The 72,089-nt window shown below is 40.9% G+C and overlaps 2 protein-coding genes across 5 annotated transcripts in view; both read left to right on the forward strand.

Moving 5' to 3' along the window:
• Positions 1 to 4,230: 4,230 nt before the first annotated feature.
• Positions 4,231 to 36,190, forward strand: HMGN3 (high mobility group nucleosomal binding domain 3). 3 transcript variants are annotated; one of them, XM_024194660.3, is made up of 7 exons: positions 4,231 to 4,441; positions 25,179 to 25,229; positions 28,253 to 28,282; positions 29,103 to 29,150; positions 34,213 to 34,326; positions 34,446 to 34,545; positions 34,850 to 36,190. In XM_024194660.3, the coding sequence occupies exons 1-7, from the start codon at positions 4,427 to 4,429 to the stop codon at positions 34,861 to 34,863; spliced, it is 372 nt and encodes a 123-aa protein (XP_024050428.1). In that variant the 5' UTR covers positions 4,231 to 4,426; the 3' UTR covers positions 34,864 to 36,190. The 3 variants fall into 3 exon arrangements, with proteins under 3 accessions (XP_024050428.1, XP_026510326.1, XP_024050427.1); XM_026654541.2 differs by lacking the exon at positions 34,446 to 34,545; XM_024194659.3 differs by lacking the exon at positions 34,850 to 36,190 and having other exon boundaries at positions 34,446 to 34,842.
• Positions 36,191 to 57,297: 21,107 nt separating this feature from the next.
• Positions 57,298 to 72,089, forward strand: part of PHIP (pleckstrin homology domain interacting protein) — a 341,807-nt gene continuing 327,015 nt past the window's right edge. For both annotated transcript variants that reach the window (XM_024194657.3, XM_024194658.3), the window contains exons 1-6: positions 57,298 to 57,569; positions 57,657 to 57,715; positions 57,808 to 57,837; positions 57,958 to 58,017; positions 71,535 to 71,685; positions 71,772 to 71,870. In XM_024194657.3, coding sequence (XP_024050425.2) covers positions 57,527 to 57,569; positions 57,657 to 57,715; positions 57,808 to 57,837; positions 57,958 to 58,017; positions 71,535 to 71,685; positions 71,772 to 71,870 — 442 coding nt within the window. In that variant the 5' untranslated portion in view covers positions 57,298 to 57,526. The remainder of the gene's footprint in view (positions 57,570 to 57,656; positions 57,716 to 57,807; positions 57,838 to 57,957; positions 58,018 to 71,534; positions 71,686 to 71,771; positions 71,871 to 72,089) is intronic.

A 72,089-nucleotide genomic window follows, 5' to 3' on the forward strand; every position in this document is an offset into this window, starting at 1 on the left:
GTTGTACCCTGTTTCCCTCTGTCTCTGTCTTTTTAGGTTATAAGCTTTCTTTACCTTATAAGCTCGTTGGGAGAAGGCCTATGTCTACATATGTGTTTATAAAAGTCTCAGTTAACAGGGCCCCAAGCCTGATTGAGATCTTAGGGTTGTATCACCATATAGATGTAAGCAGAGTCAGGATGAGCTCTACCCTGACATCTGGTGGTGAATTATGGCAAGTGTGGAAAAGAACTCCAGGGGCTGATCTTATTTGCATAGGCACACCCACTCGCCTGGCAGGAAACACAGCAACTGAAAGTGGTTACTTTGGCTGGTGTGGGATCCCCAGTTTCTCTATTATTGGGGCAGGAAGAATAAAGTTTTGTTACCCTGATTCTGTGAATCAAGGCCAGTGGAACTGTTGTATGACAGAAGGACTGAGTGAATCCGTCACCATTACCTAAGTAGCATTTGCTTGTCAAGGGGCATGGGTTACAAAACCCAGTGAATTGAGAGAGGATGGGGACAGGTATTTGTACCTGATGGTATGGGCCCCCTCTGAGGGTCCGAAACACCAATTGCACCACCTCCTCTCTCCACTGTGGAATATCAGAGCTAACTTTGATTCCCTTAGGAGTCTAGTTACAGGCTGCTGAGCTGAATTCACTTTGGGTCACTGGTGCACCAGCACTGGGGCTCCCCTACTATGAGCTGAAATTGCTAAGAGCTGAAATCACAAAAGAGCTGATGTTATTAAGAGCTGAGATCACTGAGGCTATGTTAACTAGTGGGGGAGCCTGAAGCTATATTGCTCAGCAGCTGGTGGAGCAATTTGTGGGGACGACTGGAGGAGCAGAGAGCGGTGTGGAGCCTTGCAGGGCCGGTTGGAGTGGCCCAAGGAACGGCGAGCGGAGCTGTTTGCGGGGACGGCTGGAACGGCTCACAGGTCGGTGAGCGGAGCGGAGCAGCTTGTAGAGCAGAGCAGTTCGTGGGATGGCAGGAAAGTGGACTGGCTCGTGGTAAAGGCTGCGGCGGAACCCCCATGGAGAAACAGACGGCTGGCCAGCCTCGGATCACGTAAGGTGCCCCTTAACACCCTGCGTGCCCCCCCCTTTTACTCTGGGGCTGCACTGACCAGGGGCAGAGACTTTGGGGGTTGTTGAACTTTTGGGACTTTGGGTGGTTGCTGGACCCCAGAGACTTTGGGGATGTTGGACTTTGGGGACTCTGGGTGATTTTTGGGTTGCTGGATTCAAGAACCAAAGGGAAAGGACACAGCCCAATTTGCTGGGGTGGGTTTTGCTCATGGTTTGTGTTATGAATCCTGTTTGTGGTGTTTTTCCAATTTTATGCTGATGTCGTTTACCTCATGTCATTAAACATTTTCTGCTTCACTCAGACTCCGTGCTTGCGAGAGGGGAAGTATTGCCTCTTAGAGGTACCCAGGGGGGTGGCATGTAATTGTCCCAGGTCACTGGGTGGGGGCTCGAGCCGGTTTTGCATTGTGTTATTGAAACGGAACCCCTAGATACAGAACCCGGCCCTTGTTGCTGCCAACTTAGATGGGCAGAAGGGTTACATAAATAATATTTAAGATCGGCCTGGAACATGGAGGGCAGTGGAGATGTGAGATTGTAATACTTGTCTCTGCCTTCTTCCTAAACATGAAGACCCCCCTAAATATTCCAGAAAAGTGGCAATATATTACAGGTGTACCCCTCACTTCCAACTGCATGACTGATTCCCTTTTAATCTCCATATAAATAGAGTATTGGAAACACAATTAATTTTCAGATCAGTGAAAACAAGGCTGGAAAAATGTGGCCTATGTTATTCTTCATTATGGCCTGCATCTTTAGTACAGTGCTAAGTTTTCATCTTCTATTGGAAAATAGCATTTTTACCACCCAAAGTATATGGGATTCCAATAAAAACCTTCAAATCAGTACTTCTCTTTTCTTAAAGGCAATCTCTGTCACTTGGGACAAGCGGCATCTTTCGACACAGGCAGGTCAGGTGTCTCAGGATGGACTTTCACTACAGAAAAGGGACACTCTGCCAGAAGATGTAGGCCAGCCAATCTGAAAACAAGTTCCCTGTGTTAGGAGAAGGGATGATAGACATAGGAAGGCTGAGGGCAAGGATAGTCCCTTTCAGTGCAGAGGACTGCACTAGATGACCTATTGAGGTCCCTTCCTGTCCTACACTTCTATGATTCAGTGCCATTATTTTGTTTTGATGTGTTCCCACTAAAATACACCTTTATGCCAGATCTAGGACTACTTGCAATGATAAAAACTGAACTAGAAAAAACTCTAGAGAATATATAGAAGGAAAAAATCCTGTAGGATTGTTTAAACTGGAAGTCCAATGACTGTACAGTGTGGTTTCCCACTCTGGTGCCAGCCTTCCATCAAGCCTGCAAGGGGCGGGAAGAATTAAGAATATAAGAATGGCCATACTGGGTCAGACCAAAGATCCATCCAGCCCAGTATCCTGTCTACCAACAGTGGCCAATGCCAGGTGCCCCAGAGGGAGTGAACCTAACAGGTAATGATAAAGTGATCTCTCTCCTGTCATCCATCTCCACCCTCTGACAAACAGAGGCTAGGGACACCATTCCTTACCCATCCTGGCTAATAGCCATTAATGGTCTCTTTTAAACCCTGTTATAGTCCTAGCCTTCACAACCTCCTCAGGCAAGGAGTTCCACAGGTTGACTGTGCGCTGTGTGAAGAAGAACTTCCTTTTATTTGATTTAAACCTGCTGCCCATTAATTTCATTTGGTGGCCCCTAGTTTTTATATTATGGGAACAAGTAAATAACTTTTCCTTATACACTTTCTCCACACCACTCATGATTTTATATACTTCTATCATATCCCCCCTTAGTCTCCTCTTTTCCAAGCTGAAGAGTCCTAGCCTCTTTAATCTCTCCTCATATGGGACCCGTTCCAAACCCCTAATAATTTTAGTGCCCTTTTCTGAACTTTTTCTAATGCCAGTACAGTATATCTTTTTGAGATGAGGAGACATTTGCCTTGCTTGTTGGCCCTGACAGAAGTAGTATTGCCCTAACAGCTTAGTCCTTTGCAAATAGCTTCATCTCTATAAGCTCCAAAAACCTCCTCCTCCTTCTCCTCCTCCTCTTCTGTGCTTGGAATTTTGCCCTCTTCCAACCCATGATCACCACCTATACTGCCCCAATCCTAACTGAGCTCTCAGTAGAATTTGGCACCATTTCTCACCTTTCTTTTCCACCCACCAAAAGAAACTCACCTCCTTAACCCTAATTGAATCCCCCTTTGCTTTTCCCCCTGCTCCTATTGCCCTCCCAGATTTACCCTCCCCTGATAGCTGAGAATTAAATAGATTGGAGTAAAAGACAAAATGGAATAAATTTGTGGGGAGTAAGAATTGTGCAAAGGGGTGAGGGAAAGCCTGAGAACCAATTGATGAATAAAGAAGGCAAGAATTGAAAAAAATTGGAAGAAGAGGACAAACTGGAAATTGAATAGAGAGGTTATAGATTGTTCAATTAATGAGAGGACAGATGGCTGGGGCAAGTGGAGAATTTATGGGAGAGAATGGACAATTGGTCTATGGTGTGAAGAGCTGGAGACTGACCAACAGATGGATGTACAAAGCAAAAAGTAGGGGATAGAAAGAACAGTGGATACGAGGGGCAAATCCTGGATGGATATTAGGGGCACGGGAAGGGGAAAAAGGAGGGAGAGGGTGAGGGAAGTGCGAGAGAGTGGGCTCAAGGGAAAAGGATAGCGAGGGGGAAGATTTAAAGACCATAGAAGAAGGGGAACAATTGGGATAGAAGAGGGGAGAATCCTTTTATGTATGTTTATTTAGGTCTCTGGCAAATCCAAAGATGCTTTGGAGGGTGGTCCCTGTTGTTTGATGGGTGGCATTTGTTACTCAGAAGATAACTTGCCAGATACAGGTATAACTATATTTTTTGTTATGAAATGCTTAAAAATCTTATTAAATGTTGGCCATATCTCCCGACACTTCCCCATGTGCCCCCCGGCCTAGTACTCCCAGCCTCCCCACTTCTGTCTGGCTTGGGGGCCCGCTGCCACCCAATCAGCGCAGGCTACCTCACCCCAGCGTGCCCTGCATCTGAACCACACGGACTTCCCCTGATTAGTCTATTCCCTTCAGAGGAGGGCGGGGGTTACAGAATTGGGGAGCCAATCAGAAAGAAGAGCTGCCCCATTCTCGCCTCTGGGTAGCGGCGGTGGGCGCCTGTGGCAGGGGGCTCTCGGGTGTCAGCGGCGCAGGGGCAGTGAGCGTGGAGGGTGCGCAGCGCAGCGGTGGTTAGCAGCGCGGATTAGAGATTGCCTTGCCACCGCCGCTGCGTTAGGAGGAGGGATCTGCGCTTGTGCAGAAGCTTGCTCATTGCTTTACTTTTGCAGCCCGGGGCAGGGACATTATGCCGAAGAGAAAGGTAACGCGCCTCTCTGCCTGTGTTGATTGTGTTGTGGTGCATTCCTTTTGACGCCCGTTTGCCGTTAATAATCTCAGCCTCAGGTTGCCTGTAAACCTGGGGCGATTTTTTTGGACTGCGCTGATTGAGTCTGGGTATTTGTACTGCCTGTTGCAAATATCTTCCACCCTTCCCTGCGGTTGCTGATTTATTGATTTACTCCTTACTTCCTCTAACCTTGTGGTGAGGGCTGCAGTTGTCACTCCCTCCTCTCGAATGCGAACTCGCTGTCACAACTCCGATCTCCCCCCCCCCCCCCCGGAAAAAAAATGCAGCAGCTGCAGCTTCGCCTTTTACCTCCCCCGGAGGAGTTTCCTGCTTGCAAACTCCAAGCAGTAGCTCATCAATCTTTGACAAAATCTCCCGTGTGCTGGCTGATTCTGCCCTCGGCTGAGTCTGCGTTCTGCCTTGCATGGTGCCCCGGTGATGGCTCCAAGGTAAAAGGCGGAAGGGAGAGAAAAGCCATGTTTAAAACAAACTACACCCTTCTCCTTGCCTCCTGTGACAGACCCGTATGTACCAACTCTGGTGTCAATCAGGACAGGAGTCTGCACAGACAGGGCCCCGTGCAGCACAGGGGGGATCTGCTTACACATGGTATCAACAACAGCAGAGAGTTTAAAAACAGCACCATGGGAGACGACTCTGTACAACACAGCAGAGCGCTACACACCCCAGAGACGGGCAAGGGGGTGGGGAGCTGTTTCTGCAGAGCCTCTGTGTAGCTTGAGACTTTTACTGAACGAGTGTATTTGCCTCCCTCCTCCCAGTCACTTCCCCTCCTCCCTTCTGCCTCAGTGTTTCCTTCCTTCCTTCCTCTGCAGAGCTGCTACTGCTGGGATTTACTTGCGTCCCTCATTTGCCTCCCGAGTCCCAGGCTGTGCCGTACTTTACTTTTCCTTCTCTCACATTTTCTCCCTTCCCTTCGTGGTGGAGGCTCTGGTATTTTTGAGGGGGAGGTGATGCTTCACTTGCCCACCCTCCCCAGTGACCCCCATGCTGGAAACCATTCCAGGCAAAAGTGCAATATGTGTTTAACTGATCTTACTCTTTTGCCTAGTACTGTCTGTCTGCCTACTATCTGAAATACTATTAATAATGTTAACTTCCATAATTGTCTGTTATGGGGCTTCTTGCACCTTCTTTAAGGCATCTGATACTGTCCACTTTTGGAGGCAGGACACAGGAATAGATGAACCACTGGTTTGATCCTGTATGAGAATTCCTTTCTTTCTCTTAATTCAGGAAGTAAGGAATGTAAAGGGTTACAAACTTGCAAATTATTTATTACTATTTGATTCTTTCACACACTCAGTGCCTGAGCTTCAGGGAACATCTGTAGTATTTTGAAAATGCTCATTTGTTACAGACTGTTACAACTGTTAACAGACATTTCACTAGGGCTGGGTTTTCTAAGGGGCCTATGAAAGTTAGCACCCAGTTTGGGAGTTGGGTAGCTAACAGCCTTTGGCCCCCTTGAAAATCCTGGCCTGTAGCACTTTTCTTTCTACTGCAATTACTAATGGAGTGTAATTAGAGACTTGACACTAATATACTGCGGTTTAAAAAAAAACCCAACAGACAAACCAGTGACAACAACAAAAAACTCTGCAGTCTTTTAATATTAAACTAGGTCAACTGAGGAGAGGCAATTTTACTGTATTGGAGATGTCCAGAATGTCCACCTATGACCTCCGCATATTGCAGATCATGGTTGAATCTGAAAACTGTTTTAATAGGGTAATCGTTAGATGATCATTTCCACATACTTGAGTTCCATTTTTGTCCTGTACTGATTCCTTGCTGCATTACGGGTACAGAAAAAATATTCAGTGCTCCACTGAAGTATTTCCATTTTTAATTTTTTTTTAACTTGAGTTGATATATTTCTCATGAAATTGAGGGACTAATAGCTCCGTACATAATACTTGGCTTACAATTAAAAGATAAAATGATTAAGAGTTTGGAACGGGTCCCATATGAGGAGAGATTAAAGAGGCTAGGACTCTTCAGCTTGGAAAAGAGGAGACTAAGGGGGGATATGATAGAGGTATATAAAATCATGAGTGATGTGGAGAAAGTGGATAAGGAAAAGTTATTTACTTATTCCCATAATACAAGAACTAGGGGTCATCAAATGAAATTAATAGGCAGCAGGTTTAAAACAAATAAAAGGAAGTTCTTCTTCACGCAGCACACAGTCAACTTGTGGAACTCCTTACCTGAGGAGGTTGTGAAGGCTAGGACTATAACAGCATTTAAAAGAGAACTGGATAAATTCATGGTGGTGAAGTCCATTAATGGCTATTAGCCAGGACGGGTAAGGAATGGTGTCCCTAGCCTCTGTCTATCAGAGGGTGGAGATGGATGGCAGGAGAGAGATCACTTGATCATTGCCTGTTAGGTTCACTCCCTCTGGGGCACCAGGCATTGGCCACTGTCGGTAGACAGGATACTGGGCTAGATGGACCTTTGGTCTGACCGGGTACGGCCTTTCTTATGTTCTTATACTGTATCATTTTCTTCATCATACTCTGTCACTACATTCTTGTCCAGGCCTAAAATGCTCCTTCTTTTCCACGGCTGTGCCTTTCATAAGTGAAGACTGATGATTAGGCTGTGCTTTGAGGAAGCTCTTTGAAGCTAGTCCTACACATTTCATTAGGAACCTTGCAAAGCTCTCCCATGCTTCCCTGACATTTTTACATTCTTTCCCTGCAGATCGTCTTCAATACTTCAAAAATATCTTGGTGGTCTGCAAAATTAAATGAGGTCTCTTTCCCCCATGATTGAGGAGCACATTGTGGCTAAACAATGGGCTTGGATTTTTGTTATGTGTTGTTTCAGTTGGCGCTGGTATACACTAAAAACGTAGGTTGGTATAACTGTCACTCAGGGAGGGGGAAAATCCACACCCCTGAGCAACGCAGTTATACCAACTGAACTCACAGTGTAGACAGCGCTAAGTCAACAGGAGGGCTTCTCCTGTCAACATAGCTACTGCCTCTTGGGGAGGTGGAGTACCTATGCCAATGGGAGAAACTCATGCATTGGCATAGGTCGTGTCTTCAATAAACACTACAGTGGCAGAGCTGCAGCACTGTAAGTGTAGATAAGCTCTTAGCCTTTGAGAAATAAGTCTGTAAAAGAGAACTTGGGTTTTTTCTTTTGTTCTCTGTCATAATTAGTCTTTTAAAATTACATCCACAATTGAAGTACTTAAAGGGAAGCTTATTAAGTAAAGTTAATGTATTTAGCTTTGTGAGTCTTTTTGTGAATGAATAGTCTTGAAGCTAAGTGTGTTTTATTAATTCTGATTCTTGGAAAGCCCAGAAACTCATGGGAAGTAGAGACTATAGGCTTGTCCACATGGGGAAATTGACTGGCATAGCTATGGTGGAATAATTACTTCATCATTATTCTGGAATAAAGTCACTTTTATTCCAGAATAGAGTGTCCATATGGGGAAATTATACTAGCATAGCTATTGTGGAAAAATGATTTCACTGTAGCGTTGCCAGTAAATTTCTCTGTGTAGAGAAATCCTACTTGTATATCCATTACTGAAGTGGGTTTCCTAGTTAAAACAAATATTAACACAGAAAAATGTGATTTGATGCTTGTTTAGTTGGGAAATTATAACGGTCTCTAATAAAAGAAATTACAGATACCCAATACTTCGGTTTGCATGTTTATGGGGCTATGTGTCTAACTAGTAAATTTGCAGAAAGGGCGTGTAGGAAATGCAGAAGTAAAAACAGGTTCATACCTGTCTTTATGCATGCTTTATTTATCTAACCAGATTGACCAGTCATGCCCCTTTTTCCTTTTGTCCCTTAACTCTTTCTTCTATGTGTAACTCAAGAAGTCAGCATCTGAATCCCTTCATTATCAAACAAGGGTTGGAAATTACTTTTTAATTTAGTTTCCCCAACTCTGATGGGCCACTGGTTATGGGAGTGGAAGGGGCAAGTGAAAACATTTGTGCATTGAGTTGAAGTCAAATACCACAATAAAACAAAGAGAGGTTGAGCGCTGGACTCTTCCAGTCAGACCTTCACATGTGTTATTGGTTGTTGTAACACCACATAATGAAGTGAATACAACCTTTCACAAAGAGAATAGTGTGCATGCATGGTATAAACTAGAACATTTGTGTGATATTGGTAGCAGGGAACTCTTTTTGGAGTTTGTCTTTTTTGTTGTTGTTCTTCTTCAGTCCCAGTTGAACTTCTCTTTCAAAAATACAATATAAGCTGGTTTGGAATGAGTACATTCTTTTATAGCTATGAAACAGGTACACTAAAAATGTCTTTCCATCAACCATAAAAAAATGAGGAACCAAAATCTGTCCTATGACAAACTCACAGTAGCATGAAAAGTCTGGTTGCCAAGGATTTTTTTTTTTAAATGGTTTAACATGATCACCATCAAATTGCAGTATTTGTGGGCCTGAGTATTTGTGCATAATGACTGAGAAATATAAAGAGGTCAGTAACTTGTCCAAGGTCAGACAGGGAGTCTGTGGTTTAGTTGGGATTACACTCCAGAGTGATTCTCTTTGTTCCTTCTGTCTAACCATAAGACAATACTGTTTGAACCTGTTCTCAAAAAGTTTTTCTGACTTGGTGTTGAACCAAATGTGAGGACTAATTGCAGCTTGATTTTTTTTTTAAATCTTTTTTTAACAACACTGTTGACCACTATAGTATTATTTCAAAGCAAGAAAAACGACTTAATGGATGCATCTTTAATTAGTCATATGAGTAGGTCATTTGCACACTTATTGCAATCCCAAATCCCAACTCATGCAATAGGGTTGATGGCAGATTGTGGTGTATGCTTAGCAGAGATAACAAGGGATTTTGGGTTAATATCTGTGGTAGGGGACTATAGAATTCTAAAAACTCATTTAAAAAAAATCTGTGTACATTGTTTTTTTTTAACTATGCTAAAGGAGTATGAAGATTGCAACATCAAGTATTTACAAGTTATGAAATGCCTTAATTTGGCCTTACGAATTATGATATACTGTTTTAATAATATGATTACATATTACTCTTTCTACAGGACCTCATTTAGCACACAGGATGCACAGTGCTAGCTGAATGGGTATCTATTAAATATTTTGTTTACTCCTCCTCATTAAATGTGTGGCTCCAGACCTTACTCACTGCACACCATCCAAGCCCTACACTAAATACAGAATTAGTTTCCTCATGGATTTGTCTATAGTTCTCTCAATGCCTCAATCCTTTCACAGATTCATAGAGCTCCCCCCCCCCAAGTTACATTTGAGCAGAACTTGTTTTGACTCTTCAAAGCTTGACAAGAAAATAATACTTATTTTTATTTATGCCAAAAATTAAAGTTTATCACATTTAGGTGTAGTGTAATGGAGAAGTGTTGAGTGTCAAAGAAAATGCTTGAGTGATGCTTCTTCTATATATAGGTTTCAGAGTAGCAGCCGTGTTAGTCTGTATCCGCAAAAAGAACAGGAGTACTTGTGGCACCTTAGAGACTAACAAATTTTATTAGAGCATAAGCTTTCGTGGGCTACAACCCACTTCTTCGGATGCATATAGAGTGAAACATATATATATACACACACATACAGAGAGCATGAACAGGTGGGAGTTGTCTTACCAACTCTGAGAGGCCAATTAAGTAAGAGGAAAAAAAACTTTTGAAGTGATAATCAAGATGGCTCAGTACAGACAGTTTGATAAGAAGCAAGTGTGAAAATACTTACAAGGGGAGATAGATTCAATGTTTGTAATGGCTCAGCCATTCCCAGTCTTTATTTAATCCTGTGTTGATTGTGTCTAGTTTGCATATCAATTCCAGCTCAGCAGTCTCTCATTGGAGTCTGTTTTTGAAGTTTTTCTGTTTTAAGATAGCCACCTGCAGGTCTGTCATAGAATGGCCAGACAGGTTAAAGTGTTCTCCCACTGGTTTTTGAGTATTATGATTCCTGATGTCAGATTTGTGAACTCCCACCTGTTCATGCTCTCTGTATGTGTGTGTATATATATCTCCTCAATATATGTTTCACTCTATATGCATCCGAAGAAGTGGGTTGTAGCCCACGAAAGCTTATGCTCTAATAAATTTGTTAGTCTCTAAGGTGCCACAAGTACTCCTGTTCTTCTATATATAGTTACAAGAAATTTTGTGTTCAGATGTCCAGATAAAAACAGATGGAAGTTACTTGGTCACGCTTTATATTAAAAATACAATTGTAAGTATCTGATGAAGGGTTAATGATGTTATAAGCATTTTGCAGACATGGGTATATTACGCGTTTATAGGTGGCTGTAAACACACCAGTATCAGGTGCTAGAGGTGGCCATAAGCTAAGGGTACTGAAACAATTTATATAGTGGGGGTGCTGAAAGCCAAAGTTTACGAAACTGTAAACCCTGCATGTGATGGAAACCACTTCAAGCCAGGAGTTGCGGCAGCACCCCCAGCTCTCCTACTTCCAGCACCTATGCTATAAGCCATGTTTATAATCAACCTGTTCACTCTAACAATTTGTAATACATTTATTAAAACATATATTCCATTTATTAATTCATTGCTCCCTTTAGCCCTGTGGTGACCCCTTTCACACAGCAAGCCTCTGAGTGTGACCCCACCTTCTTATAAATTAAAACACTTTTTTATATTTAACACTGTTATAAATGCTGGAGGTGAAGTGGGGTTTGGGGTGGAGGCTGCAGCTCGTGACCCCCCCGTGTAATAACCTCATGACCCTCTCAGGGGTCACAACCCCCAGTTTGAGAACCCTTGTTTTAGCACATGTCGCCCATCCACTAATTCCAATTCAATTTCGGCCTGAACAACACAGCCTCCCATTCAGAGTGTTCATGTGAATTATCAGTGTAAGGCCATTCACAACATTGTTCCATGTATTAAAGTATAAAGCAAATTGTATTGTTAGCTACAGTTCATCAGGTATCATAAGTTATTGTCTCACAGTTTAAAAATTAACAGGTGCAAACAATCCATTTATATAAAGGGATTTTAGAAAAAGTACTGCCTCTTCTCAATGGAGATAAAAAATGGATTTGAAAGCAGAGCAGCAAGTCAATCGAAAAATGTTATTTCAGACTGTGGGATATCAGTTTTGTTGATAAGCTTCACAAAATTAGTCTACTGTGTGTAAGGGAAACAGATATGCCAAAAGATGTAGCTAACATATGCTACACAATTAAAAGTTTGCTTTGATTAATAAATTACTGAGTTCTAATTTCTCCATTGAAATGTATCAATTGTACCAAAAGCAATTGTTTTGTATATGTTTGTCCTAGTCTGAGGTCTATGTTAATACTGTTGTAGCAAAGTAGTTTAAAATTACATTTTACTGGAAATTATCATAGTATCGTTTGTGTAGAGTGAAGGCAAACCAGGTTATGATGTCTCTTATAATCCTACAAAATGTGATTTCTATAGCTTCAATAAAAATTTCCTCTTCTTTAATTCAGCATACCTTCTAAGGTACTAAAGAAGGGTGGTTCATCCACATGCTTATGTTTAGAGAGGATTTTTCAAGTGCTAGACATATACCCCAAATTGTGATCCTTTCTCCTGCAGACTAAGCTAGCTTGTTACTTCAGTCTTCCCTAAAGGCCACTACTCAAGTGCAGCAGGACATAGTGTTGATTCAGTGGGTGACACTCAGACTAAGTCAGTACTGAACAAGTGCCCTAGCATAACGAAAGAGGGCACTGATTTTTTAGGTGCCCTCTTCTAAATGAGATAAAACCTACGTGCTATATAAAGATCCATGGCACTTTTCCCAAAATAGGGATATTTAACCTCTGTGTCCTGGCTAATGTGTATCTTCATAAATCTTATAAATCGTCCTATGACTTGAATTCATTTCCTGTTGGAAACAGTATTGTAATGTTCTGTGCTTCTTAAACAGTTGATGTATTTCTGTGGTCATAACAGTAGAAGATCCTAGAACTATAGGACTGGAAGGGACTTCGAGAGGTCTTATAAATCAGTCCCATGCACTCAAGGCAGGACTAAGTATTATGTAGACCATCCCTGACGGGTGTTTGTCTAACCTGCCCTTAAAATCCTCCAATGACAGAGATTCCAGAACCTCCCTGGGCAATGTATTGCAGTGCTTAACTGTGCTGACAGAAAGTTTTTCCTAATGTCCAACCTAAAATGCCCTTGCTGCAATTAAAGCCCATTGCTTCTTGTCCTATTCTCGGAGGTTAAGGAGAACACTTTTTCTCCCTCCTCCTTGTAACAACCTTTTTCTGTACTTGAAAACTGTTATCATGTCCCCTCTCAGTCTTCTATTCTCCAGACTAAACAAATCCAATTTTTTCAGTCTTTCCTCATAGGTCATGTTTTCTAGACCTTTAATTATTTTTGTTGCTCTCCTTTAGACTTTCTCCAATTTGTTCACATCTTTCCTGAAATGTGGTGCCCAGAACTGGACACAATATTCCAACTGAGGCCTGATCAGCATGGAGTAAAGCAGAAGAATTACTACTTGTGTCTTGCTTACAACACTCGGGCTAATACATCCCAGAATGATGTTTGCTTTTTTTTGCAACAGTGTTACACTGTTGACTCATATTTAGCTTGTGATCCACTATGACCCCCAGATCCCTTTCCACAGTACTCCTTCCTAGGCAGTCATTTCCTATTTGTATGTGTGCAACTGATTGTTTCTTCCTAAGTGGAGTTCTTTGCACTTTTCGTTATTCAATTTCATCTTGTTTACCTCAAACTATTTCTCCAGTTTGTCTAGATCATTTTGAATTTTAATTCTATCCTCCAAAGCACTTGGAACCCCTCTCAGCTTGGTATTGTCCACAAACTTTATAGGTGTACTCTCTATGCTGTTGTCTAAATCACTAATGAAGATATTGAACAGAACCGGGACTGATAACTGTGTAGTTTATAATCTGTAATATTTTGAAAGCACTTTGAGATCCTTCTGGGTGAAAGGTATTATAGAATAGGTTGCATCAAAACGTATCAGGGGACTATTCAGCTATGTCTGCTCTAGACTCTTTCCTTCTTCCCTCTCTCCCCAGTCAGTCTCCCAGTGTTGTCCTATCACTGGTGATGGCAGTAAAGGGAGTGCTAATATAGATGGGATTCAGATGGCTGACAGCATTTGTACTATTGTATTGTCTAGATCAACGTGAGCAGAGTTCGAAGATGCTGTGAGGAAAAATGTCAGTGCCCACTCTTTAGATCTACTGGAGGTAGCACTAGTGTAAAAAGATATCTATCTATCTATCTTAAAGTCTCGTATGGACAGGGTCTTTTGAGAGCCATTTTTAAAGCTGGTTCATACTCAGATGGGTTCTAATAAACTTTAAAGGGCTATTGTGGACAAGCCAAAACCTTGTTAGAATCATTTTTAAAATCTGCTTTCCAAGATATGAACATAGGCTTGATAATAATTCTTAGATGGCTTTGGCCCCTCCATACTAGTTCTTTAAACCATGTTAGAACCCAAATTAGCAGGTACCATGTTTAAATGCAGTTTGTAACAAGGGTAAATGGAACCAAATAAATGTAAGGTCATGTTGTAAGGTAACATTTGGCTTTTAAGTCTTCACACATCAGTGCCTTTCATCTCTGCCCCTCCCAACAGCCAACTTCAATTGACAACACAAGAAACTAGGGTTGGGGATACAGAGGATGTATTACTGGGCAAAATAGCCTCTCAAGGACATGCTGTACTCTTAGTCACAAATATAATTTTTAAAATAGGTGTTTCAAATACTAATTATCAATCAAACTGTTAGAACACATTTTGGGGACAGGAAAGGAAAGTTGAGAGATGGACAGACAAGAGCCTGTGATCGTTGAACAGTCACCAAGGGAGAGACGTTTGAGTCATGGTTATTCTAAAAGGTGTGTGATCTGGTACACTGTACAGCATATCCAGGTATGGCCCTATCAGAGGGGACAGAATTCCTGGGTGTCACCCCTCCAAGACAGCCTATCCTACAGAATAAGGGTGAACCTATAACAGAAATAGAAGGGTCAAAACAGGAAATGGAGTCCCGTGTTCTGGGGGGTGTTTGAGTGAACAAAACACCCCCCAGAGCTAAGGGGGAACCTAAGAATGCAGAGACCCCACTGGCACCAGGGCTTCTGTGTAGATTCATGCTGGACGTGAGGAGGACGTGTCACGTGCCTTTCTCAAAGGGAAGCGGGTAGCATGATGAATTTGCTAAGCAAGAAACTACCATTCCCTCAGCCCCCTTCCCACTGACCTACAACCTTGCAGGGTGGGCATGCACATACATCCCCTTCCCCTGGTCGGGAGGGGGTGGAAACTCTATGGACCACCCTAGCCCAGGAAGTAACCTTGTTCTGAGGGGAAGTGGTAGCTCCATGGCAAACTGGGAGCAGCGGAGAAGCTGAATGCAGAAGAAACTTTTGGGGAGCCTCATGCAGAGCTGGCTGCAGCAGCAGTCAGGGAACTCTGTGAAAAGGCTGTGACTCACTGAGTCGCAATCTGGTTCAGGTCTGGCCACAGCCTGTGAGGAAGCAGCAGAGACTGGGCAGGGAACCAGTGCAGAGTGGCCCCAAGGAGAGAGACAGCTAACTGATCCTGGCCTGGAAACCTGCGAGCTCCTATTTCCCTGTAGCATAGACTGGATTGGAGAAGGAACCCCAGGCACTAGGCCTGAGGAACCCTAATTCTCATTGGAGTGCCCCCTGACCCCTGAAAGGGCCCAAATAGGAACCACTATTGTTTTACCTTAAATTGCAACTGTTTAAGCCACTGTTCATAGGGTGTTTTGCAATCTTCCCCTTTCTGCCAGCCCTAGTAAAATACCCCTTCACTTAGCCACGTGTCTGAGTCATTAGGGGGACCCCAGGGCTAGCACTTTTAGGGCCTAGTACCTGAAGTCCTTTCAGTGCTTGCTTCAGAGTCATGGCAATCTGGTGCAATACTGGTACAGTACATCAGTAAAATCTAGATGAGAGTGCAAAAAATGTATCTTAGTGAAGGTTTGGTGTGCCACAGCACTGAGCAGCTGTAACAGTTACAAAAATATAAAACTTTTTCTCACAGAAGAACATTCTTTAATATTACTTATTTGCTTTTTGGTCACAACTGCGTATCCTGTGGGTTTTGTACTTTCCACCCCTGAAAGCTACCGATAGATATTTGCTGGAGTAAATTATTTTCAAAATCAGAGCTAATATTGTCAAATGTTGTCTAGGGTTAAGCTCCTAAATCTATAGATACTGAAAATTGATCTGTCCTGATTTTCAGAGAAGCTCATCCACCTTAGTGGGTGCAATGGTCACTCTGAAAATCAGGCTAATTCTATTTAAGTAATTTAAATATGGATTTAGGAGCCTAAGCTTTAATGGCTAGAAATGGATCTGCCTAGGTCCTTCTGCATGGTTCAATTTTCAGAACCAGAGCCTGATTTTGAAAAATTTGACTTAAAGGAATAATACTGAACAGTCTTTAGCTTCCACTACAGTTCCACCATGCTGTTTTCACATTGTTTGCTGTTTAATTGTACAATAATAGTAAAAGGAACAAATAATAAGAAAAGAATTTACTAACATCTTGGCTCACATTTTGAAGTGTGGGGTCCTAAAATTACACTGGCCTACAATTTTTGGGAAGTCGTCTGCTTCAGAGATAAAATGTGCTATTTATTATGTATTTTGATGTGCTGAATTCAAATATGACAATTAAAACAACTGGCTACTGTTTCTAAGATATTTAAGTTTTCACATTTTATGTCTATGTATATTGTGTAGATAGTAGCGTTTTAATCATAAATTGTAAACCTAGGTCTTTTCATGTGTTTATGGTTGCTTTACATGATAATATTTCACCTGTCCTATTTAGGTAACACTTTAAAAATCAGCAAAAGGGTTATATAAATAAAATTTATTATGAAACAAAAGGCAAAAAACTATTATGTACATAGTTTAGTCCTATTCAGTGTCTACTCGGTGCTTCTTGGCTTGTCTCTTGTATTCATTAAATGGAGCATCTCTTGTCACTGTCCAGCAATAGTCTGCAAGCATTGATGGGCTCCATTTGCCCTAATAGCGTTTCTCCATTGTTGCAATGTCCTGGTGAAATCGCTCGCCGTGCTCATCACTCACTGCTCCGCGGTTCGGTGGAAAAAAATCTAGATGAGAGTGCAAAAAATGTATCTTTAGTGACATGTTGCAACCAAGGCTTTTGTATGCCTTGAGGAGGTTTTCCACCAACAACCTGTAGTTGTCTGCCTTGTTGTTTCCGAGAAAATTTATTGCCACTAACTGGAAGGCTTTCCATGCCGTCTTTTCCTGGCCACGCAGTGCATAGTCAAATGCATAATCTCGAAGTTCACGAATCTGAGGACCAACAAAGACACCTTCCTTTCTCTTAGCTTCACTTAACCTTGGAAATTTTCCACGGAGGTACTTGAAAGCTGCTTGTGTTTTGTCAATGGCCTTGACAAAGTTCTTCATCAGACTCAGCTCGATGTGTAAGGGTGGTAACAAAATCTTCCTTGATTCAACAAGTGGTGGATGCTGAACACTTTTCCTCCCAGGCTCCAATGACTGTCGGAGTGGCCAATCTTTCTTGATGTTGTGGGAATCTCTTGCACGACTATCCCATTTGCAGAGAAAACAGCAGTACTTTGTGTATCCAGTCTGCAGACCAAGCAAGAGAGCAACAACCTTCAAATCGCCACAAAGCTGCCACTGATGTTGGTCTTAGTTTATGCACCTCAAAAGTTGTTTCATGTTGTCATAGGTTTCCTTCATATGGACTGCATGACCAACTGGAATTGATGGCAAAACATTGCCATTATGCAGTAAAACAGCTTTAAGACTCGTCTTCGATGAATCAATGAACAGTCTCCACTCATCTGGATCGTGAACGATGTAGAGGGGTGCCATCACACCATCGATGTTGTTGCAGGCTACAAGATCACCGTCCATGAAGAAGAATGGGACAAGATCCTTTTGACGGTCACGGAACATGGAAACCCTAACATCACCTGCCAGGAGATTCCACTGCTGTAGTCTGGAGCCCAACAGCTCCGCCTTACTCTTGGGTAGTTCCAAATCCCTGACAAGGTCATTCAGTTCACCTTGTGTTATGAGGTGTGGTTCAGAGGAGGAGGATGGGAGAAAATGTGGGTCCTGTGACATTGATGGTTCAGGACCAGAAGTTTCATCCTCTTCCTCTTCCTCGTCTGACTCAAGTGAGAATGATTCTGGTGCATCAGGAACCGCCAGTCCTTCTCCGTGGGGTACTGGGCATATAGCTGATGGAATGTTTGGATAATGCACAGTCCACTTTTTCTTCTTTGACACACCTTTCTCAACTGGAGGCACCATGCAGAAGTAACAATTGCTGGTATGATCTGTTGGCTCTCTCCAAATCATTGGCACTGCAAAAGGCATAGATTTCCTTTTCCTGTTCAACCACTGGCGAAGATTTGTTGCACAAGTGTTGCAGCATATGTGTGGGGCCCACCTCTTGTCCTGATCTCCAATTTTGCAGCCAAAATAAAGGTGATAGGCTTTCTTAACCATAGTGCTTATACTGCGCTTTTGTGATGCAAAAGTCACTTCACCACAGACATAGCAGAAGTTATCTGCACTGTTCACACAAGTACGAGGCATCTCTGCTCACTTTGGCTAAACAGAAATGTGTCCCTTTGCAAAATCAAACACTGACAAATAAGAGAGCATGACACTGTATGATTTCTAGAGCTGACATAGGGCAATTTGTTCAGCAGAGTGATGTAAGCTTCGTTATGATTGCATCATCCATGACTTCTAGGAATAATATGATGCAATTCATATCCTGTATGACGCAATACCAGCTTCAGATGGCATCATTCATTGTTTTGCCTAAAAAGCAAGTACTGTCCAAACCCAGTCATAGATTTATTCATAGATCCAGTCAAAGATGTATTTTAGTCATTTCTGGTTTAAATTGAGATCCCTTCACTTTATAACTCACTTATCCTCCGCCATTCCCAAGTCAAGGGTCGTATATACTGACCCAATAGCATATCTTGAAAACTAGAGCCAATCAACAATTTTAAGCATCATTTTCGTTCTCAGTGACCCAGAATTAGTAAAGTTTGACTACATTTATTTCAGAAGCATTTTGGCTGTAGAGCAGTGTTATTTGTCTAAGTGAGCTGTCTATTGTGGGTGCTCAGCATGTCTGACATCTCCCATAACTGATCTGTATCCCTGAAAATCAGGCTGTGTTTTTAGATGCCTAAATATGGAATTGGCTTCTAATTTTATACATCAAACCTGAAAATATTGGTTCTAGAAAATAATGGAAACCTGAGCAACAAGTTTATGTAGGCTTAAACAGAACTGCTTTTAATCCTTCATTCTATTGAATAAAGAAACTATTGTATTTTAAAGTGATTAGAATGAGAAGCTTTGAACATTTACCTATATATTCTTGTAATGATAAAAACATAGGTTGGTTGTTCCACTCAGAATCTTATAGCGCAGTCAGCTGAACAGCGTTAGTTGTAATTCAGAGTTTGTGAAATGACCCATTAATTGCCCATGTGGCTTAAATTATGCTGGCCAAACATCTAGATGTTTTCAAGTGGGAATTACAGAATATACATATACAATAACAGCAGATTTAAATACATCTATGGGGAAAACATTTAAATGGAAAATAATCACACACTTTTCATTTTCTGATTTGTGGAAATATAATTTATACCAGAGTTGTTTTTTGTTGTTTTTTTTTTTTTATTCTTTTAAAGAGAAAACATACAGTTAATGTTCTGAAAGAGTATGAAGCATATTGGATTTACATGTTAGAAACATTAATCTATTAGGTTTAATAAAGAATTAGACTTTTCTTGTTTTCTGCCTTGATGAAATTTCATTGTAATCATGAAATAGGTCCCCTCTTTCTTTCTCGTTTGTGTTTATGTGCACACACGCGTGCAGACACCCACAAAGGACTTTCTTTGGTGGATGATAGGAGGATATTTTTATCTATTTCATATTAGAACTTTAAACATATTCTTCCCTTTCATCACATCATGATGTTGACATTATCCCCATAAAGGATTATAAAATTATATATTCCTCTTCTAATAGATATTTTTAGATTTAAATCCCTTCATCATTTCTGAGTCTTGCATTGTATTTTATTATATATAATTTCAGAAGATCAAAATGTTATATAGGTTTAGTTTGAAGAATAAATATTTCAGAAGCATTTCCTTTTACAGTGAAGAATATATGTGCTTAATGCAGGTAACTCCGTAGCTTCTAATTGATTAGGTAACTGGGAAAGCATAATTACCTATGAGAGAGAGGGAGTTACTATATTATGCAGTTTTAGCAGGTTTGTAAATACTCTTTGAAAAGGCCCAGGAGGTGTGGAAACTGTGGAGCTCTCTCCATGTTATCTCATAAGAATTAATGTTGAAATGTGGATAATCTGTAAGTAAAGTTTAATGGAATACACTGAATACAAATTTAATTTAAAAAGGACATGCCATAAAACCTGATTTTTTCTTCTTCTTGTTTTTGGGTGAGAATTAAAAAACTAGGCTCTGATTCTGCAAATATTTAAGCACATGAGTAACTTCATGTGCTTCAAATGTGAATTCAGTGGAATTGTTCATGTGCATGAAGTTACTGCCATGTTAAATGTTTTTCAGGATTGGGCCCTTTGTGGATAAAAGAAATGCAGTAGATATGTATATGGCTTTTAGTAAAGCATTTGATGCAGTATCTGTTTTACTTGCACAGTTAATTCAGATTGTCTCGGCTATGAACACTGTTGCATCTGCTAAAAATTGGTCAAAGAACCACAAAAAAAAGTTTTAATGATAAATAAGGTATTGCACTGGGGCGAGGTGGAGCAAATGTGTCGAAGGGTGTCAAAGGAGTTGGTTGGTGTTTAAATAACATGGGATTGAATGTCTTTATTCAAAATCTGAAATGGGAAGTAAACAGCGCCTTAGTTAATTTAGTAGCACTTTGTAAATTTCAGAGCTATTGTGAAGACAGAAAAATAATTAAAGGAACCTAAACTCACCCTGGTGTAACTCCACTGACTTAAATTTAGTTACACTAGCAATGAACTTGGTCTGAGTTTTAGCTTGGGAAAACCTTAAGGTAATACATGTAGGGGAAAACTGCCTGAAACATATATATTCAAAGGGAAGGAAAAAACCTGGATAGCAGTAATTCTGAAGTAGGCATATGGAATGATATGTCCTTTTGCTGACGGCTGAGTTTTATTGTAAAGCGTGTTTTGGTTTTTGGTGGAGGGGAAAATGGGTTAGGAGTGGGAGGAGTAACAGGGGCAGTACATCAGGGAGCAGGGAAATGGTGGTGTACAACTCAGAGGCTGCACCTAAAATGCTGTGCCAGAATGATGTCTGGAGAAAATTCTTATTGCATGGAAATTTAAAAAATGTGACTAGACAAAACACTAGAAAAATACTTTAGCGAGTAATCCGTGTACTGTTAGGGGTTTCAATTAAATGCCCTAATGGGCCTCTTTTCCTCTAACGTCTAATATAGCTGTTAGACTGAAATCAGTATGTGCTTTTTAAATTCATGTGGGTATGAGCCTGTAATTTCTGACCACACGGGCATCAGTTAATATTAACATCCTTTACAAGATGTTGTTTAATCAGTTTTACCATATCTTATCTTTCCGTGTTGGCTTTTTAATACATTGCTTACATTACTAAAATAAAATAAATCCATTCACCTGTAAACATAAATATCTGTGCAGAAGTTGCAGTGCTGGGATACTATAACCCCCTTTGGCCATCTAAATTGATTGATTGCCATCTGACAGATAAATGGTAACCTTGCTAATGTTGTTGCATTATTTTACTTAAGGTACATCCGGTTTATATTTCAGCATTTTAATTACTAAAGTTAAAGTTTTGTCAATTTGTCAACCTATAGCCACCTCTGTCAGATAACTCTTTAAAAATATGAAAATTGTCTTTAATTTTTTCAATTTAATGATTTCCCCTGTAGCATTGGCAACCCAAACGCCATAGTATTGTGCTAATGTATGAGGACTAGAAAGTGAGATCAACTAGGGGGTCGCTGCTCATTCTCCAAAATGAGTGAAATGCAAAAATTAAGCACATACAAATAAATAAGCTTGGTTTTATAATCCACTGTTCATCAAAAAACCTGATTTTTTTTTTAACCTGTCACTTTTTAAAAAGCTCTTCCTCATCACTGATGGGCACAGGGAGTGTGTACACAGCCATCCTGGTTAACCCAGAGATACAAAATATGTGGATCTGATTGATCGTCTAAAGTTTAATTGCTGCTTAATTTACAAAACTGTGAGCTCACAAATCTGATAATCCAGACACCGAATCTGCAATGACACTTAAGGTACAATACATATCTGTGGTCTGCTGAGCCTAAAATTTACCATTAGTTACAATATTGATAGCATAAGCCTTGCTGGCCGGGCAGCTGGTTTGCTGTGACCATTGCTTATGACATTAATAGTAGTCCTCTCATTATTTGGTGGTGGTTTTTGTAATCACCTGTTGTCTGTCACCTTATTCTTCAGGTCTGCCCCAAAGAGAGAACTCTTCTTTTTATGTGTTTGTACAGCACAATGGGCCTGTAGATGCTACTGTAATGATGATGATACAAGTAATCTGAAGAACTGCCATACAGTTAGAAAGCTTATCTAGGTTGTAGCACTGCCTTTTGAATGATTCAATGCCAACAGTATGCTTGGTGCTATACAAGACTTGTGATGCAAGTGGTCTCTTCTCTGAAGAGTTTTTACAATGTAAGCAAGACAGACATAGCAAGGATGCAGTGCAACTTGACAGGTGACAGTGTCATGTTAAATACTGTGAGCCATAGCATTACCTCGTGGAAAAAACCTGTGGGAGAGGATGAGTTATTTAATAAACTCAGCTACTTTGAAATCAGTTCCTTAGGTGGCATGACATCACAGTGGGAAGTCGAGGAATGTTAGCTCTCTGTGGAAGGGGTCAGGACAAGGTCCTTCAAGCCTGTGATGATTTCCAGGGGGAAGTCATGTGAATCTTGGGATTTCCAGGTAGAGAACTGCTGCTCATGCCATGTAGTTCACTGGAAGTTATGCTCCTGTTGGGTCTACTTATGCCCAAAGCTCTCTTGTGGAGGTAATGCTGCATAAAGCTGTCTTTTTCTGCTTGGCTTACTGCTTGCCAGGTACTCTAAACTTGTGTTGCTTTGGGGAGCAGTTGGGTTTGGATGGGGATTATGACACTGAGCTTCTCTTTCTCCTCCACCTACCACACCTCCAAGCTTATTTGTGTCTATTTCACTCCATACATGCTAAAAAAAAGACTGGATTGTTTGGCCCCTGAAATGTTCTAACTTTTAAAAAACTATATATTTTAGGGTAACAAGTGGATAATAAACTATTTTAATTGAAGTACACTACTTGCCAAGACACTGTCAGATGGGACTGCATGAAGAACATTTTAAGATAGAGACAAAATGGAGTAAGCTTCAAAAAAACCCTCACACATACAATTTAAATGTTTTGTCAAGATAAGTCAATATATGGATTGTGATACTGTTAATATATATATATATTTCATGGCTCTCAAAGCTAGAGACGACCATTGTGATTACCTAGTCTGACCTTCTATATAATACAGGCCATATAATTTACCCAAAATAATTCCTAGAGCATATCTTAGAAAAAGATCTGAACAGGATTTAAAAATTGTCAGTGATGGAAAATCCACCGTGACCCTTGGTAAATTGGTCCAATGGTTAATTATTGTCACTGTTTAAAAAAGTACAACTTACGGAAAGTCTCTGAATTTGTCTAGTTTCAACTTCCAACCATTAGATTGTATTGTATATTTCTCTGTTAGATTGAAGAGCCCATTATTAAAATGTGTTTAGCTTAACAAAAAGGAGGTTAAAGGCTGCTGTAACAGTCTATAAGAAATAGAGCAAGGGACATCCCACTTTATCTCCCATACAGTATATAATGGGCCTAATTCTCAATTACACAAAGGCTCATTAGTCTAAAGCCTGAGCTATGTGAAACAGTCTTCATGTAAATGAGAATCTGCTGCAAATTGCTTATGGTAGGGTGTTTTTGCTTCTGAGCTCTCACCCAAAGAATGGCATCTGACAACTGTTTTTGTGATTACAGAGATCACCATCCATTTTCTGAAAGTCTTGAAACTACCTCAGAACCCCACTGTCATGGGTTGGTGACGGCCATAGTTGCTGAGAGAAATGGCCAAGTTCCATTTTAAAAGTTTGATTTTGTGGGTTTTCCTAGCTCTGTCCTGTGTAGTGCTGCTTAATTTCTTGCAATTTCTCAGTCATTTAAATTACTGGCCGTAGTTATCTTTTTATGACCTGCTATTGTGGCACCTTCTCTTTCTATCAGGAGGTTGTATGTTACAACTACGAAGTCACATTCATTATCCATCCATACCCTGCTGGTAGGGCACAAATTCTTAGCACCCTTTCTATAAGCAATTCACAGTCCAATAACCCTACAGAGTTACAGAAGAAGGCAACTCTGTGTAGCAAATTAGCCTCTTTTCTTCTGTGCCCCAAGCAACATTGTTCTACTCCCTCAAATCCCTTCTCAAAATCAGTTTCTTTTGATTACCTTTCCACTACTGATCGCCACTACATTCCTATCTACTCCTGCTCTTGTACCTGATCAGAGAAAACAAAGAAAAAATATGTAAAACTGAACTATCGGCTCTTATTTTAAAAAAAAAATGCTCTCCTCAAAGCTGTGTTCTCTTCCCCTTCCATAGACCTCTTCCTTCCTTCCTGACTGCAAAATACTGTTAGTCACTTTTCATTGGATTATCTGTTTAGATTGTAAGCACTTCAAACTTTGAAGATGAGAGAGTCCCTGCCCTGAAGTGTTGTTGTGTAGGCCCATAAACATAATAGTTAATAATTGACATAACAGAGACCTGATTTAACTGTAAGTGGGCTTATAATTAAATGGAGTAAGCTCGTCTGTACCTTTTTAGATGACGTAGGTAAGAGTAAGCAGGAGCAAACCTGACTTGAACTATTTTGATGGAGGCTATGAGGGAGGTTAAGCAATAATGAAAGCTGAATCTGAGGCATAAGAAGACTGAATTTAACTTTTTCAACTCATTTCAATATATTTGTGTTTTATGGCTTGATATTGCTTAATTACTAGTGGAGTGTATGTGTGGGAGGAGGAGAGTTAAATTTCCCAGGGGTTCTCAAAATCCCTGTGAGAGCAAACCTCAGGGCTTCACTTCAAACCATTATTCTACCAACTGTTGACTAGCTCGTACTCCCATTGGAGCCTGTGGATGTTTTTTGTTAATTGGCTGGGATTGTCACTGTGTGATGCAAGGTGTTGCCTACCTACTTGCTGCTAGGGAGCTGATGTGCTGCTCTGTAGCAGTCCCAGCTTTTGCTGATAATCAGTCCTGTGTTTCTTCCTTGGGAAATCTAGAATGATTTTACTTGATAGTGTTTGGTTTGCAAGCCCTAACTTGTAAGTCTGACAAACATCTCTTTTCAAGGGGAATTCAGTTATTGTGGCATATAGACCGGTAATTTTATTTTAATCCAGGTTTTGTCATAACCCCAATGCTTTTTTTTTATAGATGCATAATAAAATAGCTGACTTTATTCAATATTTTCTCTTCAGTCTCCAGAGGGTGCTGAGGGCAAGGATGCAGCAAAAATAACTAAACAAGAGGCAAGTATAACTCCTGTTTTTCATCTATTGTAGTTTTAATTATTAAATTGGAGATTCCCAGTTTTACAAGACTAAATAGTATTTGTTGCTTCATAGAGATCCACTTATGATGAGGGGTTTTTATGGGAATTATGGTATTGGTGTTAAAACTGCAAATGTACCACAGATTTGGTTTACTTGGTAAAATTTAATCCTTTGGCATTGAAGAATCAGAGGATGCATTGCTACGTGAGGCATTTTCCAGTAGCACGTTAGTCCATGGGGAAGGATCCTGAATCCTAATGCCATGGGAATTTAGCTTCTCCCCCCCCCCCCCTTCTTTTAAATCCAGTAAGGAAGTTCACTGCTTTGATTTCAAAAACTGAATGAACATTCAGGTGAATTAACAGTGAATTTCCTCTATTTTAAAGTTATGAACATTCTCCAAAGGGCATATTTGAACTGAAAACATGAGTAAGAACATAAATTATAGGTCTCCAGAAAATGTAAAAATTAGTGAGCCAAGACAAGGAAGCTGACTTGAGGCTCAGTCATTTAGGAAAAAAAAATGATGCAGTGGAAGGGGCAAAACAATAGCAAGATTCAGTCATAACCCCTTGAAGGAATAAATGAGCTCTTTGGAAAAGGGCGTCTTGGTTTTTAGCTTCTTAGTAGCAATGTCGTCCTGTGACATTTCCTAGAAGATTAAGAAGAGAAGCATATGATTGCACAAATTAGTACAGTTTAGAGTTTTATGTAGTTTCTATTATATCTTATACAATATTGTTATTACAAAGGCAGGCTAAAAAGAATACCTTAGGCAAGTATTAAACTTTTAATGTGACTTACTTCGCGTAAAACAATACAGATTCTTCTCCTGTATCCATGTTTAAATACTGTTTCCTCAAAATAAAATAATTTTGAAGGAGAGCAGTCCTAAGGTTCCCCTCCCTCACCCCAAAAGATTTGACAGATATCATTGATCTCCATTGGATACCAGTATAAAGAATGAACGTTTCTAGCTTCTAACTAGTAGTGCCTGCAAGGTTTCTAAACTGTTTCAAAAGAGCCTGTTCTCGCTCAAACACAAGAACACCCATCGTGGACATGGAGTCAAGAATAGATATGATGGCTTTGTTCACAAGGGCATTATAGCTCTCTGTATGTAACTTCTGTTACCTATAAGGACTGAGATGCAATCAGCTAGCATAGCTTCTAGGTAAAATGGGACAAGAGAGTTAAACAACCTACCCTCTCCACTCAGGGATTTTTAAAGAATTGTGTTTAACTCACTGTGCTCCTGATGTCAGTGCAAACCCTTAAGTGAAGCAGATCAATGAGTAAAACCCTCTACTACATGACCAAAGCTGTTGTAGTCTCTCTCTCTGGTTTTTTTTTTTTTTTTAATCATTGTGATTTAGAAGAGTGCTGTCTTATCTGTACCTTCTATTGTTCAATTGCCTTCTAGAGAACCAGGGGATGTAAATGTAGGTTTAAGCTGGGACTTGGGGTACACGGGATCTACAATGCTGTACTTACAAACTAATTGAAATGCTGTCTTTTTAATCTGTTTAGCAGTGGTGCTGTGAAAACTGATAGTGCTCAACAAATAGATATCCCAAATCACTAAGAGAAGAGACATATGGATTTTAGAATGATGTATAAATACTAGACAGCTGAAAATCAGTTTTTTTGTTTTGTTTTGTTTTTTTCTTGGACAAAACCTTCCTCCTGCCAAGACCAAGTTCAAGATTTTATTTACCCTGTAGGTGTTTACTAGTAAGGGACATTAAAATCATTACATGGAACATGGCTGGCTGTACTCCTCAGGTGTTGATGGCCTCATCTGTTGCAGGAGAAATGCAGAACCTTTGACACACGTTTTTCAGGTGGTGGAGGTTTTTTTTGTTTTTGTTTTTTTAAGCCTTTCAGTTCATCTTTAGGTTCTGTTTTGTTGGGGGATGGGTTACAAATCAGGTAAAGGGACAACTGAATGTAAACATGGTTCCAATTTTGTAGCATATACCAAATTTTATATGTTTTTGTTTTTTTTTTAACCAAGACAAAGCCTTGGCCAAAACAGTACAAATAGAGCTGAGTCGGGGACTAGTTACATGGTTATGTCCTGACCCTGTTACAACCCAGTTCCAGTTTTTAATATACATGATCTCTTTAGTCATGCTCTGTAGCCAGCTTCATTCACTCATCTCTAGTTGTAATGTATTCAGGGGCCTGGGAGTGGAGAACAAGATAACGTGTTTTTAAATAATATTTCCCAGACTTTCTCATCTTCCACACTTGACTTATGAAAAAAGTAGAGACATTTAATTTTATTTGTGGGTGGGGAGGGGAGTTCACATCTCTTATTTTTCCCTTAATAATTTTCTTTAAGTGGAAAAACAGTCAAATGCTTACCCTCTGCTTCTGCAACTGGCTCTGTGCAGGTGGACTCCTGTACCCGCATGATATCAGCTGCAGGATTGGGCCTTAATTTACTTCTTTTAAATATCAGCACTGTACTATGGGACACATCAACTTAACTTGCATTTCTGTCAGAAAATATTTTTACACAGTGTTAAAAGTAACAGCTAAGAGATTAAAGAAACACTCTTTTCCTCAATATTTCAGTTCACTTGCTTTGTGCTTTTGACAGTCCTATGTAGAATCAGTTTCACTGTTTCCGATGTGTAGCCAGTCATTCTCTCCTGTTTGCATAGGCCTTTCACACAGCAACAAGGGTGAGATAAACACTTATAAAATAGGTCACTGTTATTGTAAAACTGCACTTGCTCCAAAATCTGTCAATATTTGTAGTCACTGAAACTTCTGAACTTTTTTTTTTTTTGTTAGCAGCTGGATTTCAAGTTCACTATGTCTCTTTAAAACTCGAAAAATCCAGTGGAGGCGGCACCCTTTATGTGTATTTGGCAGTAAGGACTTTTGTTGTCCTAGTGGTATATTTTAAGTTATCATCAAATGAATGAGTGACATGGTTTGACTATGATCTGCTGAAAGCCTACCAACATTTTTTCCCCTTTTTATAGCCCACAAGACGATCGGCAAGATTGTCAGCTGTAAGTATTCCTAAGAGCTGTTGGTGTACACCTTCCTAGGCATATGCTTTCTCATGCCAAGCAAACAGAATGTCATATTTTGTTTGATTCATTTATTCTTGAAGAGCATTAAAGCTCTCCGGAGGGAAGGATGTTTATTTTAATATAACCAAAGGCACACAGTCTCCTAAAAAGAACTGTGTTCTTTTCTTTCACTGGTATGCCTGTTGCACACAAAATGTGACTTGGCACTTCCAGAAGTGCCATCTCCTGATAGGTCAACAGATGCTGGTTGTGAAGATGCATCTTCCTCTGTGAAAGACTCGGGGCCACTGTAGCAGGGCTGGATTTGATATTTTTGATACTTTTTGGTTATTTTTCTTTGTTAGATATGGGTAGAAGGACAAGTGGGAGGGGGAAAATCTCCCTTCTTCTTTCCAGTATATTTGCTTGACATATGTGTGTTCATATATTAAAAACAATAATTAATAAATAGCCCACTTCAGGAGGAATGGAGGAGGAAGAACCTTCTAGCAATGTCACATTAGATAGCCCAAGCTCTCTGTTACAGATAGGCTAAAGGGGAGGGTGGGCTTTTGTTAATGGTTCACACCAAACTCCCTCATGGACTCTTAAAATGACTCCAAAATTACTTTCACTCCTGCATGTGGTGAGCCAATAGATACAGGCTAGCTTAGTCTGTGGTGTCAGTTGAGGTATATCTGAACATGAAACTTTTCTGGTCTTTTAAGAGGTGCACACTAGGAAGCAAAGAAAAGGTGGGAGTGGGAAGCAGGTAGTGAATTATCTAATATATTTTGTAACTGGAAATGTTTTATAGAAACCTGCTCCACCAAAACCTGAACCCAAACCAAGGAAAACCACAAAGGTAAAATTCCTGTAATTTAAATCACTATAACCAAATAATCATGCACTTTTGTTTTTGCATTGCATATTTCAATCTGCTTCAAATGTTCATGGACAACTTCTGAAGCATCCACATTTTTTTCATGTTTTATCTTTAAAAGCAAAACACACACACACACACACACACACACACACACACACACACACACACACACACACACACACACACACACACACACACCTGCCCCAATTTAAATGTATTGCTGTCTGCCTGCAATGCATAGTCTGTCAGCCGCATACTTTTGCTTCCTAAGCATAGCTATTCACTGTAGCAACATCTTTTCCTTCCCCAGAGATGGAGCTCACCTTTCCTGCACTTGCACGGTTGATCAAGGTGGCTCTGCTACCAACCTGGGACCTAGCATTTCCCACACTAGTGTGTCAGCTTTTTCAGCTCTGCCCTCCCTGCTTGACTAAATGGACAGTACACCCCCCATTAGTGAGACGCTCTTGTCTTATACATATTTTTCTTACGAAAATGCAATGATTGCCAAGGATGCTGATTACAACTAAAGGTAGAATTAAAGATATGGCTAAATGAGGTGGTGTTTACTTTCTAGGCCAAATACAGTCAAAATAGTTTCAGACACTATTAAGAGAAGTTCTAGAAATGTACTTCAGAAAACAGATTTATTGGGGCCCAAGGAAGATGCAAAATAATAACAATTGTTGTACCAGAAAAACCATTTTTTGGGGGGGAAACTGTTTTAGCCCTCCCCAGTGTATATATCTGCTTGACAAGTATTAGAACAGGGATCGGCAACCTTTGGCACGCGGCTCACCAGGGTTAGCACCCTGGCAGGCTGGGCCGATTTGTTTACCTGCCGCATCCGCAGGTTTGGCCGATCACGGCTCCCACTGGCCGTGGTTCGCTGTCCCAGGCCAATGGGGGCGCTGGGAAGCAGCAGCCAGCACATCCCTCAGCCCGTGCCGCTTCCCGCAGCCCCCATTGGCCTGGGACGGCGAACTGCGGCCAGTGGGAGCCGCGATCGGCCGAACCAGCGGACACGGCAGGTAAACAAACCGGCCCGGCCCGCCAGGGTGCTTACCCTGGCGAGCCGTGTGCCAAAGGTTGCCAATCCCTGTATTAGAATCTTAAGATCAAGTATATGAGTTTCTGATTCTGTGACTTGGCACATTTTGGGTGTAAACCTATCATATCTGATATTACTGACTAAATAATGTTAAGATTATCATGTTCTCTCAAAATGCGATTGTTATAGTTTGAGGGAAAGAGGTTTATATAAAAAAGGAGGGAGGAGCTTATTAAAGAAGGGAATGTGGTAGGTTTTATCTTTTTCAGTACAAGTAATAAAAATGTAGCTTCAATATATGTCCTTAACAAAAGAGGACATATTTGAGGCATATTTCCAGGACTTGATTCTTTAATAAGAACTAATTTAATATGCTGGGGTGTTTTTTTTTTTTTTTTTTTTTTTTTAACAACCACCTGATTCCCCAAACTATAATTTGATTACATTTAAGGACTGGGATTAAATTTGGTTTTGATAGAGTTGAGCAAGTCTTACACAAAATGAGCAAGCTTATACTTTGATCAACTAATAAGAAATTTCTGATTAACATTATGTTGTAAGTAATTTCAGATATGGTAATTTTTAGTGTTCAAAGCTAACATATAACAGTTTTACAAACTCAAATACTTAACTGTCCCTTTTTTAATGTGAAGACTTACCTAGAATGTATACATTCTTTCTAAAAATTAAAACTCAGAAAGTAGTTACTATGTAGATAAATGGAAGGAAGCTTGATCTTAATATATCAGTTGACAGTAATAGTTGACTCTTTTTTGTGGGGGGAGGGAGGAGCAGAAAAGTGGGGAGCATGGAACATCTCCTTCTAAATGTTGTTTATCAGGATCAATCTCAACACCCAATGCCAAATCCTCAACCTTACCTTTGTAACCCCATAAAGTCTTTACAAAATTGGGTAGCTAAGCATAGGCCGCTGCTGGTATTGCAGGTCTTGACAGGTACTCTTAAGTGGGTCTGGAACACATGGAGCGGATAGAACAGATACAAAAATAATCAGTCTTAGCCCATTTTTCCTCTATCTAACAACAATAAATCTCCAGATGATAATGTAACTTCCCCCCACCCCCAATTGGGTTTCTGTTCATAGCTTCTTGCCTTTCTATTACTGCTGACTGGTGAAATTCCCTGTGTGACCATTCTAGGATATTGGTTCATTAACATATAATCATAGAATATTAGGGTTGGAAGAGACCTCAGGAGGTCATCTAGTCCTACCCCCTGCTCAAAGCAGGACCAACACTAACTAAATCATCCAAGCCAGGGCTTTGTCAAGCCAGGCCTTAAAAACCTCTAAGTATGGAGATTCCACCACCTCCCTAGGTAACCCATTCCAGTGCTTCACCACCCTCCTAGTGAAATAGTATTTCCTAATATCCAACTTAGACCTCCCCCACTGCAACTCTAGACCATTGCTTCTTGTTCTGTCATCTGCCACCACTGAGAACAGCCTAGCTCCATTTCTTTGGAACCCCTCTTCACGTAGTTGAAGGCTGCTATCAAATCCTCCCTCACCCTTCTCTTCTGCAGACTAAATAAGCCCAGTTCCCTCAGCCTCTCCTCGTAAGTCATGTGCCCCAGACCCCTAATCATTTTCATTGCCCTCTGCTGGACTCTCTCCAATTTGTCCACATCCTTTCTGTAGTGGGGAGACCAAACTTGGACGCAGTACTCCAGGTGTGGCCTCACCAGTGCCAAATAGAGGGGAATAATCACTTCTCTCGATCTGCTGGCAGTGCTCCTACTAATACAGCCCAATATGCCATTGGCCTTCTTGGCAATAAGGGCACACTGCTGACTCATATCCAGCTTCTCGTCCAGTGTAATCCCCAGGTCCTTTTCTGCTGAACTGCTGCTTAGCCAGTCAGTCTCCAGTCTGTAGCAGTGCAGGGGATTCTTCCTTCCTAAGTGCAGGACTCTGCACTTGTCCTTGTTGAACCTCCTCAGATTTCTTTTGGCCCAATCCTCCAATTTGTCTAGGTCACTCTGGACCCTATCCCTACCCTCCAGTGTATCTACCTTTCCCCCCAGCTTAGTGTCATCTGCGAATTTGGTGAGGGTACAATTCATCCCATCATCCAGATTATTAATAAAGACGTTGAACAAAACCGGCCCCAAGACTGACCCCTGGGGCACTCCGCTTGATACCAGCTGCCAACTAGACATCAAGCCGTTAATCACTACCTGTTGAGCCCGACAATATAGCCAGCTTTCTAACCAGTTTATAGTCCATTCATCCAATCCATACTTCTTTAACTTGCTGGCAAGAATACTGTGGGAGACCATATCAAAAGTTTTGCTAAAGTCAAGATATATATCATCTACCACTTCCCCCATATCCACAGAGCCAGTTATCGCATCATAGAAGGCAATCAGGTCAGGCATGACTTGCCCTTAGTGAATCTATGTTGACTGTTCCTGATCACCTTCCTCTCCTCCAAGTGCTTCAAAATAGATTCCTGGAGGACCTGTTCCATGATTTTGCCGGGGACTGAAGTGATGCTGACCTGTCTATAGTTCCCTGGGATCTCTTTCTTCCCTTTTTTAAATATGGGCACTATATTTGCCTTTTTCCAATCATCTGGGACCTTCCCTGATCGCCACAAATTTTCAAAGATAATGGCCAATGGCTCTGCAATCACAACAGCCAACTCCCTCAGCACCCTTGGATGCATTAGATCTGCACCCATGGACTTGTGCATGTCCAGCTTTTCTAAATAGTCCTTAACCTGTTCTTTCACCACTAGGGCTGCTCACCTCGTCCCCATACCATGTTGCCCAGTGCAGCAGTCTGGGAGCTGACCTTGTCTGTGAAGACGAGGCAATAAAAGCATTAAGTACTTCAGCTTTTTCCACATCATCTGTCACACGGTTGCCTCCCCCATTCAGTAAGGGTCCCACACTTTCTCTGACCTTCTTGTTTCTAACATACCTGTAGAAACCCTTCTTGTTACCCTTCACATCCCTTCCTAGCTGCAACCCCAATTGTGCCTTTACCTTCCTGATTACATCCCTGCATGCTCTAGCAATATTTTTATACTCCTCCCTAGTCATCTGTCCAAATTTCCACTTCTTGTAAGCTTCCTTTTTGTGTTTAAGCTCACTGAAGATTTCTCTGTTAAGCCAAGCTGGTCGCCTGCCATATTTGCTGTTCTTTCTGCACATCGGGATGGATTGTTCCTGCGCCCTCAATAAGGCTTCTTTAAAATATAGCCAGCTCTCCTGGACTCCTTTCCCCTCATATTAGCGTCCCAGGGGATCCTGCCCATCAGTTCCCTAAGGGAGTCTAAGTCTGCTTTTCTGAAGTTCAGGGTCCGTATTTTTGCTATTCTCCTTTCTTCCTTTTGTGAGGATCCTGAACTCAACCATCTCATGGTCACTGCTGCCTAGGTTGCCACCCACTTCTACTTCCCCTACCATCTGGGGTGTTCTTTCCAAAGAGAAACATGCAAGCCTAAAATAGCAAAAATTACTTAATTTTTGTTCTCTAATATCCTTAAGACACGGGGGGCTAGTTCCTCAGCCAGTGTAAGTTGGTGCATTTCCATTGAATCCAAAAGTGCTGTGCCATCACTTCAGCTGTGATTCTGGTCCAATTAATGTGCTTGACTGTATACGACTTTAATAGACAGTACTTGTTCTGATATGTATGTCCATCCTGGTTTGTTTTTATATGATATATGGACTGTTTTCTTATTCTACTAGAGTAATTTTTTAAATCCCTGAAAATTAAGAGAAACAATAGAGTCTCAGTTAAATTTTGCTAGTGATGGCAGCAGTTGCAGGGGAGCTTTAGAACCCTCAACTTTGGCACTTCCGGGTAAAACCATTCCAGATCATCTTTAGAGAGGTAGCTGACATTTTGTACTAATTTGTCACACACAACTTACTCATGCAGTAGATAGTTCATAGATAGTAACAAGGATCCAACAACTTCTAATGCACACTCTCTCCATGTTTTTGATCCTCTATCAGAAGGAACCTGGAACAAAGGCTAACAAAGGTGCTAAAGGAAAGAAGGATGAAAAACAAGAAGCTGCAAAGGAAGGTACTACACCATCTGAAAATGGTGAAAATAAAGCTGAAGAGGTACTTTCCACACAGACCTCCCACTGATTGAATCAGTGTTTTTAAAAAATTATTCAATCTTTCAGCCATTGATAGCATGTTCATAATGTTTCTTTTTATTGCCCATAATGTTATTGCAGATTCGCATCTCTCGCTCAACTGTTAGTGTTTCAACATCCAGAGGTGCCCCACCCAGCACACTGTCAGTAAAAGGGCAGATTGAAACAGTGAAAGTTAAGGGTACGGTAGAGCATTCTGCATGTGTGCAGTGAATAGAAACAGATAGTAGTGTGGTGCTTTTCATTATGAACAATGGAAGCTGGCAGGTAAGGCTTCTATGGCTTTTGAAAAGCAGGGATCAATAAATGAAGACAAGTGTGTGTGTACCTGTTGTGTCTGTAAACATAATACTGAAATAGTTTGAAACTGAGCAGTTGCAAATAATGCATCAAAGGAGAAGGTGCTAGTGTGGGGGCTTTTTTTATACATGGAGCAGTAACTTTTTATAGTAATTGTTGTTTTTTGTTTCCCTTCCCCTTCGCAGGCACAGAGAACTGAATCTGTAGGTGACAAGAGCCAATGAATTGTCATGAAAATTTTGGGTTGATTTTATGTACCTCTTGGACAACTTTTAAAAGATATTTTTATCAAGTATTTTGTAAATGCTAATTTTTTTAGGACGATGATAGTTGACATATTAAACTATATAGGAACATATCCCTTCTCATAACCATGCTCTTAGAAATTCCCATTGCTGCCAAGTAATATAAATATCAACTTAGCGTTGGAAGATGTGTGTCAAATTGGATCAGCATTCCATACACTTGCTTTAAGAAATTAAGTCTTGTGCATATGGTGATGGTTTTTACTGTGTGTATTTGAATTTTTCATGCAGTTTTCTAGAGCAATAATCAGTGGTGCTTTTGTACTTAGGGTTTATGTGATTTTAATGAAACATGGATAGATGTGGCCACCTGCTGACTATTTTGGGTTCTATTAATGGATTAAAATAAAAGGTCTCCTTGCCTGCAAATCTACAGCCTCCTAATGTTTTCTCTAAATCTGAGGAATGCCTGACTCATTTTTTAACTATTGTGTGGAAGACTAAATGGTTTAGCAACTATTGTGTTCTGCATGCACTACGTTTGATGCTTTTTGCTGGTCTCTGATAAACATATTTAAATGTCCACATATGAGTAACAGGTCAAGATTTTCAATGGTCCACATATTAATGGCCTTCTCAATATGAACCAGTGTATTCGTATTTACTATCACAGTTGAATAGACTTTGTATTACTGTACCAGTATAACATACAGTGAGATACCAAAACAGAATGAATTGCTTGATTGAAGCAAATGTACAGTAACTGAAAGGCATTCAGGAGCAGCTTTGCTTCCTCTCTCCCTGCCCCTCTTCCCCCCCTTCATCTAATACAGGAGTTTTTAATTTCAGCAGCTTATTACATGGAACTCTTGTTTCTATCTACAGCCCCAAATTTAACATAAAATAGTAATTGCTGTTCTGCTTCAGCAGAGGACAGTTGTAAATGTAGTGCAATTGCTGTTAAACAGCACTATACTTGGTATGTGATAGAGATGGAACAATTAAAGTATTTTTGAGGGGCTTGTGGTGGTGGTAAATTAGCTAATGATCTTTAGTACCTATACATTACAGCTCTTCAGCTCATTATAAGCGCCTTTGATAGTTTTCTCTTTATCCTCTTCTGGAACTCTAGTATTTCTATTGTTGTTTGTGGGGGTGGGAAGGTGAGAAAGGAATGTTCCCTGTTCAGTAACATTTATTTGTATTGCTGAAGTGGTGGCCATTATGTCTGGGGATACTTTTGTTTGTTTCAGTCAATAAATAAATGACTGTATTGCTTGACCTTAGTGTCTTCTTTATTATTTAGGAAGCAAGTTGTCATCTGAAGTAGCCTGGTGTTAATTTTTTAGAAAACCTCTCTCTCTCCCCCCTCCCTCCACTTCAGTACATTTTCTATTCAGCTTCTCTGTTTTTTATTATATATATATAATAGTAGCACCCAGCGCCACAATCAGGATCAGTGTTTCTATTCTGATAGGCCCTGTGCAACAGCATAAGGACTTGCTGTCACAACACCAAGGAGCTTACCATCTAAGAAAGAATTTACAGTTTTGGAAATAGGTTGAGAATAAGGGTAGTGATGGGGGGGGGACACAATAAAGATGATGATCCAATTAGAAGGGAAGCAGTTATTCCTCTTCATAGAGTGATTCCTGCACAACACTCTGATTTGCTTGCTAAAGACAGGCCCTGTTGAGGTGGGTCTATCAATCTAAATACATATGCCCCTCCACCCCCCATCACCATAATATCTGAGTCACTCCCAAACATTAATGAATTTATGCTTTCCCCACTGCCGCAGGTTAGAAAGGTAGAATTACCCCCATTTTATAGATGGTAACTGAGATAGAGATTAAGTGACTTGGCCAGTGTCACACTGTAAGTCTGTGGCAAAGCTGGGCTTTGAACCCTGATCATCTAACTCCCAGTATGGTGCCTTAACAATAAGACCATCCATTTTCCCAGAAAAACCCACTCAGAAGAACTTCCATAAAATTCTAGATCCCTAAAATTCCTATTAATCCACTTAAGATTTCTGATTTTCAGAAAAAGTGAGAAATTTATGTATGTGGTGTTTTCTTTTTTTTTTTTTTCCATCTCCAGTCACTGACACCCTTTGCGTAAAATTTTCAAAGCACTCTATGGGATTTTAGGGGACATGCTGGCACTTTCCATGCCTCTAACCAAACAAGTGTTTTAAAACTGTAGTCAATTGGTGATATGCAGACCACCTCTAGGTAATCTGGAGCTACTTCTGAAATTGCTTTAGCTATAAAATTCTAACTTAAAGGTGCCAGGTGCCTTAGAATTCATGGCAAGCTATTTTTTTAAAGAAAATTAGCTCAGTAGTTTTAAAGCTTAGTTATCAAGCTTAAACTTTTTTACAAGTAGTCTTTTAAACTGATTCAAAGTAAGTGAGGTTTAAAATATTTAAAACTATTAAACAGATTCTCTTGTTCAGTAGCTGTCACTGATTGCAAAATAAAGCCAAATTGGAGGACTGCAGGTACTTATTGTAGGTCAGGTTACATACAACCTTCAGTTTATTTTAGATACAGTAACTCCTCACTTAACATTGTAGTTATGTTCCTGAAAAATGCAACTTTAAGTGAAACGATGTTAAATTAATCCAATTTTCCCCATAAGATTTAATGTAAATGCGGGGGATTAGGTTCCATGGAAATTTTTTGGGGGCAGACAAAAGACATTATATACTGTACGTTATTGTGCTGTACTGTGGTTGGGAAGTGCCCTAGCTTACCCCACACAGGCACAGCCCGCTGCAGGCGAGGACACTAGGAAGCACCGTGCGCAACAGCAGCAGCAGCTTCCCCTGAGAAGAACAGGCGCCGACTTTGCGGTGGGATGCTCTAGGCCCAACTCTTCCCGTCCCTGCTCCACTCCAGGCCCACCTCTTCCCACCCCCCACTTCACCTCATCTCCGGAGCATGCCCACGCCCCTGCTCCTCCCCCTCCAAGTGCTGGGAGGGAGGGGGAGGAGGTGGAGAAGAGGAACTTGTGCAATGCTCCCTTGTAAAGTTGCTGTTCTTCCACAGAATCTTACAAGCAGTGGACAGAGCAGGCAGCCAAACAACGTTATAAGGGAGCTTTGCACAACTTTAAACGAGCATGTTCCCTAATGGAGCAGTGATATAACTTTGAAACAACGTTAAGCAGGAGGATGTTAAGTAAGGAGTTACTGTTTTGTATTTCACAAATCCTTTATAATATAAAGAGACCATGTTTTAAGGCATAAGCACAACAGAGTTGAGTTAAGGTTGAACTTTCAACATAAAATGTAGATTTCTCAATCTAACTTGCATTCATGATGGTTTTATCATATATTAATTTAAAAATATTATATCACTGTTTATTGTAAGTCAAACTCTTTTTCATATATTACTAAATTCCTGTTGTCATAACTCTCCTTACTAAGCAGTCAGCCACTTTTATCCAATGCTTACAATCTATTTAAAATTCTGCTTCTCATCTAATTGTCCCTTCCATGTTATTCTATCCCTCTGCCAATTCAGTTTCATTGATTGCAACTGAATTTGAGATTCAGATTGAAAATCCTATTACTGCCATTTTAAGGCTCTTCAAGCACTAATCACCAATATATTTAGAATTTGTAAAGATCTGTTCTATTGTGCAGCCTTATGGTGTTTTAGAATTGTGTCATTTCCTTTTTGCAATGGTCTAGTAGAGTTCTGATTTTTCTCCTATCTGTATTAGTTTTAAAACCACCTAATTTTCAAAATATTTTCCTTTTACTGTTAACTTTGTTTTGCTTTTTGCATTTTAAAGTTTACTTTTAAAGATTGTTACAGTAGTCATGAAAGCTAAGTTCCATTAGAAATCAAATGTAATGCAAAATAAAAAGGGAAACTACTTATTACTATTTTTGTTTTGTAGTTCTCCTCTTTTCTCAGCTACGCTAATAATGCTTACACAATTTATGGCTTTATTTACCAAGAACCAGGCTGGTTCCTATAAAGGGGATAGTTAGCCCATTTCCTGCGTCAGTCTTTCTGCTTCCCTTGACTGTGAATACAATCATGTATCACAGTCCTCTAGCTCTAATACACACACTCACTCACCCGAAATAGCTCACTAATGAGAAACATCCAGGCTTTCCACCCTTGGAACCACTGGGGATGTGAAATTCGAGTTCTGAATAAACAGGGGAGTAATAAGGAGAAAGAGGGTGGTGATTTTTTTACCTCTGTCTATGGGATTGGTGAGACCAATACTGGAATATTATGTAGCATTCTGGTGTTAACATTTTTTTAAAGGATGATGAAAAATTGGAGAGGCTGCAGAAAATAGCCACAAACATTATTTGAAAAAGTCTTACAGAGAAGGACTTGAAGAGCTCTATCTGTTTAGCTTGTCAAAAAGATCAACGGGTGACTTGACCCTCCTCTTCATGGGAAGAAAAATACTGAGCGCTAAAGGGCTCTTCAGTCTAGAGGAGAAAGCCATAGCAAGCTGAAGCCAAAGTCAAATTAGAAATAAGGCATGATATTTTTTTTTTTTTTAACTGTGAGGGAGGTTAACCATTTGAACAAACTACCAAGGGAAGTGGTGGATTCTCTGCTCTTTGATGTCTTCAAATCAAGAATGGATGCCGTTCTGGAAGATGTGCTTTAGTCACACACAAGTTATTGGGTTCAGTAGAGGTGAGTGAGTGAAATCTTTGGTCAGTGATATGCAGGAGGTCAGATAAGATGAACTAACGGTTCCTCCGGGCCTTAAAAATAAATGAAAGTAGGATATTTCAAGTATTGCTGTATTTATTTGTTTTTTTCCAAGTTTAAAAGTCAGTAGGTTGATGCCATAATTGCAATAGATACAGGATTTCAGTAATGAAAAGGAAAACAAAGTTCTAATTGACTGGATTTAGGCTAGAAAGGATAAATACAATTTTAAAGAAGTAACAAGTGAAAAGATATACATTTGGAGCGGGGGAAAGGTGTTTCAGAAAACTAGTAAGTGCAACATACTAAAAGTTGAGTGTTGAAGTTCATAATGTATACAATAGAAATTAAAGTATATCCTTAAAATGGTTCTGCCCTTAAATACAAAAGTAAAAAATTCATGAAACAGGAGCGCAAAATTCTTCACACATAGTAAGCTAATTGTTTAGCAAGAAGATGGCCGTCTCAGTGAGAGACGAATGGATGATAGTGCTAGTAGACTTAAATGTCTTTTGATGAAGAGATCAAAGTGATCTATAACACTTCCATGACAGACTGAAATCTATTTGGAGGGGAGGTAAGTGAACACCAACACGTTAGCTTTGAACCAGACCACATATGGTTCTAAGTGTCTTGTTGGCTCTGCAATTACACAAGATTTTTTATTCTTTCAGCAGGGCTAATTACCCCAACCTTCCTTTTTCCATTGCTCTTCCATCTTTTGCTTTACCAAGTTAGTCCTTCCTCAGAAATATACCAGCAGTTTCAAACATTGTGTCGAAACCTATGTTGCCAACTTTAGTGATATTTGGTAGTATTCTTAAAAGTCTTGGTACCTGTAGTCTTGCGATTACATGAGAATTTCAGCTTTCATTTGAAAAAAATCCTAGTCCTTGTGCTTATGGAGAAAAGCTTGAAAATGTGAATCCTAATGACTCAAAAGCCAAAAGAACCCCAAATTTATTATATTTTCAATCCTCATTACATTAGGGGCCTGGCAATATTGTGAAACAGAAAAGGGGGGAGATAATAAGCCTCATTTTGAAGTTAGTTGTGGGGAAGTAGGAGGGAACAGGACTCTTGTGCAGCAAAAGTAAGCGAGCTTCCTTGAGTTTTCCCTAATCGCATTTCACTTCTTGTGCTGTTACTTCTCACCTGTCCCTTATTGCCTGTGGGAGCAAAAGGCAACTTTGGATGCTCAACTCTTCTAATGACAGCAGCAGCAGTTCCCAAACATTTCTCCTGGACTAGCAAGACCAAAACATCACTGGGACAGCTGGTGGAAGACTTACGCCCTTGCTTTACAATAGTGAAAATTGAGGATGGACAAACTTGTTTTCCTTAACTTTGCACTCAAGTGTCACAGGTTTGAAAATTTGACAGCCACCATTGGGTTTGCTTCTTTGGCAGCTGTGCAGAGAAAGTGTAATAGGGAGAGGAAGAGAGAAGTGAAACATCAGAAGTGGGAAGAGACTTCATACTGGAAAAATAAAGTACATGAATACACGTGTGAGAGTTCAGGTCTTTTGGGGTTAGGAGGGGGTCTTGTATCCCTAATATAACCAGGCTCAGCTTTAGTTTATTGCAGGGGTGGCCAACCTGAGCCTGAGGAGTCAGAATTTACTAGTGTACATTGCCAAAGAGCCATAGTAATACGTCAGCAGCCCCCCATCAGCTCCTGCCCTCCCTGCTCCCAGCGCCTCCTACCTGCTGATAGCCCCGCCACTCAGCGCCTCCTTCAGCTGTTTTGCATGCGCAGGAAGCTCTATGGGGGAGGGGGAGGAGTGAGGGCATGGCAGGCTTGGGAGCAGGGACCTTGGGGGAAGGGGTGGAGTGGGGGCAGGGCCTGGGGCAGAGCAGGGGGTTGAGCAGTGAGCACCCCCCAGCACACTGAAAGTTAGCATCTGTAGCTCCAGCCCTGGAGTCAGTGCCTATGCAAGGAGCCGCATATTAACCTCTGAAGAGCTGCATGCGGCTCCGGAGCCACAGGTCGGCTACCCCAGGTTTATTGATTACATTTAAAACATCACAGAATCAGTGGGGAAGATGGCTTAAAATTATAAAGTGGGGAGAAGAGGCATTGGTTTGTGAACTGAAACCAGTTTTACTGAAACCTGAAAATAAAGTTCCAGGGACTTAAAATGTCAAATCCCACAAGTTTCATTCATCCCTGTTAATATTACACATGGAGCTGTGACCCTATCCTGTGGAGAAAACTAAGGATGCTTTCCTGGAGGAAAATCAAGCAGCAATTTTATATTCTGCCAAGTTAAGGGACCAACTTGAAGGAAAAGTTTTCTGGAGTTTCAAAGAGTAAGTGTTTCTGCTGACCAATTCTGTTTTGAAGACCTGTCTATAGGGCCGGCACAACCCATTAGACGACCTAGGCGGTCGCCTAAGGCACTACAATTTGGGGGGCAGCGACCGTGGTGGTATTTCGGCGGCGGGACCTTCCGCCGCCTCTGTGGGGGGTGGCATTTTGGGGCGGGACCTTCCACCGCCTAGGGCGGCAGAAAAGCTGGCAGCACTCCTGCCTGTCTACATCAGTGGATTTGGACTCTTAGGAAACACACCTCTTTCAGGTGTGCTATTTTAGTTAGTTCCAACTTTACAGCAGTATTCTGAGATCTGATTTTGATATGTATACACTATGTGGTCTATCAAGATGTTCTTTCATATTCACAGACAACTTTTTATTTTGTCTCATTTTAGGAAGTTTAGATAGTTCCTATGATAAAATCCCCTAATTTGAGGATTTTCTGCATTTGTGTATCCATGAGAGGCCCCTGAGGCTTTGAGTGATGCTTTTAATGTTGGTTAAATTAATCTGAACTTAACTGTTAAGGTGTTTGTATTACTACTCTTTCCCTACCATGTCCTCCATAATACAGAAGACAGTGCTGAAATGATTTTTGTAACTCCATTCTTAATACTGAAACTTCTTCTAATTTTTGTTTTGGAGGATGTATTTTTCTGAAATATGACATTACCTTCTATAACAGTGGTCCCCAAACTTTTCACATTGCCCTTCCCTCCCCCCTTTGCCCCATCTGCAGCCGGGAGCTGTGATGGGGAGCAGGCCGTGCTTCCTGGGGGGGGCACAGACGCATGTAAGGGGGCCGGGGCTGGAGCTGCAGCCGGGATAGGAGCCAGGGACTAAGACTGGGACTGCAGCTGGGAGTGGGGCCGGGAGCAGAGCCATGGTCGGGGCTGGCAGCCACGGCTGGGGCTGGGCCGGGAGCCAGGGGCCAAGGCTAGGGCCAGGGCTGCAGCTGGGGATGGAGCCGGGAGCTGTAGTCGCAGCTGGAGGTGGGGCCAGAGTAGGGTGACCAGACAGCAAGTGTGAAAAATCGGGATGGGGGTGGGGGGGTAACAGGAGCCTGTATAAGAAAAAGACCCCAAAATCGGGACTGTCCCTATAAAATCGGGACATCTGGTCACCCTAGGCCAGAGCAGAGCTGGGGGTGGAGAGGGGCTGGTCCAGGCCCTGCCACATCCCTGCCAAACATTCCTCCATGCTCCTCCCAAATGTTTCTCCATGCTCCCCTAAAGGGGTGCACCCCCCAGTTTGGGGATCACTGTTGTATAACCTCCAATTATGGATTTAACAATAGTTAAAGTAAATAAAAATCAAATCACTTAATTGATTATGACTAAGGCTGCATGTCTGTCATGGAAGTAATGGATGCCATGACTTCTGGGACACTTGGGTGTGGGAGGGGACTCAGAGCTGGGGTGTGGGGTGGCGCTTACCTGGGAGGGTTCCCCGGAAGCGGCCAGCATGTCCCTGCAGCTCTTAGACGGAGGGGCCAGGGGCCTCTGTGCACTGTGCTTGCAGGTGCCGCCTCCACAGCTCCCATTGGCTGTGGTTCCCGGCCAATGGGACCTGTGGAGCTGGACCTTGTGGCGGGAGCAGCGCAGAGAGCCCCCCGGCCTTCCCTCCCCTTAGGAGCTGCAGGAACACTTGGAGCTGGATAGGGAGCCCTGCCAGCACCACCAACCCTCCCCAGAACCAGTGGGGGTCCCGGGCCACCCCCGCCGAGCACCCGCGGTGCCCCCGGACTACCCCTCCAGAGCACCCATGGCCTCGCAGCCCAAGTTTTAGTTAGGGGTATAATGTAGAAGTGACAGACAGGTCATGGACTCTGAATTTTTATTTACTGCCCGTGATCTGTCCATGACTTTTTTACTAAAAATACCCATGATTAAAACGTAGCCTTAATTATGACCCCAACATTGAAGATGAACTGGATAGTAAATACAGCTATTTGGATATTGAGTGTACAGTTTCTCAGCACGGAGTATTTGGAGATAAACCCATAAAAGGGTTATATGGACCCAACTGCCTCAGTTCCATCTAAACCTCAGAACTAGAGGAGAAGAATTCTGAAGAGAAAAGAAATTAGGGTGAAAGTGTAGGGATAATCCATTAAAAAGAATTACATTTACTGGCAAGTAACCTTTCATCTTAGACACGAGCCCCTGCATATTCTCACATGTGGAAATGTAATGTGAAGTACACCACCAGGAAAGAAGACTAAGGTGTTCCACTTAAGACTACTGAACTGCTCTCCCAATGTGAGCATAGGAGTTAAATGTCAAATGGAGAGAGTAACATGTAAACCAGGGGTGGGCAAACTATGGCCCACAGGCCGCGTCCAGCCCATCAGACCTTTTAATCTGGCCCTTGAGCTCCCGCTGGGGAGTGGGGTTGGGGTCTTGCGTGGCTCCCGGAAGCAGCAGCATATCTCCCCTACGGCTCCTATGTGTAGGGGCAGCCAGCGGCCCTTGCATGCTGCCCCATCCCAAGCGCCAGCTCTGCAGCTCCCATTGGCTGGGAACCATGGCCAATGGGAACTGCAGGGGTGGCGTCTGTGGATGGGGCAGTGCGCAGAGCTGCCTGGCCGGCATCACGCCTCCACGTAGGAGCCAGACGGGGGACATGTTGCTCCTTCTGGGAGCTGCGGAGGCGATGCCTGCGGATGGAGCAGCGTGCAGAGCCGCCTGGCCGTGCCTCCGTGTAGGAGCCGGAGAGGGGACATGCCGCTGCTTCTGGGAGCTGCTTGAGGTAAGTGCCACCCGGAGCCTGCACCCTTGATCTCCTCCCATGCCCCAACCCCTGCCCCAGCCCTGATCCCCCTCCTACCCTCCTGCATTCCAAACCCCTTATCCTTAGCCCCACCCCAGAGCCTGCACCCCCAGACTGAGCCCTCAAACCAGGGATGTAGGAGGGGGTATGGGCTTTGGGCTGGGGGTGCAGGTTTCAGGGTGGGGGCAGAAAGAGGGGTTCATTGTGTGAAGTACTTCATATTGTGTGTTTTAAACCTGCCGCCTATTAATTTTATCAGGTGACCCCTGGTTTTTGTGTTATGTGAAGGGGTAAATAACTCTTCCTTATTCACTTTCTCCATACCATTCATGATTAATCTCTTTTCCAAGATGAACAGTCCCAATCTTTTTTATCTCTCCTCATATGGAAGCTGTTCCATACCCCTAATCCTTTTTGTTACCGTTCTCTGTACCTTTTCCAATTCTAATATATCATTTTTTTGAGATGGGGCAACCAGAATTGCATGCAATATTCAACGTGTGAGCATACCATAGGTTTACATAGTGGCAAAATATTTATCGTCTTATTATCTGTCCCTTTCCTAATGGTTCCTAACCTGGTTAGCTTTTTTGATTGCTGCTGCACGTTTTCGGAGAACTGTCCACAATGACTTTAAGATCTCTTTCTTGAATGGTAACAGCTAATTTAGACCCAGTCATTTTGTATGTATAGTAGCACATTGGAAAACATGATCCCATTACTTTGCATTTATCAACAGTGAATTTCATCTGCCAATTTGTTGCTGAGCCACCCAGTTTTCTGAGATCCCTTTGTAACACTTTACAGTCTGCATTGGACTTAACTATCTTGAGTAACGTAGTACAGTCTACAAACTTTGCCACCTCTCTGTTTACCTCCTTTTCCAGATCATTTGAGTATGCTGAACAGCATAGGTGCCAATACAGATCCTTGGGGGACCCTGCTATTTCATTGTGAAAACAGGTCAGAATAAATGGCCAGTCTTGCTTCCTCTTTTAACCAGTTACTGATTAATTTGAGAACCTTTCCTCTTATCCCATGACTGCCTACTTTGCTTAAGAGCCTTTGGTGAGGGACCTTGTCAAAAGTTTTTGGAAAGTCCAAGTACATTATATATACACTGGATCACCCTTGCCCACATGTTTGTTGACCCCCTCAAAGAATTCTAGTAGATTGGTGAGGCATGACTTCCCATTTCAAAAAAGCCCTGTTGACTTTTCCCTAACACATTGTGTTCACCTCTGTCTGATAATTCTGTTCTTTACTATAGCGTCAACCAATTTGCCTGGTACTGAAGTTAGGCTTACCAGCCTGTAATTGCCAGGATCACCTCTGGAGCCTTCTTTAAAAATCAGTGTTACATTAGCTATCCTCCAGTCATGTGGTACAGAGGCTGATTTAAGTGATAGGTTACATACCACAGTTAGTAATTCTGCAATTTCATATTTGAGTTCCTTCAGAACTCTTTGGTCAATACCCTCTCATCCTGGTGACTTATTACTGTTTAATTTATCAATTTGTTCCAAAACCTCCTCTAATGACACCTCAGTCTGCGACAGTTCCTCAGATTTGTCTCCTAAAAAGAATGGGAACCTCCCTCACCTCCTCTGCAGGGAAGATGGATGCAAAGGAATGCATACAGCTTTTCTGCAATGACCTTGTCTTCCTTGAAGCTCACAAATCAGTGGAATACATTCACAAGTTCTCTGAGGAAGATTGTGGCAGTGGAATGATTGAAGACAGGCACAACCTGATGGAAGGCAAAGAGAGGCTGAAAGTTTTTGAATAACCAGCCCAAGATGGATGGAGACAAAGTGTGGAGAGACTTATTGGCTCACTATACAGAACCTCATCCACCTCTGAAAAAAATTGAATGTAGCTACTTCCTAGATTATAACATGATTTCTGTACTTCTGCAGAACAGGTCAGGAAACAGTTAGTCAATGTCCTCCAGTTGAAACCTTGAGGTGGAACGATTCTGGATTGGGATGAAGAATGAAACCATTTTTGAAAGTCAACAGCGGTAGGACACTGGTGGAAAATAAAAAAGTTCCTGTGAGAGAGTAAAGAAAGCCATGTATCAGTATTAAGCAATTTAATATAACCTGAGCTCTATCTTGTCATGTATTTCTGACCACGCGTGCTGGCTTCCTCTGCGCCCCAGGTGCTCAACTTCCCGTTCCACCCCAAGCCCCACCCCCTTCTTCCAAGCCCCTACCCCTGCCCTACCTTTTCCCACCCCCTCCCCTGAGCGTACCCCGTCCCCGCTCCTCCCCCTTCCCCTCAACACCTCCTGTACACCTTGGAACAGCTGATTGCAGCGGGTGGGAGGCGCTGGGAGGGAGGAGGGAGCTGGCTGCCAGTGGTGCTTAAGCACCCACTTATTTTTTTCTATGGGTGCTCCAGGGCTGGAGCTGGCACCTATGTTTCTGACCACCAGTGGAAAAGCCTAAGAACATATTTGCTTTAGTCTAACAAGAATGCATCTGTCCATCTAGCAAGAGACTGCTCCATTTCTTGAACAATAAGATTAGTACTGTTTTAGAGGCCATTTACACTGGTCATGTAATCTAAACTTTAGATTGTCTGATGGCTAGTACTTTCTTTGCTGGCCAAATATGGGGCTGAGGGATGTATTCTGTGTCATGGAACCTAATAATTTCAGATTCTGGATTTTGAAGAATCTTATTCTCTACAGGTCAGACTATACCAATCCCTATCATGACTGCTGCACAAAAAGACGGAGTCACTTCTGTTCCCTCTGAGCCATAGAAGAGGCTCCTCTATAGGTTGTGGGAAAAGGGTTTTATTCCAATTATTTCCTAATACCAAAGAAAAAGGACAGTTATTACCATCTTTAATACCATCTAAGAGACTCACACAAGGGTAGTTTTTCCTTCTAAAACACTCTCCAGCTAAAGGGGTAAAGAGAACAAAAAATGTTAAAATGAAAGCCTTACTTAATACTTTGCATTTCAAATGCTTTAATTGTTTTTTCTTCTTCTCTGTATCCTTTTAATAAAATGTTAAAAGGATTTTTAATGGTGTTTGTGCCATGGTACTAAACAAGCTGACATCTCTGTATACCAACCCCAACCCTGTTTAATGTTGGACCTTGGTCCCATATATTACATCTAAATTAATACAAGCTGCACTCTAGATGTTCGCAGGATTGTATCCTTTTATTTGTGAAGATCCAAAATTGTAAAGTTTCTCGAGGACTACTTGTATCGTTTGCTGAGTGAATCATACTATCCAAATGGATGTCAGATGTATTAGGGATTGTTATGAGCTAGATAGTTTACATCCCCCAGTTCATATTAGGGCTCCCTCCACTAGGGCCCAGACAGTTTCTTCAGTTTCCTTGCAAAGCATACCAATTTAACATCTGCAGGGTAGTTACTTGGGGTTCAGTCCACGCATTTACTAAGCATTATTCTCTAGTGGAATCATCCATATCCATTGCTGCTTTTAGCAGAGCAGTGCTGCAGTCTTTAAGTAGACTCTTAGCATTCACCACCTTAATTTAGGTTACTGCTTGCGAGTCACCAAAAGCCAAGAGTAGAATGAAATAAATATATATGGACAAGCACTCAAAGAAGAAAGAAAAGTTACTTACCTTAAACTAACTGCAGGTCTTTTGAGGTGTTGTCCATATATATTCCATGACACACCCTCTCTGCTACCATGGAGTCCTATATGTAACACTTGGATTCTGTGATGGGAAAGGAACTGAGTGGCAGCAGTTGGGCCTGTTTCACCCTTTTGATGTCCTTGTTACAGGAGGATGAGGACACTGAGTGCCTGCGTGGCCCAACAAACACTGCTATTCAAAATAATCCGATTTGTTGTGCATAGGGTGCGTGCACACCAAGAATGGATATATATGGACAACTTCTTGAACTAGTTACTGAAGTTAAGTAACCTTTCTTTTAGTTAAAAGACTTTCAGGACCACCAGTGGTGAACCCAACACCAAGAGGTGACGTTTTGAACTTTTGTTAAGCTTTTGTTCTATTGGACTTGCTTACCAAAATTAGTTTAGCCTGGCAGACCCTCTTGGAAGGACCATAACCCAAGGAAAGACAGAGTAGTAGTTCTGGAATTTTAATTTGAACTTTAAGTTTTCCTTAGGACTCTTGTTACCCCAGAATGAAAGCACGTTGTTGGATTCATTACAGGGCTAAACTACATTAACATACCCGTAAGAAGAGAAAACTGAGGCAGGAGCCACACCCATCAGCAGAGAGGGAAGATGCTATAATAAGGTCCCTTTTAGAACTTGATCGAAGTACTTTTGTCTGGGGCTTACTTAGTCAGCTGAATAATTCTGATTTTTAGAATGTCTACCACTTTTTTTTTTTTTTAAATACTCGTTTAAAAAAAAAAATCTGGAAAGTTTGTCAAGGTTTGTTAATGTAGTTTAGCCCTGTAATGATCAGATTTCTCCACAGGAAGTGGAGAACTCCTTCTATTCCACAAAAGGAACAAACAATAAGAAAAATGTATATGCCTCTGACTTTCTTTGATCCTCCTGTATCATTATCTTAACACTTTCAGGGGATAAAGATGAACAGGATAAGGCTGAGTTTGAACTAAGGACATACTTTCTAGACTGCATGGCAGGCCTGACAAGCAGTACGAAAGCCTTCCCACTATCTGATTCCTCAGAGGGTGCTGTGCCTTTCTCTTGGTGTGCTTTTTAACCAGAGAGGAAGAGGGGTATGGCTATAAATAAACAATGCTCTGCTGAGACTGGAATGGCTGCTGTAATCTGACTGTTAGTACTAAACAGGAATTTGAAACAGGTAACAACATGGGCCAGATTTTTAACGTTATTTAGTTGCCTAATGGAATTTACAAAAAAAGCAGCTAGGCACCTAACTCATTGATTTCACACAAAGCACCTAAATATCTTTACAAATCTAGCCCATAAGGTTAATTATCTGATTGAAGATATATTTCATTCCCAACAGCCAGAAACATAAATTTTAGAACTTCAGTTGGAAACCCTGTTATACCAAAAGATATTGATGATAACTTTGGTATAGATGAAATGTTCCAAGGCTCAGATACGTACCAGAATTCTTTTGACAGATGATGTCATTCTTCTCCATGAATCTGGGGGGCTGTTTATTTGCAAAGCCCTTTAAAATGGAAATTCACCTTGTACTGCAGTTTGCTTTGACAGTGGTGCAGCTTATCTTTGCCTTTAGCTGGTTTTCTGCCTTTTTGTCTCTCCTCCCCTGCACGCCCCTACCTCACTAAATCATACTTAAAAGCCAAAATGCAATTGCCAAATTGTCTATGTTCCACATTTAGTCAACTTGGAGCACAAATTAAAAGAGTAAAGTAAGTCCGCAAGCAAGACTTGCATTGTTTTTCAGAGCAGGTGAACCTACCTCCTCTCACTAAAGGCAGAACAGCTAGTCCTGTGTTCTGTGAGTGGAAATACTGGCCCTCTTGGGTATCCAGCTGGTTTTTAGCTTTTCTTGAACTCTATGCACACAAATTGCACATCAGTAAGAATTGTTAGCAATTAAAGCTAGTCAAAATGTTGATATGTTTCACGAAAAACTTCCACCATTTTCTGACCAGCTCTACTGTTGTTGTATTTGGCAGATAGAAGACCCATAAATGTTTAATATAAAAGGGACACAGTAGTTTTGTCTTAAAAATTAGGTTCTGTTAACCTACTATGAAATAAGTATTGAGTCATTTTTTAAAAAATGTCATAATCAACTATTTAGATCAGTGATATTCAGACCTCAGTGGTTCAGGAGCCAAATTAGCAATCAAAATTACCCAAAAGAGCCACTGTAATGTGAATTTATTGTTTCACTTACTATTTTATTTATATACATAATATTCTCACAGCAAAATAACAGACCAAGTATTCTATAATTGGTTAATAACATAGTAAAAGCATCCTGATTGGTTAATAGCTTAGATTAGTTAATAATTAAGTCACACAGTGTTTTAATATCATGTGCTGCAAAGAGCAGCAGGACAGTAAAGAGCCACTTGCAGATCCCGAGCCTCAGGGTACGTCTTCACTACCCGCAGATCTCGATCCCCGAACGTGCTCCCCGTCGACTCCGGAACTCCACCAGCGCGAGAGGTGGAAGCGGAGTCGATGGGGGAGCCGTGGCCATCGATCCCGCGCCATGAGGACGGGAGGTAAGTCGATCTAAGATACGTCGACTTCAGCTACACTATTCTCGTAGCTGAAGTTGCGTATCTTAGATCAATCCCCTCCCCCTAGTGTAGACCAGCCCTCAGTCTGAATATCACTGATTTAGATCCAAGTAGTCCTCTGCAGTGTTGGCAATGACCAGTAAATATTTCCTACAGCCATAGTGCCTCATACTTTTTCTTCTGGTGCATCTTGCATAATAAGTAGAGTCAGGCCTGGTCAGTATTTGAATGAGGAACATCTGATATTGTACAAAATAATGTTGGCATTCATTAGGCAGGTCTCTTCTCTCTATTGTACTGAAGAAATACCCCAGAATTCTGCTAGTGGTGACTGTGGTGCTTGGGAGCCCATCTTTCATTTGAGACATAAAATTAAAGTTCTGGAGAATTTGATCAATAAGGATCCCACAATCCCACAGCCCTTTTATAAGAGTAAGGATGTCACTCTTGACGTCTTGTACAAATTTCAATTTGGGTAAAATCTCCTTGCATTTTGAAACGATAATTCCTCTTTGACTTGTATTTGTTATGTAGCTGTATTGCTGATTTATGCAATGTCTTACTTATACCCCAATTTCTGGAAGACAAGTGATTGAAAGCTGAGATCCGCACATTTGAAAACAAACAAACAAACCAACTTCTAGCCTTCATGTTTGTGGATAAAAGCTTGAAAATGTAAGCTAAAGTTTCAAACAAGAATGCAAATATAAAGAACCCCAATTTTTACAAAATCTCATGATTTTTTGGGGCCTGTTCATGATTTAATGTTTGGAGTTGGCAGTACTGGTATTGTGTGCTGATTGACAATTGTTTCAACCCTGAGATAGTTGCACATGAATAATGATTAAACGATCCTTATGTAGACATTCATGTAACTATTTGAAAGCACTTTAGAGATAAAAGGAACTAGAAAAAGTTACGCTGTGTCTGAGAACACTAAAGTGAAACAAATGATCCTAAAGTTGTGTTTTTTTAAAAAAGATGCATTTTTTTAAAGGGCTAGTATTGTTATTGTAAATCTCAAATGTAAAATGTCAAGTCAGGAATGCCCCTTGAACTTAATTACATGCAAGTCTGGACTTGAGCTTGGAGAACAGGCTGGATAAGTAATCATTATAACTGCATAAATATACTATATTAAAATGTGGTGTTCTATTTAAATTTGGCATTGATCTTAAAATAACTATCAACTTTCAAGTAAAAATTGCCACTTTAGAGTATTAAAATATTATTTTTATTAAATGTTAGTTTGAGATCTTTTTTCACTCACTAAAACTTGCATTAACATATTACATTAAAAGGGTCACTTGCTTACTTGAAGTTATAACAGAACATGCTTTGGAAAAGGTTTCTAGAAGCAATTCTTTTAAAAAAGTAACAACTTATAGAACAATCTAGTAACCAGGTTTTCTTCCACTACACTTCTCATCACACAGTAGCTCTGCTCTAGAATATATGGTGTACGTAAGTTATCAAAGCAACACTATTAAAAAAACCTTTAAATGGTTAAAATGTACAAATTTGTATTACGTTGTAAAATAACCTTGGTGGCATTAAATGGATGTGAAATTGAATATGGCAGATATCCAACCTTGTCTGCAAAGAATAGTGCAGCAGCGACCAATAAAGCATAGCAGATAAATCTTTTGCTTAAATTTCTTTGGACAATTAGGGAATGTATTCAGCATACAAAGTCTTACTGTCAAGCTGATCCAGGAAACTAAACTGAAGATCTTTTATGAAACTGATGGGGACAAATTACATTAATCAGACATGAAGCTTAAATGAAACAGCATTAGTTCTTTATTCTGAGGGAATTAAATAGCTCCAAGTCTTAATTTTTCTTGACTAGGAAAGTTTATATGAATGAGAATATGAGCAAAGATTTAATAGTGAAGCCAAAAATGTAATAGGTACAATTCATGTGTAAATCTAAAGATGAACTAAGAAGGTCCCCCAAGTGATTGGCTGAGTTTGATTCAAACCTAAAACTTTGCGACTCATCATATACATATGATATAATGGGTTGAGTAGTGATGCAATTTTTATATTTTTTATATTTTTACAGGTTAATCAATTTTCATCGCTCTAGACTTCACTTTACTCTGAGATAATAGATAATGTGTAGAAATAAATTTGTCAAAACTCAGCCCATTATATATTGTGTTTATTAAACTAGTTTTAGGCAGTATTGTTGGCGGTTTGTGTAATGCAAGCCTCCAGCTGCAGGAGCTAACTCCTACCAGCAGGGGAGAGGAGAGAGAGTGAAAGATGTGATAAAATGCTTCCTTATAGCAAGTGTTGTTATGAATGGGAAGAAAAATGCATGTGGTGGGAGAGAGTTGAATGATTAAAGGAATATAAGCGGAGCACATAAATAGGTGTTCAAATAGTTAAGTATTTAAAATCTGGTATTGGCATAACACATACTTGCCAGGGACTTGGAGAACAAATGTATACCTGAATGGTTAACTAAGTTACTAATTTAGAGAGTGCAAAAATAAATGATTAATGACCTAAAGTGTGAACAAATGGCTTTTAGCACTTTGACATGAAATTAGTTTATCACTTTATATATTGTTAGAACAACATTTGTCAGGTAGAATTTATTCAAACTAGTGTTGTAAAAAACATACCTACATTTCCTTCTTTCGAATTGTTAAAATACAATAAATAAGATAATGGTTTGTTTCAGGAGTAAGAAATTAATAAATGAAGCTTCTGCTCAAAAAGACGGCAAATCTAGGAAGCTTAAGACAAGTTAATGTCTCCCAGCAAGCAGAGTTTGGTGCTTAAAATCATTCTTCTATAAAAAAAATTAATGAGACAATTTCATGTGTCATTTCTTAATTTATGAACCCCATTTATAAGGAAAATGTTTATCACAGAAAAATAAGGCTGCAGATTAGATGTCACAAAAATAGAAATCACATTGATACAAAAATATAATAAACTGCAGCCACCAAAATGTTTGATAATGCAACTGTGGATAGCAGGAAATTAAGTTAAACCTGAATGAGAGTTTACAGCTATGAAGTGTGGAGGGGAGTAAAAACAAATTCAGCTACATCAATATAGCTAGAACTCATGCAGAAATTGCATCACATAAAGACATACGTAAAAAAATGCTGACGTGAACAAGAGGTCCTAAAATATGTCAATATTTTCAAAGTGATTAGTGAGTTTGGGTACCCACATTACGAGAATGTAATTTTCAGAAAGTGTTGAGCATCCACCCTTTGAAAGTTACACTAGTATGAGAACTTGGACACACAAAAATTGAGGCTCAAGGGCTCAGACCATAACTGATGTATAGATTTTGCAATTAACAAAATTATAATGTAACATATATAAACTTTACTCCTGCTTTTAAACTACTATTTTCTTGATGAAAACAGTATTTAAAAAAAAAAAACATAAGAAAAATGGGTACTACTAGCTACACTTTACATCTTCAAAAAGATATAGTATGTGGGTAGAACAAGCTTTGACATGTTTAAGTCCATCACTTTACTAATCATATTAAAGTAATCAAATTGTGAGATTTTTTTGCTTTAATAACAATCTCAATCTGAAAAGGCAAAACTCATTCCATGATTTTTTTAAATTCAGACCTCGAAAGAGAAAAAAACCCAGAGAAGCACAGAATCTGAATGACATAGCAGAACTAAAATAATTTTTGCTCAAGGATAATGTAAGTTGACAAGAACATACTTTGAAATAGTCCTTTTTATTTTGCAAGCCACAGTGTGAAAATACAGATATAGGGATTTTTTTTCCTGCATAAAAAATAAAAAAAATTCTCAGTGAGTTTAAGGAGAATGCACTGCAAAATTATCTTTGAAAAATAAGTTAATGGAATGTTTATTAGCACAGCAGATTTCTTAAAACTCATTCCAACAGGCATCAGCAAACAGAAATAATTCCAAATCTTCTCATGAAGTGTGATTTACATGTGCTTAAAAAAAAACAAAAAACAACCCAACTATCCCTTCCCCCCATTTATCTTACTGAATCTGCAGTAAGAATTTTAAAATGCAATAGCACAAATTGATCTTGTGTTTATCAGACTGAATCCTTGGAATTTTGATAATAGCAATAAGAAAATTTTGGTTCTCTGAACTGCATCAGAAAAGTTATTATATAAGTTGTCAAAAACAGGAACATCGTTTTCCTTCCATCATCATAAAAACTCTCTCAGAATCTAAGTATTAAGGTTCCTGACATATAGGTACAGCAATATCATACACAAGGTATACTTCACTATATACAGACATCCTGGAATAATTAGAAAGTGTTAATCATAATACTCATGTAATCCTTTGTTCTTAACACCACTTACCATTAGAATTACAAGATATATTTTGCATTTTTAAAAAAGAAAACTCAAATCATTAAAAAAATATTTATTTGATAGTAAGTGTGATTACACCATCATGACAATTATTTGAAGCGCTGATTAAGAGACAGAGGTTAAAATGTAGGCCAGTTACTGTCCTAGGTAAATGGTAAAAGGGAGATACAGATATTTGGAAGAAAACAGATGACCGTAGTTACAGAAAAACTGATCAGACTTGTTACAATACCTTTATTTTCAATATGTAGAGAAGTAAATATATAATAAAGAATTATTAGCTTACTTCATAATTATACTTTACAGTAATATACAGGTTACAATTTTAGTGCTTTTAGGACATGTTAAACCCACATAAGCAATAATAGTAACTAGAATAGATGCTCAGTTGCCCATTTAAATATTTTTATATATATTTTCACAGACATATTAACTTTCTTTCTCTCACAGATATTCATATAATAAAGCTAAAGGGTGGTTGCAGCAAGCCTTCTCACCACATTAAGCACAAAGCAGCAGGGTCTAGGCAAGATTCTAGGCTTCCAAAGGCTTGGATTGTGGGCCTTGGAGACTGACATATAAAACTCCACCTCTAAAGCCCCTTGTGTCAGTTTCACATAAATATGGTTTAATTTGAAATTTTTAAAAGCTTTCACCAGTTGAAAGCTCCAAGTTCTCTGATTACAAAAGACTTTTTTCCTGTCTAATTTTTATATCCTTTTAATTCTAAATGTGCTTTCTGAGGGGTAACATTAATCAGTGTGTTTAAGAAATGACAATTTTCCTTGTTTACATCCATTGCTGCTGAATGTCATTTTCATTGTCTACAACTGTGTTAATTTTTACAAGGCCCAAACTCGATCTGAAAAGCACAGATGCATGACAGATCATAAAGGCCGATCATTATTTATCATTTATTTAAATCTGATAGCAAACCCAGTATTTTATAGAGGTCAGTTTGACCAAGGCCGGATATTAGCTTTGTTTTTGTGCCCGACTCTAAGCAGTAAGTAACGATGAACAAATATTCTGATCTGAGGTATAATCATTACTTAAAGTTAATGTAAGACAAATACACAACTTAAATTATTTAATCGCAAATCACGCTTGCTACTGTCTAATAGTCTTTCAAGAACCTTAGCATGTTATTGATCCACCCATAAATTACCTCCAGTTCAGCCATAGGTTGCAAGTATCACCATCTTTCGCATGTCCTCCGGTTCACGGTATTCCTCCTCCTCTTGCAAATATTCCTAGAAGCCTGAAGATTCATTGATCCAGTGTCTATGATGCGCCAGCAGCAGTAATAACTCCTAAAATGCGCATTAAGTGAAAAAAAAAAACAGATCTACGAGCAAAGCACTTTTTAAGATCCTTTCCCCTGGCTCCCAGCGAGGCAGCACCAACGAAAGCTGCACAGGGGTTTGCTCAGCTTTACAGACCGGGGCATTATTGTTTCCCAAAAAGCAAGACGAGCCAGCCCCGAGCAGGACCTCGCACAGGGTCACGCCGGGCTGGCACTGCCCCTGGCACATACACACAGGCGCGCCGGGCGCGGCAACTTACAGACAGACGCGACAGCCGCAGCCTTCGCCCCCGTGAGAGAGTCGGGACAGAGGCGCCCCGCGCCCGATAGTCCGCGGCCCCGGGGGGCTGCCGAGCCCGCCTCGCCTAGCGCGGCCCGGGCTCCCGCGGGGCATTTTCGCTTCATTTGCCCACTACCCTGGTACTGGTAACTTCCAGCCCAGCCCGCTGCGAGCAGCCGCCCCCCTCCCCCCGCGTACGTCGTATCCCTCCGCTGCGGCCTCCCCTCCTCCTCCCAGCCCTCACAGAGAAAGCGCCTTTCAGCCAAGCTCCCCGCCCACCCCGCCTCTGCCGCTCCGACATCTTCTCTGCCAGCCGGCCGGCCTGCTCGTACCTGCGCCGCGCTCCCGCCTCTCTGGGCGTGTCAGCGGCGGGGGCCGCGGAGCAGGCCGCTGGGGAGCGGGTGTCGGGGCAGGGGGCGCGCGCGCGGCGCGAGGGGCCGAGGAGGGGGCAGGGACTCTTTCCCCGGGCGGAGGGATCGCGCTCGCTCGCGGTGGGTCGGCCGTGGCGGCAGCGGCGTTGGCGGCGGGCTGCTGCTGCCTGCGAGTTGTTGTTTCCTCCTCCTCCCGGCCGCGGGTTGAATGGTGGAGCCGAGACTCTTCCTGCCGAACGAACAGTGACAGCTACCGGGCGGGCGGACGCGTTCGCAGGGCCCCGCCGCCGCCGGGGAGCGCGGCCCGAGCGCGGCTCGCCATGTCCGGGGACGGCGGCAGGCACAGCGCGGAGCTGCGAGCGGGTAAGTGGAGGGCTCCGGCTGTTGGGCGCCGCGGAGCCGGAATGGCTGGTGCCCAGCCCGCCGCTCACCGCCTCTCTCTCCCCGCAGAGCTCTACTTCCTCATCGCCCGCTTTCTGGAGGACGGACCCTGCCAGCAAGCGGCTCAGGTAGGGATGGCGCCGCCGGGGCCTGGGGGGCCGGGCAGGGCGGGGTGTTCGCGGCGCACTCACAGCCGTTCCCCCTTTTGTTGTTGCTGCAGGTCCTGATCCGAGAAGTGGCGGAGAAGGAGGTAAGCGGCGCCGCACGCCCCGCGCTCGCCCCGCCTGCGGCCTCTCCCCGGCCCGGGCGCCGGGGGCTTTTCGGGGAGGGGGCGGCCGTGACTGACTGAAAGGTGCTTTTTCTTCCCTAGCTGCTGCCCAAGCGCACGGACTGGACGGGCAAGGAGCATCCGCGGAGCTACGAGAACCTGGTGAGCCGAGCGGCCGGCCGGCGCGAGGCGGCGGGGAAACTTTCCGAGCAGCCCAATAAAAATTGAATTTCCCGCAAAAAAATTTTTTTTACAACTTAAAAAAAAAAAGAAAAGAAAAAAAAACTTCAGGGAGCTTTGACCCCCCTCCCCCGTCAGTGACAGTGAGAGGGGAGGTGAGGCTGCTGCCCCGGGGAAAGCCCCCCACTGGGGGGGTCTCGGCGTGAGGGTAAATAACAACAATTGTCCTAATGGGAGAGCCCCAGAGTCACTGTGCTAGAAATAAAGGTACGTCATGGATGTTGTGCAGGGAGAGCAGGAGGCAGTGAGGGGAGGAGCGAGCGGAGAGAGCCTGCCGGAGCCAGCCTGGCCGGCAGGAGACGGGGGCGCTGTACTCTGTGCAATCCTGCTTCACACACACAAAGGCTCAGAGCTGCTGCATCACAACCCCACAACTTCCGAATATCCCCCCACATCCTCACCTGTGGCACACACATGTGGTGGGGGAGGAGGATGGTCGCCAGCTGGCTGATTGGCTGGAGCAATACCCTAAGCTCAGAAAGCTTAAATTTGCTTTCAGTACGGGCCCTGGCTGTGTGTGTGACTCTCAGAATGGTATTTGCCTCCTTTTCCTACCTGGGATGGCAAATTCATTGACAGGTGTCTGCTCTGAGGCATTATCTCTTGACTCCGTGTAACTCTGCAACAGAATGTTGGCAAAGGAGCATTTATATAATTTGTAGGGCAGCATTGTGTTGCTAGATTCATAAAATAGATTGGATTTTTTATACTCTGCTCTCCCTGTAAGTTGTTTTCACTCTGACAGTGCATCTACAGTAGAAAAGTTAGTAGCTGTAATACAGCTCAAGTGTAGGTGCATTGGTGTTAAGCTGCTATTGTGGATGGCATTTTTTGCAACATGTGACCTGTAGGTTTTCATGAAACAGTGGCCAAAAGGCCTAAGCCTTGTCTGCATTAGCAATTTATCCACTAATAGTTGTTTTAATATGGGTCCACATTTCTAGACAACCTGAGAGGAAAACTTTGCCCTATGTGTTTTCATAATATTGTCAATTCAGAAAGCAGCATTGTTCTGTGAAACCTGTAAATTGATTAGACCAGCTGTAGGTCCCAGTCCTTCTGAGACTTATGCGCATGGTTAACTTTAAGTACAAGAATAATACTGTTGATTTCAGTGGGGCTATGCTCATAAAGTTGAGCATTTCTGTAATATCCTATTGATGCTTGTGGTAGAAGAATTTGAATATAATAAGTCTTTGCAGGTTTTAATTATAAAAACTCACTCTGTGACGGAGTGAAGCATTTAAAAAATGCTGTCAAACTGCAGATTTATAATAGCTGTTCAGATGTGCCTAGTAAATGTAAAACAAACATAATGTTGCTGCTATGCTTCTTTTCAAGGTTTAAAACTGAAACTGTTAGCCATTTAACTAATGTGGACCAGCATCCTGGATATTTTGCTTTTAAGGAAACTGTAAACAACTTATTTAAAAACAGCAGTTACTTGTTTGTAGCTAGCAGTTACAAGTTATTTCAACTTAAATTTCATAATGATTTTTAGCACATAGATTTGATGGATATTTGTGTTAACTGGAACAATATTGAATTAGTGAATTTCTTCAGAGCATCTATGGTATATTGGTCAATAGTTTGTGTTAAATGTTGTCAGTGGTCACGAAGGGGCTTTTGCTGTTCAACTTGTTAAATACATTCTCATACTTATGTGTATAAGCTTTTCCTAATCTTCCATAATGTTTTTTAAAACATGTCGAGAAAAACATAACAAAGAAATTATGAGACACATTATATTTTAAACTGTGTTCATCACAGTATAAAAATAGGTTTTGAAAGTGCTGGTTCTGAGGTGGCAGGCTAGAAGGATATGTATGGGGTTACGGAGGGGATAAGAGGACATCATAAGAGAAGTGACAACAGAAAAGCATGGAAAGGACTAGCAGAATTGATAAAGGAGCTAGCAGTAGTAGGGCCAGTGTAGGATTTTGGGAAGAGACCCACTGAGGAATATATAGGGATAGGGTACAGCCTCTGATTCACAGGCATCAGGGACATCTTGCTTTTGGAGCACAGAGGGTTCCTGCAGAGTGAGATGAGAATAAATAAATACCAACTCAGCATTATTATTGAATAGCATATAATATGCAGTTTTTCATTGGGGAGGGTGAGGAGGAGTGGAATATGGTTCTCCAAAATCCATGAAATCCCAAATGTGTGCAGGACTTCCATGGATGTGGAGAAATGCTACTACTTGTCTCCCCCACCTGTACATTTCTTACAATGCCCTCTTATATTTTTGATAAGTATTTGCGTGATTTTCTTTTGCTTTAAAGTAAGGGAGGGAGGAGAAAGGAAAATACAGACAACAAATTGTTTATGGCATTTTCTTCTTACACTCTTGCTTTAATTAAAGAAGGTATGCCTTAACTGTATTGCTTGATCGTGTTGGTTTCTGAAACCTGGCATTCAGCGTATCAGCATAGAAGTATTTAAAAAAAAAAAAATGGATTTACTGAATTTAAACAGTTCCAATTAAGTTTTTTTTAAATCTTTTGATTTGTCATTTAAGATACTTTCTTTGCTTTCTCTTAACTCTAAAATACCTTTAATGTAAATATTTAGATTGGACGTCAATCTGTAATGTCAGCTCAGGTGTCTTTCTTTTAGTTTTGGTTCTTAAAAGTCTGAAATCTGAGCTTGAAAAGGTTACTGATGCAAATGGTGGTGTGGGCATCCTTTGCCATGTGCCAATATCAGTCTCTTACCTGAATGCCCTCGGTTCCCACTGAAGTCAGTAATGGCAGGGGTTGAAAGAAGCTAAATAGGAACCAAAAGTATCAAAAATGTGATAAATTAGTGACTCCAGAAATCAGAGAATTGAGGTTACTCAGTACTTCGTGGAATTTGACTTTAAATGTTGCTTTATGTGGATTTGTAATTGTTATAAAGTTAGTGCAGATTTACTTATCTAAACAAGAATATTATAGCATCTTAATGCAGTAGATGTTCTGGTTTAAGTTTTATCAGATACTTGGATTTATTAAAAAGTTTTATTGGAGAATATGATTCTTTAATTCTTAATTTTGTTGAAATAAAATCATAGCCTTAAAATATTACGTATTTTATTGCTATAATTTAAGATTATTCAAACAAGTTACCAAATTTAATGTACTGGTCACCACTTGTGTTTTTTATTTATTGCTTGCTCGAACAGTGAAACTCCATTTGTCTGTTTCTGATACACTAACATTGTGCTGTTTGGGTTTTCAACACTGCAGGAGAATTTATAAATTCAAAAAACTCAATCTATCTTCCTTTCATAATTCAAACAGATATTTTCCTATACAGTAACTCTTCGCTTAATGTTGTAGTTATGTTCCTGAAAAATGCGACTTAAAGCTAAACAATGTTAAGCAAATCCAATTTCCCCATTGGGGAAGAGGGGGGGTTAGGTTCCAGGGAAATTTTTTTCACCAGACAAAAAACTTTATTTATTTATTTATATATACACGCACACAAAATAAGTTTTAAACAAACAGTTTAATACTGTACACAGCAATGATGATTGTGAAGCTTGGTTGAGGTGGTGAAGTAAGAGGGTGGGATATTTCCTGGGGAATGCCTTACTGCTAAATGATGAACTAGCATTCAGCTTAGCCCTTAAGGGTTAACACATTGTTAATGTAGCCTCACATTCTACAGGGCAGCACAAATGGAGGGAGGGGAGACAGCATGGTAGACAGAGACACACACCCTGTGTGTGGGGCGGGGAGAGAGAGAGATGCGCATTGCCCCTTTAAGTACGCTGACCCCACTCTTAAGTACATTGCCTTTAAAAAAATCAGGAAATTGAGACAGCAGCTGCTGCCAACAAGCTTTCTCTGTCCTGAGCCCTGTCCTGTCCCCACCCTACTCTATATGGAGAAGAGGTAAGCGGGGGGGCAGGGGGACGGGGGGACACCCTGACATTAGACCCCCTCTACCGCCCTTCTCTGCACAGCAAGCAGGAGGCTCCTGGGAGCAGTTCCAAGGCAGAGGGCAGGAGCAGCACGTGGCAGTGGAGGGAGGGACAGCTGAACTGCTGGCAATTGGTAGCCTGGTGGGCAGCTGCTGCGCAGGGAACTTAGGGGAGCGGGGAGCTGATGGAGGGGCTGCCAGTCCACCCTGGTTCCAAGCCCCCACCAACTAGCTGCAACGGGCTGCTCTTCCTGCAAGCAGTGGACAAAGTAGGCGGCTGCATTGCACAACTTTAAACGAGCATGTTCTCTAATTGATCAGCAATGAAACAACATTAACCAGGGCGATTTTAAGTGAGGAGTTACTGTAATGATATTTAAAAAAAAAAACACCTATTTGTGGCCTAAGCTATGTGAGTGTTCCTTGCTAGAGAGTCTCTTCCTCCCAAGTGTCAGACTGACTTTCCTAATATTGATGTTATAATTTTCTATTTGTATCATGGTAGTACACAAAAGCACATGAGATTTAAATGAGCAGTCGGGTCCATCATACCATTTGCTGTACAAACACTAAGGAAGAGACAAATAGTTTTGCAGGAGCAAAACATCAAGGCACGTTTATTAAAGTTCATAGTTAACTTTTGGTTGATATTTATGTTCTCTCAGTCTTTGCTTCCATTTCCTATTGGAAGACTGAGGTATTCTGGTGAAAAGAACAGAAACAGCTGTTGGTAAGATGCACTGCCAGTTCCCCAAAGAATGCACTTGATAAGGAGCAAAAGGACATTGTTTCTTATTTTTTTGTGTATGTGTAGCTAGCTGCTCAGTCATGGTAGCTAGCTACGTGGTTCCAAGAAGTGATTTCGGTCTGCTGCAGTTGCAGGGATGCTTCCTTCCCTCTTGCTGCCTCCTGCTATTCTGTAGGTCTCCTCTTGGCAAAGGAGAAAGCAAGACTGTCACCCGCTCTTCTAAACTGGTGTGTTGAGCTGTGTTCAGTCTGTGACATGAGCATGTAGTTGCTATGTAAATATCAGGTTTTTTTTAAAATATTGTATTCTACAGGTAGGTTTTAAAGCCTGTTTCTGTTAGTCTGTCTTTATGTGGGGCAGGGACAGAACTCTTGGTTGAAGGCTGATTACAAGATCATAGATGTGGCAGCTTGCCCTCTTCATACTCTAAGAGTCCTGTGAGGAAGCTGTTTAAGGAAAGTTTGGGCTCATGGGGAGACTAGCTATCTGACGGGTGTTAAGCATTCCTATATGGAGCTTACAAGATGTTATGGGTAGGAGACAGGAAGAGAGATGTGCCACTGCAGCAGATCAGAATCTAGTATCCTACTTTCCCATCTCATCTTTGAGACATTCAGGCAGTTGTTCTCTCCCTTTCAGCTGCTTTCTTATATGTCTGTTTTCCTTTCACCAAATCAGCAGTGACATTGTGGGATCCACACCAACTTTGGGAGAGGATGCAATAATGTAGCTGGGACTCTTGTGTCTTACTAACAGTCTGTCTGTCCTCAGTATTATCTGTATTGCCCTTGTTTTCAAAGGGAAAGTGGGGAGATGTACACTTTAAGGCCCATAGAATAACCTTCTTAGGCACTGGGTCTGCAAAGATTTACCCTATGTGCTTAACTTTATGCACTGTATGTAAACTCACTTCAAAGGGACTACTTACAGTGCATAAAGTTAACATGTGTCTTGAATCTTCATAGGGTGGGTTGGGGCGTTAGATAGTAAAGTGCACTATAAGGACCCTGTATTTGATTTGTGTTTGTACAACACCTAGCACGATGGAATCTGTCCCAGTGCTTACTCGGGCCTCTGGACAATATTGCAATTATTGTTTAATAACAATTTACCCCTTAATAAATGGCTGAGGAGATAGTGGCTCGTTCAGGACGTCTAGCACTCTACAGGTGTCTGCATGGTGTAAAGTGGACAAAAATGAAATTTTTAGAGAAGTGAATCTAGAAAAAGAAAAGAAAACGTAGTTTGTTGCATCCCAGATAACTTTCTAATATTTGCTAGACAACATTTATCACTAATAGTTCTTTGAATGTCTCTATAAAGTTTTGAAAGTGGTTCTGAAAGGTGTAGGGGATTGGTAATAGGTCACTATTCAGATATCTCTTATTGATAGTGATACAAAAATCATACCCATCTGGAGCTGCTGTTCAGGGTATGAATTTAGATGGCCTCAGTTTAGTTCTGCTAGACAAGTGTTCACATCATACAAATCACTCCCAAACAGTCACTTTAGCTGGGAGTGTCAGAGTGTTACAGATTGTTATATAATTTAGAGTAAATTTAGGACAGGGATATTTCCCATTTAATGACAACAACAGTTAAACCTCCTAACACCTCTTTGTTGCTATATAAATGATTAATGTCCATGGAAAGTAAATTACCCTTTTGCTCCTGTTTCCTTCTGATCATGATTAAGGAGCATTGTTAGGACTTTGAATAAATAGACTTCAGTTTCCAAGATTATCTAGTATTTCTTATCAGGACTTAATTAACTTTAAACATTTTAAAATTCCAAAATGTTTGAATAAGAAAATGTATATCAAAATTTTATAATTGTGGATGAAGCGAATTAGATTTATTTGTGTATCTTAAATAATTGGCTTAATTTGCAGCAGTGGAAATTTAGGTTAGATATTAGGAAAAACTATGTAACTTTAAGAATAATTAAGCACTGGAACAAGTTATCTGGGGAGGTTGTGAAATCCCTATCATTGGGGTTTTTTAAGAACCAGTTAGACAAACATCTATCAGGGATGGCCTAGGTATACTTAATCCTGTCTCAGCACAGGGGGATGGATTAGATAGATGAATGCCTGAATGTTCTTATGTTAAAATTTTTTAAATATTTTGCAAAATTTCCTATGTTTGCAATAGGACAAAAATTGTGTGGTCTCAGGACAGTTGGTTCCAGTTAGCTCTGTTTCATTAGCAGTAAAAGTAATCTCAAGTTAAAAGAAAATATGTCCCTGTAGTGTCTTATAGCCACATCCCCATCTTTGTTTAGCCTACATATAAATCAGAAGATACTTCAGATGTGAAAATTAATTCTTAATAAGAAGCATCTCAGAGGGAGAATAAGAACACTTTAAAATTAGGAGTTGCAATAACATAGCTATTTTTCTCTGAAGCAATTAGGCACTGGCCATTGGTTATAAGATGCTGATGGTCTGTTCCAGTATGACAGTTGCTGTAATTCAATTTTTTGCCTTGTGTAGCACTTGATACAGTGTGTGGCAATATATGTATGGTTCTAAAGGTGGCTAAAGTTGGCTGGATTGAGTATTCCAGACTTTGAAATATAGGTAACGGATTTAAAAAAAACAAACAGTTTTCTGAGGAAATTCAGTCTACTAGATCATTCTTTCTGTGATGAAGTTCTTGATGATATAATTGTAGTTAGCTCAGGTCACTGTTAGCATAGAAATAAATATTCCAGTATTTTGGAAAATGTTTTAGTACGGTATTGCTTTGGAGGATGGGTTTATAATAACTTCATATTAGAGTCCTGGACATTTGAATATCTGTGTAGCTGCATTTTGTATATGTCCACTGTTGGTACTAGATAGTTATTGGTAAATATAGAGCTGACAATGGAACTTTCTTTGTTTCTAGAAAATATTATTTTATGGTTATGGTCTGAAAACTGACACAAAATAGCACTTATTACTTAACACCTCTGATTCCTGTTTGTGTTTTTAGAGTCTGCTTAGTTTGGTGTTTAAACAAAACAAAACATGCTCTCTACTTCTACTAGCTTGGCAGAGCCAACACAGGTAAGAGTGAGAGCGCTGTATTCTATTTCTCGTTCTTCATTAATATAGTTACATCACTTATATCTGTGCAGTTCCTTTGAAAACAATGGGGGTGCACGGAGGTATCACTGACCATCTAAGATGACGTGCAAGACCCTCTTATTCTTGTGGTGATATGCAAGAAGGAAGGAATCCAGCTAGAATCTCATAATCTAGATAGCATTTGTAGGCCTGGCGGGAACCCTCCATGCCCACCCAGATTATTTGTAGACTACGTGTATTTTATGTTGAAATCATGATGCCAAATACTGAATCGTGCAATGCTTTCTTTTTAGAGCCATATTGTGTTGCATGTCTAAATTTTCATCCCTTGTTTTGTTTTTCCCCTTTTCCCCTCTGCTCTGTCAGATATCAGGATAGAGACAAGATTCTATCTTCCTATCTCTTTACCTCCTTGTCTTGCTGTAACTTGTTTCTGACTTGGCTTCTTACAGCTACCCTCTTCTTTAGTGTGGTGGTTTTTCTTCTCACTTCTGCCTGCCCTGAGAGCAGTTTTACCAGGTTCCTCTTTGCACCTGTTTTTGTTGCTGTCAGCTTTTTGTTTCCCTGTTTGCATACCTTTTCCTCCAGCAGGCCACCTCATAGACTTTTCTCTCCCTTTCTGTAGCTGTCATCCAACTGCTCATTCTTCCTGAAGTTTATTCCGTACCCTTACAGTGAATTACTTCACTTCCCATATGAATAATCTGGCTGACTCAATCCAACTTCCTCTCCTTACTAGTTACCCTCACTTAGTCTTCACAAAGAATTGGTCCCTTAAATTCCTCTTTTACTGCTGCCATACTTCATTTAATACTCTTCATTTTCTTGCTGTCTTCTGCGCAGTCACACTTTTTTTTTTTTTTTTTTTTTAAAAAACTCCCACTCCATAAACCTCTTTCTCTTAGAAGACAACTCAACCTCTCGCTTCCATCTCTGACCTCCCTTCCATGGTTTTCACTTTCTGATCCACCTACTTCTTTGCATTTGACTCATTTACTCCCCTAACCCATCAGTCTGTGTCAGTCCCCCCCACATCCAGGCTCTTTGGTTGCATTTTTCTACTCCTTTTCCCAATTTGCAAAGCAAAGAGTCCCAATATATGCTCCCACTACAAATTTTGTTCCTTCAGCTACTCTTCCTAAGTAATACTAATTCCTGTAATTATAAGCTTACACCTGAGGGGAAAGGAAGTGGCTACAGGAACTCCCATTTCCATTCTTTTATAAGATGAGAAGGAAAAAGTAGTCCAAATATGATTTAAATTCTTCATATTTTAAAAGGATGCCAATTTACAAATCACATTTGTCTTGTTATAAATAACACTAATATTATAATTGAAATAAATATGAAAGAGAATATTTATCTTTAGGTTTACCTTGTACATTTGATAGCATTAGTATGTGGTCCATTTTGCTGTTTTCCCATTTAAATAGTTTCTGCTGTTTATGTAGATCTTGCATTCAACTATAAGGGACAAAAAAAGGTGATTGTAAAACTGCAGAAATTCGCAGAGGAACTCATTGGCACATTTAGGGCTTCAAACTAATTTTAATAAACTCTAGACAATTTCAAAAAGTTAAAATAAACAGTGTCCCTTTAAGATCTTTTAGAACAGCGGTTCTTAACTGGGGGTCTGCGAGCCCTTTCAGGGTTGGCCGTGGGCCCCGTGGCTGAAACCCAGAGTCCAAGCCCTAGTGCCCCCCACGGGGCTGAAGCCCTGATGCTTGGCGTGGCCCCCCCCGCCCCTGCGCGGGGCTGAAGCCCTGAGCCCTGGTGCTCCTTTTGGGGCAGAAGCCCTGAGCCCATGGGCAGAGTTGGGGACATGGAGGGTGTTGCCCCCTCCCACCCCCAAAACTGCAGCGCAAGAGCACAGCAGTCCCAAGAGGCAGCTCCACACCTTCCCCTCCCCCATCTCCTCTCCCTGCTCCCTGACCAGGTTGGAGGCGGGAAGCCAGAACTGGACAGTGCAGGGCAGCTGGTGCTGTGGCTGGTGCCATGGAGCAGGCAGCGGCAGCGTTCCCTCGTCTCCTGCTGGTGCCCTGGGTTGAAGCTCCTCCTCAGCTTGCAGCCCCCTTTGCTCCCACAGAGGCAGCTGGTAGGAGCCGCCTGGGTGGGGAGACCCAGCTCCGTGGCTGGCAGACCCCTCTGGGAACAGGGACCACAGGGGAGCCCTCCCAGCACACAGCCCCTAATACTCCTCTCCCTATACCCTGAGCTACTCCCTCCCTGCACCCTGAGCTACCCCCCTGCCTGCACACAGTCCTAGCTACCCTGCACCCTGAGCTACCTTCCTGCCTGCACACAGCTCTAGCTACTCCTCTCTCTGCATCCTGAACTACCCCCCGCCTGCACACAGCCTCAGCTACCTTCCTGCCCACACACAGCCCCTAGCCACCCCCCTGCCTGCACACAGCCCAGCTACTGCCCTCCCTGCACCCTAAGCTGTTTTCAAACTTTTTGAGCTAAGCTCCTCACCTTTGAGTTATAATTTTTGATTGCGCCCCCACCCCTCCCCCAACCCAGACAGGCTGGGTGGTCTGCTGAGGTGAATTGGGGGTGGAGGTGGCACTCCATCCCTGGACCCTGCCATACGGAGGTGGCTCGAGCCCTGCTGGTCCCTGTTCTTCCCCCCTCCCCCTAAAGAAGTCAAACTAGGCTTATGTCCAGGCCCCTGCCGCGAGGCCCCCCTCCGCTCCTGCTGGGCCCTGGAGTTTGTATAGTATGTTGAGGGGTGCCTCCGAGAGAAACAGGTTGAGAACCCCTGTTTTAGGAGACTTCTAACTTAGTTGGCTAATATTACACTAGTTTGTCCGAGAACTAGGTTAAAATACTGTTTTGGTAACCAATACAAATGATTATTCCTTAGCTGACATCTATCTACAGCACAAAACTGCAACCTAATTTGGCATGGTTAACTGTCTTTGCACAAAAGAGGTCTGGGATTTAGAGTAAAAGGGAATTTGCATGGTGGACAGGAGGTGTATTTGCAGAATGTACAGCACCACCTTGCAGTGACTAGAGCCAAGATTAACACAAATAGTCTTCATTTTCTAAAGTACTTCTGAAATGTCACTTTTAGAATCAAACATGTATAGACCTTGTTTTTGTTTATAGTGGTTTATAAAACGGATACAGTTACATGACAAAAATCACAAAAAGGAGATCTGATTCAGGAAGTAGGATGACTGGAGCTTAGGTATGTTTCAAGGCTGACCTTGGACTCCAAGCTTCAATCTTCTATCTACTTTAGTTTTTTTTTTTTTATTCAGGCTGTTGAAGTTAAGGAATGCCCGGGTGCTTAACTGAGTAAAATAATACTTTTAAACAAACTGTATTCTGATGGGAATTGGCTAATTGGTAATTTAGTATACTGTATTAGTATTTCTTCTCTGGAGACATAGGTTCAGATCTGACTTTCATCGCCAGTGGAAAGTATTTGATCTCAAATACAGCTGCACAGTGGGCATTATTTACTTACTGTCCGGGTACAGTCCCTGGAAGGGAGAAAAGGGAATAAAAGAAAAGGAAACAAGATTAGGATCCATAGCTAGAACCAGCTGCACCCATCTCTAAATGTTGCTCATAGCCAAGGATGTGTAGCATTTAAAAAGCACCCAAAATTATAATTTTCTTTGAGTTCTTTTACCCTTTCTATTGAAACAAGTTCAGAGATGTCTCAGAACACTTTAATTCTTAAAAAAAAAAAAAAAAAAAAAAAAAAAGTGTCTGTGTGTTAGAATAATGAATCATGGCAAGGAAGTCCTTGAGTTCTTTGGTGTTTTTGCTGTCCTGTTGACACTGTGTGTGTCTGAAGTCATTTGTACTTTAAAAAATGAATTTGAGATGAATCTATGCAGTGCTTTATTGTGCTTTATATAGCTACTTGTCTAACTTTTAAATATGGATTTTTAAATTGCATGTTGTAAGTCATATCTCACCTCAAAGCTAGTCAGAATTTAAGTCATTCACAAGGGTTTTTATAAACATGTGACAGATGACTCAAATGAGAACAACAAAAGAAAAATTCCTTCCTCCATCAGAAGCTTAAGATGGTGAAAAAATAATTCTAGTATAAATAAGGCTTTTCCAGAGTCTGTTTTATAGTTCAGTACTCGTATGTTAATAAATGACTGCAACGCAAAGTATGATAACAGCATGTCGGCAAGACAGTAGAACATTTGAAGAAGAATAAGTTATGTTCCTTCTAATTGGGTACAGTGTAGGAATATGAGCAGTGTTCATCCTCCTTAAAATGTCAGTCATGGCCTTCTGCAGTTACAGTATAACAAAACATCACAAGCTTTCATTGCGAGATAATCTAGGATGATTTTTTGTCACAAAATAAATATAAAAACCATGATGCAGGATTAGTATTGAAACAAGGAATAAACCAGTACGCACTAGGTACTCTTAGAATGTATATATGAAGCAAATAAAATTGTGAGATTTTTCTTGATTTTTCAGATGCTTTAAACTAGCAGTAGATTATGTATTGGAAGACATTATTTGTTAATAGCAGGATTAACAGTTTGTAATGGGATTTAATTGTGGTCACTTACATAAGTGTATTTTGAAGTTGATCCTGTAGCACTGAAAAGACCAATCTGACCTGTAATCTAAGATGTTCAAAAGAATAGATAAGGATTTTGATTTGCTTTTTCTGAACAAAATCCAGTTTTAAACTGGTTTGATATTAAAATCAAACAGCTGTCATAAAGCATATGTGATCGATGTTAGAAATCTGCTTTGATGCCAGTGCCTCACAGTTAACAAGAAGTATAAGTGATCTCCAAATCAACCTGAAAAGGTTTTCCCTCCTTATTTCACCAAAGGCATGGATTTCTTTGAATAAATAGTGTGTAATAGGGTTTTAAAAATTTATTTGACTCAAACTTTTTTGACTCATGAAAGTTTTGTATTTAAAAGTTTAAATTATGGAGATACTGGTCATGCCTTCATAGTTAAGGTTGAGTTGTTTTTTTTACACTTAACATTGAGGTTGGCTCTCTCTTTTATGTATGAAGAATACAGTCAATCATCTCAAAAATTGCAGCACTTACTCTTTGAGTATAGAGTGACTTTTCTAAGAACTGTATAAGTATCAGGATATCTTACAATACTATTTTCTCATTTTGTTTCAAAGTAATTTAAATTGATCAGAAGCATATTTAAACGTGAGGTTGGACAAATTCTTTGCATTTTTCTATTACCTATAATGATTTAAGAGCTGCTCTATGCTTTCCGTCATTCATGTAAGTTACAAAATAGTAAACATGAACTGTGCTTATAATACAGTTGGTATACACCTCTACCCCGATATAACGCTGTCCTTAGGAGCCAAAAAATCTTACCACGTTATCGGTGAAACCGCGTTATATTGAACTTGCTTTGATCCGCCAGAGCACGCAGCCCCGCCCCCCCCCCCCGGAGCGCTGCTTTACCGTGTTATATCGGGTTGCGTTATATCGGGGTAGAGGTGTACTTTGAACAGAGGAAATTAATTAGGATCAGCTGGAGCAAATTTACCATCTTAAAGGTTTTTATCTGTTTTGATCATTTGTTTAAAGTGAAACTGTTTTTTAGTTTGCTCATTTCTTTTAAGAATTTTGGTAACAAACTTGACAAGAAAATGAGGACTAAAATAGTAATATTTCAAAAATGATTGACTTCACCTTTATCACTTTTTTTTTCCTGTCACATAATAGGTGAAGTATTATAGACACTTGGCACCTGATCACTTGCTGCAAATATGCCATCGACTAGGACCACTTCTAGAGCAGGAAATTCCTCAGAGTGTCCCTGGAGTGCAAACCTTATTAGGAGCTGGAAGACAGTCTTTGCTTCGCACAAATAAAAGTATGAAAATTCACAAGGGGGCTTAAAGACTTCATTTTCACTATTTTATGCTATATTTTCATGTGTTTGTAATTTTTTGTAAACAGGTTGCAAACATGTTGTGTGGAAGGGATCTGCTCTTGCTGCATTACATTGTGGAAGGCCTCCAGAGTCACCAATAAACTATGGCAGCCCACCTAGTATAGGTAAGTCAATTTCGTTATCACACTGAAAAGTATGACCTTGCTAGTGCAACATTTGTAAATTCAGCAGAAATTGTTTATTGGTGTGATAGTTGGGTAACAGTGTATTTGTATTTACTCTCTTATGTTCTGTGTAGCTTGTGCCTACCATTACTTCTGTTAGGATGGTCAGTTATCCTGTTTTAAACATGACAGGATGTACAATGTAGGTCCAAATATTAT

Source organism: Terrapene carolina, unplaced genomic scaffold, assembly GCF_002925995.2.
Source record: "Terrapene carolina triunguis isolate 2854851 unplaced genomic scaffold, T_m_triunguis-2.0 Scaffold42, whole genome shotgun sequence".
Taxonomy (NCBI): domain Eukaryota; kingdom Metazoa; phylum Chordata; order Testudines; family Emydidae; genus Terrapene; species Terrapene triunguis.

What these genes read in the sequence shown, in the direction of transcription:
- HMGN3 (XM_024194659.3), top strand. An exon ending in GATCGGCAAGATTGTCAGCT is followed by an intron (nt 28,283 to 29,102) that starts GTAAGTATTCCT and finishes AATGTTTTATAG; the next exon opens with AAACCTGCTCCACCAAAACC. An exon ending in AACCAAGGAAAACCACAAAG is followed by an intron (nt 29,151 to 34,212) that starts GTAAAATTCCTG and finishes ATCCTCTATCAG; the next exon opens with AAGGAACCTGGAACAAAGGC.